This window comes from Malus sylvestris, chromosome 15 (assembly GCF_916048215.2).
Source record: "Malus sylvestris chromosome 15, drMalSylv7.2, whole genome shotgun sequence".
Classification (NCBI taxonomy): Eukaryota; Viridiplantae; Streptophyta; class Magnoliopsida; order Rosales; family Rosaceae; genus Malus; species Malus sylvestris.
Window position 1 is genome coordinate 39147391 of NC_062274.1, and position 72089 is coordinate 39219479.

Below are 72089 nucleotides of genomic sequence, written 5' to 3' on the forward strand. Positions count from 1 at the left end.
GTTTAGGACCTTAGGTGTATGGATGCATGGTTATGGATGGATGTAGTAGTGTTTAGGGGATGGGGATGGTGCGGCAAAGGTTAAAAACTAGGGAGAAAGGTGTTTGGTGGCTGCGGCAACAATGTGGAGAGGGTTGGACGAATTTCTGGAGTGAATGGTGAATTGTGGTGAGTGGTGTCAATGAATGGGTGCGGCATCATGTATTTATAGGGTCCTAAAAGTCTAGCAAATCAGATTAGGACTTGGAGGATTAAATCCCATCAGGAAAGGGCTTAAAACAATCAGATTTTGGGTAAGAAAGGTCCTCCTAGGTGCGGCAGGAATAGATTAGAAGGATAAGGCTTCTAGATGGCCTTGCAAGGCAAGGAAATCAGGTTTCTAGAAGCTAGGGTGCGGCACTAAGGGATAAGGATAAGGTTTAGGTGTCCTAAATGGATAAGGACTCCTCATTTCACTTGGAAACTTTGCCTATTAGGATTAGGAAACCATGTCTTTGTCTTTCCTTCTTCATCTTGGAATCCTTTTCCTTCTTGGACTTGGAAAACTTCTTTGTTGCTTCTCTTGAGACCATTTGGATTTTGACTTTCCTACTCCAAGTAGGAAACCTTGTTTGAGTAAGAATCTTCATTCTTCTAGGAATCCCAATTTCACTAGGAAACCTATTTCAACTAGGAATCCTAATTCAACTAGGATTCCATCTTCAATTAGGGACTTTCCTACTTCAACTAGGAAACCTTGTTCAAGTAGGAAACATCATCTTCAAATCTTCAATTTCGTCCATCCTCATGGCTCCAAGCATATGATCTTCATTCCAAGCTCTAATTTGCTCCAACAGGCTCCAAAATGCACCCTTTTGCATACTTTGCCCTTAAAACCTTAAAACACATAAAACTAGCTTAAAAGACTACTTTAACTAAGGAAAAACAACGTAAATGCACAAGAACAAGCTAACTAAGGCGCATAAATATGCTCCTATCACTTTGCCCTTCATTAAACATATAATAGTTTAATACAATAAGTATTCCAAAAGCTATTACATCAAATGAGTGGCTTTGTGGGCATACTTTCAACACCAGCGTTGTTGCAAGTTTCGATGAAATGGGCAATATGTTGTTTGGGATTGCCCTTTCGATCGAATTGCAGGAACTTGGGTGGTTAATAACCCCTTCGCATTCTCAAGGCGTCAATGTTCTTGGAGTAGGGCTTTAAGTATTGCATGGAGTCATGCGAGCTTCCTTGGTATTGCGTCTTAATGGTGCTAGTGATCATCTCCTGCAGCTACTGGATAAAGAGAGATCCCATGAGTGTTATCGCTTGGTCCAACTTCTCTTCGGCTTTCTCCACTAGAGGCTCTTCCTTTTTGTTAGTTTCCTCATTTGATGGATCAACCTTTGGGTCAGCTTTGTCGTCATGTTGCACCTCCAGACGGTTGATGAGCGTAGCAATTTGCAAGTCATTCTTTTCCACGATCCTTGTTAGCCTTGCAATTGCTTCACTCATTTGAGCTAGCTGCTCCTCGATGGAAGTTGCGCCAGCAGTCATGACTTGCATGGCTACGGGCCACAAGCTGCTTAAGTCGGCGTCAGAAGTCAAAGACACAAAGTACCTCCTTGAACTCTCTTCCTTTGGCACCCTTAGCGAGGCCAAGGTGATCACAGGTTCGTGCCTTGGGTCATTCAACAAAGTTGATGGAGGGGTTGAAGGCACGGCAGAGAGAGTTCTTGCCTTACTTCAGGTTGTGACACCCAAAGTGCCACTTGCGGCAAGGATGCCTTTGTTCTTTGCGTTGGTAGCGGGAACAGATTGATCCTATCTTGATGCCATTTGTGTGGTTTTTTAAGACAGAGATGAGAGGCAGAGATGTCCCACTGAGCGTACCAAATTTGTAAACACTAAAAATTATGTATCGAATGAGACGAGAATACATGTACAAATTAGATTTGTATTGATTTAAATTTGTAGGTTACAATCTTTGTTTACAACTTTTACTCAGATTTAATCTTCAAATTTGATGTAGATGGTTGATTGTTGATCCAATGGTCGCGATGACTTGATCTCGGACAAACGATTGAATGATTGCTTCAAGTTTTCAGCTTGAAACAAACGTAGGGATGGTCTTCACCTCAAGGTGTGGCAAAGATAATGTGGATGCGGGATTTCATTGCTTTAAGGGTCTTGTCGACTTGATCTTGAGACAAACGTTGCCACAAGTTTATAAGCTTGCAACAAAGTCTTAAAGGAATCGGCACGAGCGCTTGTTGATTCTTCAAGGAAGTGCTTTGGCTTTAGTCGAGAGAAAGCTTTATCTTTGGTTGAATGTTCTTCAAAGAGAGCTTTGGCAGCTTATTAGTCTTCAAAGGTTTGGCAGAGGTTCTTCTGCGTAGAGATTTTTCCCCACCCCAATGCTTATGGGAGGACCTTGTATTTATAGGCTTCTCAAGGCTTGCCTTTAGGAGGATTTGACTTTGATTTGTGTTCTAATTTGTCCATAAGAGAATTTCTGCATGTTTTGTGTATTAATTTGAGCCACTTTCCTTGCTTTAGCTGAATTTAAGAACCTTGTTGCCTATTTTGTGAGCAATCTTCAATTCTTACTTGTTTTATGAAGATTCTTTAACTTTTTTTTTTCCCAATTTTTCCGATTTTGGACCTCCTTTTCCGAATTTAAAGGATGTTTCTTCTCTTAGCCGAATTTAGGGAATGTTTTATACTTCCCTTGCTTGATTTGTGCCACATGTCATTGATAACTTGTCCATTTGTGATGAGTCATATGCCACGTGGAGCTTTGTGATGCATCGTTTTATATGCAACGAAATTTACATGTCTACACCCATTATGTTTAAGTTCTATGACAACTAAAACAAAATGGGCAATTAGCCCAATAACTAAAGGATGGTCGGCCATAGGGTGAGTGGTAGTGAACTTGGCATAATTGCAAGTTTGCCACTCAAATGTGAGGTGCTATAAAAGGAACTTTATAGCTTTACCACATCAAGGGTTTTCTTTGAGGAAAAAGAGCAAAACTCTTTCTCTCTTTATCTTCCAAAGAGGCCGGCCACACTTAGAGAAAAATAGCTAGCAATCTTCCTTCCTTTGAGTCATCCATTTCATCCTCACACCTCATCCTTGGTGTGGAGACTTAAAGACACCAAACTTTTGGTGTTCTTGGAGTTCCTTTCCTTAAATCCTCATGGAGCAAAGGAGAAGCAAAGAAGCAACCATCAAAGGAGCAAAGGAGGTGACTTGAAGGCCCTCCACTTGGGTGAATCCCTTGTGTAAACAAGGAGGTAATGAAACTGAAACTCTCTGTTTTGAATGCATGCCTACTTTAAAATGTTATTAGTTTGTTTATGTGTTCAAATGTTCTCACATGTTCTTAGCTAGGACAAATTGTTTTCCTTCAAGTGGTATGTTGTTTAGGATTGCCCTTTCCATCGAATTGCATGAATTTGGGTTGCTGATAATCCCTTGGCATCCTCAAGGCGTAAATCCTTTTAGAGTATGGCTTTGAGTATAACACAGAATCATGAGAGTTTCCTTCATATTGCGCCTTGATCATGCTTGTGATCATCTTTTGCAGTTGTTGGATAGAGAGAGATCTCATGAGCATCGTAGCTCGGTACACCTCTAGCTTTTCCTCAGCTTTGTCTATCAAAGACCCCTCATTCTTGTCGTGATGTGCCTCCAGACGGTTGACAAGTGTAGCAATTTGCACGTTCTTTACCTCCACTGTCCTTGTTAGCCTTGCGATTACTTTGCTCATTTATGCCAATTGCTCTTCGATTGAAGTCGCACCAGTAGTCATGACTTGTATGGTTACGGGATGCGAGCTGCTGCTTGAGTCGGCGTCGAAAGTCAACGACTCGAAGTAGCTCTTTAGGCTTTCTTCCCTTGGCACCCTTAGAGAGGCCAGGGTGATCACCGGCTCGTGCTTGGGTGCTCTTGCTCCTTCGACAAAGTTGATGTAGAGGTGGAAGGCACGGCAGAGAGAGCTTTTTCCTGGCTTCAGGTTATGACGCCTAAAGTGCCCCCACTTGCGGCAAGGATGTTCTTGTTCTTCGTGTTGGTTATGGGAGTACCTTGATTCTTTCTTGATACCATGTGTGTTTCTTGTGGATTTGAAGAAAAAGATGAGAGTCAAAGAGGTCCCACCGAGCGTGCCAATTTTGTAAACATAAAAATTCTATGTAGATGCGTATTGATTTGAATTTGTAGGGTTACAATCTCTGTTTACAATTTTCCTCTAATTTAATCTTCAAATTTGATGTAGATGCGTAAGTTGTTGATCCAAGGGTCGTGATGACTTGATCTCGGATGAACGATTGAACGATTGCTTCAAGTTTTGAGCTTGAAATAATGCGTTTATAGTCTTCACCTCAAAGCTGTAAAAAAGGTAGTATTGATGTAGGATTTTGTTGATTCAAGGGTCTTGGCGACATGATCTTGATCAAACGTCACTATAAGTTTTGAGCTTGTAACAAAATCTTGAAGGAAATGGCACAAGTACTTGTTGATTCTTTAAGGGAATGCTTCAGCTTTGGTCGAAAGAAAGCTTCGGATTTGGTTATGCGTTCTTTGAATTGAGCTTTGATAGCATATTAGTCTTCATAGATTTGGCAGATTTTTTCCTTTTGTGAGAATTTCGACCTTATGCTTGTCTTGGGACCTTGTATTTATAGACCTCTCAAAGTCATGCCTTTGGATGGATTTGGCCTTGATTTGTGTCTTGATTCGTCCATGGGATAATTTAGGCATGTTTTGTGTCTTAATTTCAGCCACTTTTATTGGCCGAAATTTATAGGCCTTGTTGCCTATTTTGTGAGCAATCTGTAATTCTTGCTTGTTTTGTGATAGGAGCATATTTATGCGACTTAGTTAGCATGTTTTCTTGCATTTACATAGCTAGTTTCTGCTTATTAGAGTGCTTTAAGCTATTTTCATGTGTTTTTAGGTTCAAATGACAAAGTTGGCAAGAACGTGCAATTTGGAGCAGTTTTGGGCCAAGAATGGATAGCACATGCATGGAGCAAGGTGGATGGACGTTTTTGGAGTTCAAGAGTGAAGGGAAATAATGAGATTTATGTGGGATTTCTAGTGACTAGCATACATATACAATTGAAAATTTATATACATTTGCAACGGAAGCATGTTATCACATAATATCAAAGCTATAGTCATGCAAATCCCCTTCAAGAAGCATAGGTTCATATATGATGCATCTAAGAAAATATTGAAGAACCAAGTGAAGGTATAGTTTTATACCTCTTGATCTAGACTTGAGACCAAGGATGGACCACCTTATCTTTGTTCTTGGAACTCCTTGAGTCTAGCCTCCATCCTAGCTTCCTCCACCTTGAAAGATTTAGAGCTCCTTTCTCCTTTAGTCTCCAAAGTAGAAAACCTCCAAAAGATCCACACCCACTAGTGTAGTGAGATGGATAATGGAATAACCAAAAAGGGAGAGAAGATGATTAGCTATTTCTCCCTTCTGGTGGCCGGCCTTTAAGTGTTGAGAGAGAGAGACTTGTTTTCTTCTTTTGTGAAAAAGAACACTCAAAAACCCTAATGAAACTTTTTCACTAAACTTCCTTTATAAATGTCTAAGAAGTGAGTCCAACAACTTGACTCTCTCTCTCTCTCCTTGGCCGGCCCCTTTTGTTTTGTTTGGGCTTTGGGCTTTTATCATTTCAAGTCATCCTATGCTTAAATAAAAGCCCAATGGGTTTGGGCATAATGGGCCCAAATGAACCCGAACTTTTCTTTAAGTCCAAAACGATCTTTCATCGGTTCTATGATTTCTTTAGACTTTCTAATTAATCATAACACTTAATTAATCCAATTAATTTATTCCATCATCCTTTAGTTGTCTCATTACTGATAGGAGCATATTTATGCGCCTTAGTTTAGCTTGTTCTTGTGCGTTTATTTTTCCTTAGTAAAGTAGTCTTTTTAAGCTAGTTTTATGTGTTTTCAGGTTCTAAGGGCAAAGTATGCAAATGGATGCATTTTGGAGCCTTTTGGAGCAAATTAGAGCTTGGAATGGACATCATATACTTGGAGCCAAGAGGATGGACGAAATTGAAGATTTGAAGATGATGTTTCCTACTTGAACAAGGTTTCCTAGTCGAAGTAGGAAAGCGCCTAAGTGAAGATGGAATCCTAGTTGAATTAGGATTCCTAGTCAAAATGGGTTTCCTAGTTGCATTAGGATTCCTTGAAGATGAAGATTCCTACTTGAACAAGGTTTCCTACTTGATGTAGGAATGTCAAAATCCAAATGGTCTCAAGTGAAGCAACAAAGAAGTTTTCCAAGTCCAAGAAGGAAAAGGAGTCCAAGATGAAGAAGGAATGACAAAAACAAGGTTTCCTAATCCTAATAGGCAAAGTTTCCAAGTGCAATGAGGAATTCTTATCCATTTAGGTCACCTTATCCATTTAGGATACCTCATCCTTGTTCTAGAAGCCTTATCCCTCTAATCCATTCCTGCCGCACCTAGGAGGACCTTTCCTACCCAAAATCTGATTGTTTTAAGCCCTTTCCTGATGGGATTTAATCCTCCAAGTCCTAATCTGATTTGATAGACTTTTAGGACCCTATAAATACATGGTGCCGCACCCATTCATTCACACCACTCACCACAATTCACAATTCACTCCAGAAATTCGTCCAACCCTCTCCTCACTCTTGCCGCACCCACCAAACACCATTCCCCCTAGTTCTAAGTCTTGCCGCACCATCCCCATCCCCTAAACACTACTACATCCATCCATAACCATGCATCCATACACCTAAAGTCCCAACCTGTCCCTAAAAGTCCTTTGCCGCACCAAGGAGGAGGAGAAGGAAGCTCGGAAGTTCATGCAATTCAAGTTCGCGTCGCTGGAATTTCTAGGTGTTTCTTTTCCTTTGATTTCAATGTTTAAATTCAATTCTCTTTGTTTTGTGCGTATGAGGAACTAAACCCCCCTTGGCTAGGGGGGATTCGAAACCATGATTATGCTTGCTATATGATTTGATTACTTTCAATTGCGTTTCATAAGTTGTGGATTCAATTTACTTATCTATATGAATTAAAACTGATTTGTGTATGTTGGTTGAGAGTGCACGCTTAATTTTCATGCATGAGTTTGATGCTAGAATGTAAGGGAATTTCACCTAATCGTTATAAACTTATATTCACAAGTAGTAAAGGTTGATGATCTCAATCGCGTTAAGTAAATTCTTGGCATAAGTTTCATGCAATCATAGTAACAAGTGCTTCGTCAATGCTTATGGTTTTCATAGAACTTAATGATTCTTGCTTGTATCTCTATTATGCAATCATGTAGGGGACTTGTGGGGAATGTTTTGGGTTGTCGTATGCAATCATCCAATTCAATAACGTTAGGAAAATCTGAAGGTTAATTTAAGCGGACCTAATTAACTTGGGGCATTGAGAATTCATGGTTTATTGAAAAGCAATTGGAAATCGTTTTGTATGCAAGTATAACATGTGTGGAGATGAACCCCTTAGCTAGCCTTCCATTCACCCATTTACATCAAATTCGTTTTTATAATCTGTTCTAATTTACAAAGTTTGTTTTGTTTTAAATTCGTCCAAAACCAATCCTCCTTTGTTTTAAAGTGTCAAATTAGTTAGTAAGTGTTTTACTTTGTGTTTTTAAGTGTTTTGATTCAAGTTAAAACCCAAATTCGTCCAATTTGGTAGTGTCCAAAACTTCCCAGATTGTGTTTTTAAGGCAGTTTTGAGTGTTTTGGTGCTGTTTTGAGTCTTTTGGTTTGTTTTGGTGTTTTAAAGTTTAGTTTTGCATTCTTTGAGTCTATTTTAGTGTTTTAAACTTGTTTTTACGTTTTTGAGTCAATTCCAAGTGATTTTGCAATCCCTCCTAATCCCCGGTCTAGAACGATCCCTACTTACATACATTGCTACAATTGATAAAAAGAGGGTTTAATTTGAGTGCTAGTTAATTTTCACATCAACTACAAGAGTGTTTCGGTGTACAATCATTTTAGGTTCTAATTAGCAAGGCAGTGAGGTGATTGGCACCAATCCAATTGATTTGTATTAATCCAATCACTTAGTGAATTAAAACTTACTTTCAATTCTCCTTCTTCTTTCATGACTACTTATTTAATCATCTAAAAGAACCCACAAGCCATGAGTGACATCTAACCATATATCATGGCTACCCAAGCTAATGTAGAATTTGTTCGGAGAACCTATTCAGTTGGAATTACAATGTAACTCAATCCTTCTCTAATACAATACTCACAATCATATTACAAGGGTATGGATATTTAATGTCAAACCCCTAATGTGATTATATCAAGTTATATGATTCTATTGAGTCATATAGGAATGCTTTCCATCATTACGCTCGATACTTCGGCCGAAGATTCCTGAATCATATCTTAGAGTATTCATCCTCTCATAACGAGGATTAGAGATCCCTTGTTGATCATTCACATGCCTCTGAGAATAAATCACTGACCCCAACAATGCATAGAACACATCCAAGATGAGATGTGGTCACGTCTCATTATCAAATGATCAGCAATGTATCCCCAAGACAACTATGATGTCTCGGGTCAAAGGATTACTTACATTATTCCAACCAGTAGAGTTACTTGCTTGACATGTGAGTAAACCTCTATGCAAGTACTCTCGTTTGATTGTGTTCAGTGAACTCATTCCCATAATGAGCACCTACATACTTGTCTTAGTGTCACTACACGAATGGCATGAGACTTTCCATCCTTCCCATTGGAAAGGGACATAGTATGTACTGGTCTATGTATTGTCAGTGTCCCTTCGACAATCCTATAACCAGGAACTCTTTTGGACATCATGGTTATGAGAAGAAGGTCTCTGTAGTCTAACATCATTAGATTACTTCTTCCATCGATCCATTGTCCATGGATTCACCTTTTAGGACCTATATTGATTATTGAGATAGTTCTAATGAGTGACTTTGCCTTTTTGATGTATTAGAGTTTTTCCATACATATAGACATTGTCCTGAAAGGTTTCTTCCAAAGATTGACTTTCAGGGCATATCTCCAACAAAGAGGATAGGAATATGCTGATGAGATGAAGAAAATAAAGTCAAGACAAAGAAGATAAAGAATCAGCTAAAAGGAATGAACATTATCCAAAACCTTATCTTATCCAACATTATCCAAACTAACCTTAAATTATCTTATTCTATCCTAATCTTATTTTACCTTAATTCCAGCTACAAGGGGAAATCAATTGCACATTAAATCACCTAAATACCCCTTTCTAGAAGCCCTATCCTTTGCCTAAGGTGGTGCCGCAACCTTTTATTGCTTAGCTTTTAGAAATCTGTCAGATATCCCTTTCTAGAAGGTTTGTGCCGAATTCCCTAGTCCTATTCCCCTAGGATTATGTAATCCTTCTCTTCCACAACATTTATGCTCAAACCCTAGCCTATAAATACATATCTCTGACCACAACTACACAACACACATAAGAGAGAAAATCAGAGAGAAAAATACACAATAGTGCCGTAGGTTTCTGAGGGTTTTTGAGAGACTTGTGCCATGCTTGCAAGGAGAAAAAGGAAGCTTTGTGCCGTGCCCTGCAGCCAAGGATTGTGCCAAATCTGCCATTGGAGTGCTAAAGCGTTTATGGGTTCTTTCTATCGTTAGTTTTAGTCCAATCTTTAGTTTAATTTGGTTTTCAATTATGATGAACATGTGGAACTAATTTCATTTTAGTTAGAGGAGAATTCAAAGCCATGAACAAATATGTGATATGAATTCATTACTTCTAGTTATGATTTCATAAATCGTGAATGTAATTTACTTATCTGTTTGATTGATAACTTGTTCTTATGTGTTAATTAAGGAGGCCTACTTAGTTTGCATGCATGAATTTGATGCTAGAATATAAGGGAATTTCACCTAATCGTTATGAACTTATATTCACAAGTAGTAAAAGTCACTAGTCATGATTGTGTTACATAGCTATGAATGCCTTGTCAATGCTTATGATTTTCATAGAACTTAATGATCTTTGATATGTATCTCTATCATGTTGTTCATATAGGGAACTTGATAAGAATAATTTGGTTGCGTCGATGAGTCCAATTTAATGAATTTAGGAAAATCTGAAAGTTAATTTGTGCTTCTCACGATTAATTTGGGGCATTGTTATTCATGGTTTATAGGAAGAGTAACTGGAAATCGATTCGTATGCATATGTGTCATGTGTGGAGATGAACCGTCTAGCTAGCCATTCACCCATTAAATCATCAATTTCATCCAAAGTTATTTAGAGTCTTTAATCTGTTTAGTTTTAGTCTTAAATTCGTCAAAACCCAACTCCCCCTTTATATTTCGTGTTTTTAGTTAGAATCTGTCCAGTTTGGTTTCTTTTTATTGTTTTGAGTCTTTTTGAATTCAATTTTCGTCCAAATTACCCCCTAGTTCTTGTTTTGAGTCAATTTAACTTAGTTTGTGTGTTTTGAGTCAGTTTAGCCTATTTTGAGTAGTTTGAGTTTAGTTTTCTATTTTAGAGTCTAGTTTTCAATTTTTAGGTTTAGTTTGTGTTGATTAGCATCCCTAACTAATCCTCGGCATAGAACGATCCCTACTTACGCGTACTACCATTATCTTAATAGGGTTTAATTTGTGTGTTAGTTTTTACCACATCAAATTTTGGCGCCGTTGTCGAGGATTAGTAAAATTGCTAATCCCTCTGTTTTTTGTTTATTTTTCTTTTGATATTTGATTTGGTTTTATTTCTTTGATTTCAGGTACTATAGAAGCAAGACATGGCAATTGCTAAATTCAAGCTCAAATGGCGAATCTTACTTCTCTTTTGTCGTGCTATGTCGAAAGGATTGCAATGCAAAGTGTGGCTACATTTGGTGTGTCCTCTAGGCAAGGATATCAAACTAATCAGCATCCTCAATTAATTGAGAATGGAGGTTGGGATGGTGCCAATGCTTGGCGTTATCAAGGCCATAATCAATTAAGGAACGACTGGTTTTCTAACACGTAAAACCCTGGTGGGAGAGATCATTCATATTTTATGTGGAGGGAACCTCAACAAGTTTAACAAGAAGGATATTGGCAGCAACCTGAGGAGTTCTATTCAAGACCTATGCAACCACCACAATCTTCCCCACAAAAATCCCAACCAAATTCAGGTTCGTTAATGGATAATGATAAAATTCTTCAAGTACTAACTTCTTTAACGCAAGGCCTACAAAATCAAGCCAAAGAGATGGGCGAGGTGAAGAAGCAAATTGGGCAGATGGTGGAATTCATGGGACAGTTTAGAGAATAAGGCAAATTGCCTAGTTCAACCATTATCAATCTGAATGGAGGATTTGAAACCGCTAAGGCAATCATGTTAAGAAGTGGCAAGGAGGTTGGAAACAACCGACAAACATCCAAATCAAGCCAAAAAGAGGCCGAAACACTACTGCTCGAAGAAGAAGAAGTGGACAAAGCCACGGCAAGGGTAGAATAACCCTTGCCGCATCTTTCTAAACCTTCCTCACCATCTAATTCAAGTAAGGTTGGTTCAAATTCGATTATTTCTAACCCTTGATGTGAAAATTAACTTAACACATAAATTAAACCCTATTAAGATAGTTGTAGTATATGAAAGTAGGGATCGTTCTAAATCGGGGATTAACTAGGTGCTGCTAATCTACTTAAATTAAACTCTAAAACACTAAACTAGACTTAAAAACACAAGACTAGACTCTATAGACTCTAAACTGACCTAAAACACTCAAAACAGCAAAACTAGATGAAATTTACTCAATTCTAAACCTAGCAAGTGGTGTGGACGAAATTAAAACTTGATTTGACTCAAAAGACTAAAAGAAAACAGATTGTGACTTAACAAACTCAAAATACACTTAAAAGACTCAAAACAACACAATATTAACAATTAGACTCAAAACAGACTCTAGGGAGTAAATTGGACGAATTTAAGACTAAATTGACACTCAAACAATATTTATGGACTAATTCTAACCTATATTGACTCAAAACACTCTAAAGAACCTAAATTGGACAGATTCTGACCTAAAAACACTAAATAGAAAGAGGGGATTGTTTTTGACGAAATTGAAGTAAAACTAAATAAATTGCAAGGCAAAGTAAGATAAAATGAAATTGGGATGAATTCAAGGGTGAAAGGCTAGTTAGAGGGTCCTTCTCCACACATGAACATATGCAACATAAATCAATTTCCAGTATTGTTTCTTTAAACCATGAACGACAATGCCCCAAATTAATCGTGAATGCACTAATTAACTCTCAGATTTCCCTAAATTCATTGAATTGAATGGACAACACATCGCAACCAAATTATTCTCATCAAGTTCCCTATATGAACAGCATGATAGAGATACATTCAAAGATCGTTAAGTTCCATGGAAATCATAAGCATTGACAAGGTTATTGTAACTAAGAACTGCATGATACTCCAACCAAGAATCTACTTAACACGATTGTGGCTAGCAGTCTTCACTACTTTTAATTATAAGTTCCTAACGATTAGGTGAAAGTCCCTTATAATTTAGCATAAGATTCAGACATGTGAATTAAGTGTCGACCCTCAACCAACATACAAGAATAAGTTATCAATCAAATAGATAAGTAAATCACATTCATGTTTTGCGAAACAAAAATTGAAACGAATCAATTCATATTAAACATATGTCCATGGCTTTGAATTCACCTCCAACTAAAAAGAAATTAGTTCCTCATGTCTTTGAAAACATAAAACCAAATTAAAACAAACATTGAACTAAAACTAAGGATAGAATACACCTAGAAACGTCTAGCAATCCAAGCTTGAATGGCAGGGCACAACTCCAAGGGTCTCCTCTCCTTCCGTCCTTGCAAATCTGCGCACAAGTATGTATTTTCTGATGTTTTGGCTCTTATATGTGTGGTGCACGAAATTGTGGTGGATGGTGTGGTGATTTGATGGTAGAGGGTGGTGGTTTGAATTGTGGCAGAAAATATGTATTTATAGGGTGAAAAGGCACGCAAAAAGTGTTGAATTAGGACTCCAAATCAGCCAAAAACAAGGACAATTCTCATCAGATTCCAAGGATGAAAAGGAGTAGGAAATTCATTAGATTTCTAGAGGGAAGAAGGATCAAGTTATTTGATTTATTTCAGGGCTTCTAGAATCGGATATTAGGCATTCTAACGTGATAAGGAGTCCCCCTTGCAGCTGGATTTAAGGCATGATAAGATTGGGATAGGATAATATAAGATAAGGTTAGTTTAGGTAAGATAAGGTTGGATAAGGTTTTGGATAATGTTCCTTCTTTAGAGCTGATTCCTTATCTTCTTTGTCTTGGATTTATTTTCTTCATCTTTTCAGCACATTCCTAGCCTCTTGAACTTCAAATTTGTCCATCCATCTTGCTCCACTCATAAGCTATCCATTTGGTGCCCAAAACTGCCTCAAAATGCTCCAAATTGCACCTTCTTGCCAACTTTGTCATATGGACCTACAAACACACGAAAATAGCTTAAAACACTATAATAAACACAAACTAACTATGAAAATGCAAGAAAACAAGCTAACTAAGTCGCACAAATTGATGTGAAAATTATGTTGACACTGAAATTAACCCTCTTTTTATCAATTGTAGCACGTATGTAAGTAGGGATCGTTCTAGGCCGGGGATTAGGAGGGATTGCAAAATCACTTGGACTTGACTCAAAAAACGTAAAAACAAGTTTAAAACACTAACTAGACTCAAAGAATGTAAAACTAAACTTTAAAACACTAAAACAAACCAAAAGACTCAAAACAGCAAATAACCACTCAAAACAGCCTTAAAACCACTTTCTGGGCAGTTTTGGACACTAGGGAAGAATTTGGACGAAAATTGGTTTAAACTTGACTCAAGACACCTAAAAACACAAACTAAATGGGTTTCTAACTAATATGACACTTAAAACTAAAGGGGGATTGATTTTGGACGAATTTTGAAAACAAAATAAAACTTTGTAAATTGAAAAGACTCTAAAACGAATTTGGTTTAAATGGATGGATGGAAGGCTAGCTAAGGGGTTCATCTCCACACATGTCACACTTGCATATAAAACGATCTCTAATTGCTTTTCAATAAACCATGAATTCCCAACGCCCCAAGTTAATTAGGTCCGCTTAAATTAACCTTCAGATTTTCCTAATGTTATTGAATTGGATGATTGCATACGACAACCCAAAGCATTCCCCACAAGTCCCCTACATGATTGCATAATAGAGATACAAGCAAGAATCATTAAGTTCTATGAAAACCATAAGCATTGACGAAGCACTTGTTACTATGATTGCATGAAACTTATGCCAAGAATTTACTTAACACGATTGTGATCAACAACCTTTACTACTTGTGAATATAAGTTCATAACGATTAGGTGAAATTCCCTTATATCCTAGCATCAAATCCATGCATGCAAACTAAGTGTCGACCCTCAATCAACATACAAGAATAAGTTTTAATTCACATAGATAAGCAAATTGAAATCACAACTTATGAAACGCAATTAGAAGTAATCAAATCATATAGCAAGCATAATCATGGTTTCGAATCCCCCCCTAGCCAAGGGGGGTTTAGTTCCTCATACTCGCAAATAAACAAAGATAAATAAATTTAAACATTAAAACAAAGATAGAAAACACCTAGAAACGCTCCACAATCCAAGCTCCTTGAATGGCATGCACGGCTCCAAGTTGTCTTTCTTCTTCTCCTTGCAAACTCACGGCACACAAGGTATGTTTGGGTGAATGGTGTAGTGAAAATATGGTAGAGGATGGTGACTAAATGGTGCAGCAAAGGATGGTATTTATAGGCTGAAATTCGCAGCCCCTATGTAGCAAAGGAAAAGGATTTAAAAGCCTAATTTGTATAGGATAATAACACACAATCCTTGAAGGAAAAGGCTAAGGCTTTTAGAAACCAAGGGGGAAAGGAATAACCAGGTTTGTAGAAGTTCTAGAAAGGTTTGGGGCGTCACTTTTGTAGGACAAGGGATAAGGCCTTCTAGAAAGGTTGTTTTGTGGCTGATTTCAAGAAAAAACAAGGGATAAGGTGTGGCACCTTTGTAGGAGTGGATAAGGGCTTCTAGAAACCAATTTTAATGTGTCCTAATCTGAAAATAAATCCCCCATGCAGCTGGAATTAAATTAGGATAGGATTAGGATAGGATAAGATAAGATAGGATTGGATAGGATAGGGTTTGGATAAGGTTTCTTCACTTGAGCGGATTCTTTGGCTTCAACTTCCCTTCTTCAAGTAGGAAACCTTGTTTGAGTAGGAAACTTCAATCTTCTAGGAATCCAACTTCAACTAGGAATCCATCTTCAACTAGGAATCCATGTTTGACTAGGATTTCATCTTCAATTAAGCACTTTCCCACTTCAATTAGGAATCTTTGTATCTTCAATTCTTCAACTTCAAAACACATTCCTAGCTTCATCAATCCTTCAAATTCGTCCATCCCTTGTGCTTCATGTGCATGAACTCCATTCTAGCCCAATTTTGCTCCAAAATGCTCCAAATTGCATCCTTTGGTCACTTTGTCTCTAAAACCTGAAAACACATGAAAATAGCTTAAAAGACTACTTTAACTAAGAAAACACAACATAAATGCATAAGAACTAGCTAACTAAGGCGCATAAATATGCTCCTATCAAATTCCCCCACACTTAGCTTTTGCTAGTCCTCGAGCAAAACAACGAAACAAAACATGACCTAAACCTTCCAACAATCGCCTCAGGGATTTCCAATGGTACATGACATATTAAAAATCATCATTCCCATAGATTTTAGTCATCTTCACACTTAAGCACATACTTAATCATAGTCACCACGTACTAGTTCACATATAACCATTTAAAACATGATTTTGAATGTAGTAACATGCCTTAGAGAAATTGCTCAAGTCCTTACTAGATATGCACTCAATTTTCACACAGATTTTCTAACTCCACACCCTATACTAGTTATATGTGAGAAGATTGATGTAAATATGAAAACGAACGCTCACATATATGTATAACAAAGAAAGCATTTTCGGGAGTTAATAAGCATTTAGATATGATCTCATGAATGGAATGGTACTACTTAGATGCGAGAACCAGGGATATCATATGCTCATACCAATTCCAAACTCCACATATTGAAACACATAACAATCAAGATAGAAGCAAAGGGTTGTAACGGGGCTAAGGTATTGGCTAACAAAGAAAGGTAAGGATAAACAAACATTCTTAAAGAATAATAAACAAAGTAATGAAATTGACACTTATAATTCACTTTTGCATGCAAAAATCAATTTTGAAAAACAAGGGGAAGACTCATGCAACACTTAGGGTCAAATTCAACTTTTTGGACCCTTGCTTCAACAACCACCAACTTAGAGCTCATTTTATGCTCTTTCAACTCCTTTTCATACTTTTTTCTTTTTTTCTTTCTTTTTCACGAATTTTCTTTTTCTTTTTTTTTTCTTTTGTTTTTTCTTTGTCTAAGCCGTGCCCTCCTTACTTCTTTTGGCACACAAACTTTCCCTTCCCCCACACTTAGTTTTCTGCACAACATTGATCAAAAGGAATTCCCTCTAAGTCATGCTTTATTATCCTTTAAGAACAAGGGTATGGATAGTCCTAATCTAGGCTAGGTAAGGATAATGTGGCTAACAACAAAAATAGGCTAAATAAGGCTCAAAGGGGCTGATCCTACAAAAACAAATGCATGGGTTGAAGGCTTTTTGGCTCTGGTGATAACTACTAAACAACTTCATCTTGTTAGTTATGCTAATCAATTTTTATGCTTTGAATGAAATGGGTATGAGTTCTAATATTTGGATCTATAATGATGACACGCCTTCTAAGTAGCAACCAAGCAAAGAATGATGAGATCATGCAACGACTTTAGAAAACAACAAATTCACAGATTATTAACTCTCCAATGAATGTTTAGGCTCAAGTCTCAGAGGGTTGTAGCGTTAGTTTGAGTTCATTCCTTCAAGCATGTTACAAAAACTAAATTTTTTTTTCTTTTCCTTTGTGATTACATGTGAATTCGTAAACAACAACGATGACCAAGCATAAACCAAAGAGTAAATCAAACGTCCATCCATGTTTATAACTTTCTTTAACGGTCATGCAATTAAAAACCAAATCCTCATCATTGTGTTGGAAGGTACTCTACGACACAAACACACAAAAACAACTTTAAAACAACTCTTTTTGGGTTTTTTCAAAACTCTTTCTATGTTTCTTCTTGAATTTTCGGATTTTCTGGTAAAGCCACATAAAAACACATCAAAACTTTCTAAAAACACTTAAAAACAATGAAAAACAACCTTTGAAATGTTAGGTGGTAAAATCCTACGAATTTTGACACAAAAAACACTTTGTTTACCCCCCCACACTTAAACCAAACATTGTCCTCAATGTTTCAAACATAGACTCACACAAAAACACGCAAATAACACAACTAGCAAACATGACAAATATGGCAAAGTAAAAGCAATAAAGAGTAGGGTTTAGAAATGCAAATCTGATTATGATGCCGAAGCGTCCTAGGTCCTCTTTATTTGCATGGGTTGCCTCCCAAGAAGCGCTTGCTTTAACGTCTTCCAGCCGGACGATGCTCCATTGAAGGTTTATGGAACCCCACGGCATGGAGGGGTGTTTCCACAACCTGACCTACGAAATACTTCATCTTTTGGGTCCTTGAATGGGATGGGATAATGATCCTTTCTTATTGTCATGTTTTGCTTCTCTAAATCAACACGAACTCTCCCACCACGTTGTCTTCGATTTGGTACCTGCACCATACAAGGTAACAACCTATTAGTTGAAATGGGAATCGAAATTGGAATAGGTGGCTTACCTTTGTACGGCAAAGAAGTGGTAGCACTATGGACAAATGCACAAGGGTTGCATTTGGGCAGATTTGATGATTTCAAGGTTGGGGCCGTGCACTCTTTGTTGTTCACTCCAATTCCTTCCTCGATGGTGGGTTGTGGTACATTCTTCTTGACTAGTGTTGAACATTCCTGCCCTATATTTTCAATTACATTAATAGCACAACAAGAACGAACATCATTAGTATTCTCAACCGATTCAGAAACCTTAAAGTTAATCATATCACCACCAAAGGCCATAGTTACTGCTCCCTTGGCCACGTCAATCTTGGTTTGAGCCGTTTTCATGAATGGTCTTCCAAGTAAGAGTGGTGATGGTAGAGAGTGGGTTGAGTCCTCCATATCAAGCACATAGAAATCTGCAGGAAAAATCAAGTGGTCTACCTGATGTGAAAATTATGTTGACACTCAAATTAACCCTCTTTTTATCAATTGTAGCAAGTATGTAAGTAGGGATCGTTCTAGGCCGGGGATTAGGAGGGATTGCAAAATCACTTGGACTTGACTCAAAAACGTAAAAACAAGTTTAAAACACTAACTAGACTCAAAGAATGTAAAACTAAACTTTAAAACACTAAAACAAACCAAAAGACTCAAAACAGCAAATAACCACTCAAAACTGCCTTAAAACCACTTTCTGGGCAGTTTTGGACACTAGGGAAGAATTTGAACGAAAATTGGTTTAAACTTGACTCAAGACACCTAAAAACACAAACTAAATGGGTTTCTAACTAATATGACACTTAAAACTAAAGGGGGATTGATTTTGGACGAATTTTGAAAACAAAACAAACTTTGTAAATTGAAAAGACTCTAAAACGAATTTGGTTTAAATGGATGGATGGAAGGCTAGCTAAGGGGTTCATCTCCACACATGTCACACGTGCATATAAAACGATCTCTAATTGTTTTTCAATAAACCATGAATTCCCAACGCCCCAAGTTAATTAGGTCCGCTTAAATTAACCTTCAGATGTTCCTAATGTTATTGAATTGGATGATTGCATACGACAACCCAAAGCATTCCCCACAAGTCCCCTACATGATTACATAATAGAGATACAAGCAAGAATCATTAAGTTCTATGAAAACCATAAGCATTGACGAAACACTTGTTACTATGATTGCATGAAACTTATGCCAAGAATTTACTTAACACGATTGTGATCAACAACCTTTACTACTTGTGAATATAAGTTCATAACGATTAGGTGAAATTCCCTTATATCCTAGCATCAAATTCATGCATGCAAACTAAGTGTCGACCCTCAATCAACATACAAGAATAAGTTTTAATTCACATCGATAAGCAAATTGAAATCACAACTTATGAAACGCAATTAGAAGTAATCAAATCATATAGCAAGCATAAACATGGTTTCGAATCCCCCCCTAGCCAAGGGGGTTTAGTTCCTCATACTCGCAAATAAACAAAGATAAATAAATTTAAACATTAAAACAAAGATAGAAAACACCTAGAAACGCTCCACAATCCAAGCTCCTTGAATGGCATGCACGGCTCCAAGTTGTCTTCCTTCTTCTCCTTGCAAACTCACGGCACACAAGGTATGTTTGGGTGAATGGTGTAGTGAAAATATGGTAGAGGATGGTGACTAAATGGTGCAGCAAAGGATGGTATTTATAGGCTGAAATTCGCAGCCCCTATGTAGCAAAGGAAAAGGATTTAAAAGCCTAATTTGTATAGGATAATAACACACAATCCTTGAAGGAAAAGGCTAAGGCTTTTAGAAACCAAGGGGGAAAGGAATAATCAGGTTTCTAGAAGTTCTAGAAAGGTTTGGGGCGTCACTTTTGTAGGACAAGGGATAAGGCCTTCTAGAAAGGTTGTTTTGTGGCTGATTTCTAGAAAAAAACAAGGGATAAGGTGTGGCACTTGTAGGAGTGGATAAGGGCTTCTAGAAACCAATTTTAATGTGTCCTAATCTGAAAATAAATCCCCCATGCAGCTGGAATTAAATTAGGATAGGATTAGGATAGGATAAGATAAGATAGGATTGGATAGGATAGGGTTTGGATAATGTTTTGGATATGGTTTCTTCACTTGAGCTGATTCTTTGGCTTCAACTTCCCTTCTTCAAGTAGGAAACCTTGTTTGAGTAGGAAACTTCAATCTTCTAGGAATCCAACTTCAACTAGGAATCCATCTTCAACTAGGATTTCATCTTCAATTAAGCACTTTCCCACTTCAATTAGGAATCTTTGTATCTTCAATTCTTCAACTTCAAAACACATTCCTAGCTTCATCAATCCTTCAAATTCGTCCATCCCTTGTGCTTCATGTGCATGAACTCCATTCTAGCCCAATTTTGCTCCAAAATGCTCCAAATTGCATCCTTTTGCTCACTTTGTCTCTAAAACCTGAAAACACATGAAAATAGCTTAAAAGACTACTTTAATTAAGAAAACACAACATAAATGCATAAGAACTAGCTAACTAAGGCGCATAAATATGCTCCTATCACTACCTGCACCAAAACATCTTCCAACACTCCTTTGGGATATGCAGTAGATCGATCGGCTAATTGAATAATAACACCATCATTTTTAAGCTTTCCTAGATTCATAGATGCATAAACAGAATATGGCATGACATTTATAGATGCACCTAATCTGAAAATAAATCCCCCATGCAGCTGGAATTAAATTAGGATAGGATTAGGATAGGATAAGATAAGATAGGATTGGATAGGATAGGGTTTGGATAATGTTTTGGATAAGGTTTCTTCACTTGAGCTGATTCTTTGGCTTCAACTTCCCTTCTTCAAGTAGGAAACCTTGTTTGAGTAGGAAACTTCAATCTTCTAGGAATCCAACTTCAACTAGGAATCCATCTTCAACTAGGATTTCATCTTCAATTAAGCACTTTCCCACTTCAATTAGGAATCTTTGTATCTTCAATTCTTCAACTTCAAAACACATTCCTAGCTTCATCAATCCTTCAAATTCGTCCATCCCTTGTGCTTCATGTGCATGAACTCCATTCTAGCCCAATTTTGCTCCAAAATGCTCCAAATTGCATCCTTTTGCTCACTTTGTCTCTAAAACCTGAAAACACATGAAAATAGCTTAAAAGACTACTTTAACTAAGAAAACACAACATAAATGCATAAGAACTAGCTAACTAAGGCGCATAAATATGCTCCTATCACAAATATGCTCCTATCGACCCTATTCCAGCAAATGTGCCTTTTCCTAGCAGGTTTAAGCAATCTAAGAAAGAAGAGAATGAAAAAGACATTCTAGAAACCTTCAGGAAAGTACAAGTCAATATCCCACTCCTTGATGCAATCAAGCAAGTTCCAAAGTATGCTAATTTTTTGAAAGAGCTTTGCACAACAAGGAAAAGGATTTCAAACAAGGAAGTGGTACGGGTAAGTGAGAATGTTTCAGCAGTTTTACAAAGGAAATTGCCTCCTAAATGCAAAGATCCAGGTAGTTTCACAATCCCTTGTGTTATTGGAAATACTAAGTTTGAACATGCTATGCTAGATTTAGGTGCTTCCATTAATGTCATGCCATACTCTATCTATGCATCTATGAACCTAGAAGAGCTTAAAAATGATGGGGTTATCATTCAATTAGCTTATCGTTCTAATGCATATCCGGAAGGAGTTTTGGAAGATGTTTTGGTGCAGGTTAACCACTTGATATTTCCAGCAGATTTTTATGTGCTTAACATGGAAGATTCGGCCCATTCTACATCATTGCCGATCATACTTGGGAGACCTTTCAAGGGGACGTTAACAATGGAATTTGATGGCGAGATTATTGTTTTTCTATTGATGTATTTGATTCGTTAGCGCAGGAATATCTTGACTCCTTGGAGAGGGATCCCCTTGAAACAACCATTGTCGAAGGAATAGGACTTAAACCCAAAGTGGCCGTGCCTAATTGTGCAAAAATTGGGGAGATGGGGGTTGCCTTTGAGTATTTGCTACAACACATTGGTAAGCCTCCAATCCCAATTCCAATTCTCATTTCTACTAACAAGTTGTTACCCTCAATGATTCAAGCACCTTTCCTCGAGCTTAAACCGTTACCAAATCATTTGAAGTACATTTTCGAGGGAGATAAAGAGACGTTGTCTGTCATAGTTTCTTCATCACTCATGGCAATGGAGGAGGAGAAATTGGTTCGAGTGTTGAAAGAGTACAAAACAGCCATTGGATGGACCTTGGCTGACAATAAGGGAATTAGCCCTCCAACATGCATGCATTGCATACTTCTAGAGGAAGAGGCTAAACCAACTCGAGAGGTGATGTGAAAATTATATTGACACACAAATTAAACCCTCTTTTTATCAATTGTAACAATGTATGTAAGTAGGGATCGTTCTAGACCGGGGATTATGAGGGATTGCAAAATCACTTGGACATGACTCAAAAACGTAAAAACAAGTTTTAAACACTAAAATAGACTCAAAGAATGCAAAACTAAACTTTAAAACACCAAAACAAACCAAAAGACTCAAAATAGCACCAAAACACTCAAAACTGCCTTAAAAACACAATCTGGGCAGTTTTGGACACTAAGCACCAAATTGGACGAATTTGGGTTTTAACTTGAATCAAAACACTTAAAAACACAAAGTAAAACACTTACTAACTAATTTGACACTTTAAAACAAAGGGGGATTGGTTTTGGACGAATTTAAAAACAAAACAAACTTTGTAAATTAGAACAGATTGTAAAAACGAATTTGATTTAAATGGGTGAATGGAAGGCTAGCTAAGGGGTTCATCTCCACACATGTTATACTTGCATACAAAACAATTTCCAATTGCTTTTCAATAAACCATGAATTCTCAATGCCCCAAGTTAATTAGGTCCGCTTAAATTAACCTTCAGATTTTCCTAACGTTATTGAATTGGATGATTGCATACGACAACCCAAAACATTCCCCACAAGTCCCCTACATGATTGCATAATAGAGATACAAGCAAGAATCATGAAGTTCTATGAAAACCATAAGCATTGACGAAGCACTTGTTACTATGATTGCATGAAACTTATGCCAAGAATTTACTTAACGCGATTGAGATCATCAACCTTTACTTCTTGTGAATATAATTCCATAACGATTAGGTGAAATTTCCTTATATCCTAGCATTCAATTTATGCATGATAATTAAGCGTGCACTCTCAACCAACACACACAAATCAATGTAATTCTCATAGATAAGTAAATTGAATTCACAACTTATGAAACGCAATTAGAAGTAATCAAATCATAACACAAGCATAAACATGTATTTCGAATCCCACCCTAGCAAAGGGGGGTTTAGTTCCTCATACGCACAAAACAAAGAGAATTGAATTTAAACATTGAAATCAAAGGAAAAGAAACACCTAGAAATTCCAGCGACGCGAACTTGAATTGCATGAACTTCCAAGCTTCCTTCTCCTCCTCCTTGGTGCGGCAAAGGACTTTAGGGACAGGTTGGGACTTTAGGTGTATGGATGCATGGTTATGGATGGATGTAGTAGTGTTTAGGGGGTGGGGATGGTGCGGCAAGACTTAGAACTAGGGGGAATGGTGTTTGGTGGGTGCGGCAAGAGTGAGGAGAGGGTTGGACGAATTTCTGGAGTGAATTGTGAATTGTGGTGAGTGGTGATCTGATTTAGGGGTTAATAGGAGTATATATAGGCACTTAAAACCCTAGGGTAATCAGATATGGACTTGGATAACCCAAATCCACAAGGAAATAGGTCTAAACAATCAGATTTTGCAAGGGAAAAGAGGTCCTAGGTGCGGCAGGGATAGGATAAGGTGATAAGGTTTCTAGAATGCCTTGCAAGGCAAGGAACTAGGCATCTAGAAGCTAGGGTGCGGCACCAATGTAGGGATTTAAGGATAGGGCTTCTAGAAAGCCCCAAAACTGATAGGAATTGCATGAAACCCACGGCAAGGATGTAAACTTTCTAGAAACTTCTCATTTGTGTCCTACAACACTTAGGAGTCCTTCTAGCATTAGGAAAACATGTCTCAATCCTCCCTTGACTTGGAATTCTTCTCCTTCTTCATCTTGGATTCCTTTTCCTTCTTGGACTTGGAAAACTTCTTTGTTGCTGAAACTTGATGCCATTTGGATTTAACTTTCCTACTTCAAGTAGGAAACCTTGTTTGAGTAGGAATCTTCATCTTCAAGGAATCTAATTCAACTAGGAAACCCATTTTGACTAGGAATCCTAATTCAACTAGGATTCCATCTTCACTTAGGCACTTTCCTACTTCGACTAGGAAACCTTGTTCAAGTAGGAAACATCATCTTCAAATCTTCAATTTCGTCCATCCTCTTGGCTCCAAGCATATGACATCCATTCCAAGCTCAACTTTGCTCCAAAAGGCTCCAAAATGCATCCTTTTTCATATTTTGCCCTTAGAACCTGAAAACACATAAAACTAGCTTAAAAGACTACTTTACTAAGCAAAAACACTATAAATGCACAAGAACAAGCTAAACTAAGGCGCATAAATATGCTCCTATCAAGAGGCTCAACGTTGACTCAACCCTTAACTGATGGAAGTTTGGAAAAAAAAGATTTTCAAGCTTCTTGATTATGGAGTGATTTATCCAATTTCGGATAGCCATTGGGTTTCACCGGTTCAAGTTGATCCAAAGAAATCTGGAATCACTGTAGTGAAGAATGCAGAGAATGAACTTATGCCCACTCGTATCCAAACAGGTTGGAGAGTTTGCATTGACTATAGGAAGCTCAACACCACCATAAGGAAAGATCACTTCCCTTTGCCGTTCATTGATCAAATGCTTGAAAGGTTAGCTGGTCATTCTTTTTATTGCTTTCTTGATGGTTATTCGAGATACAATCAGATTGTTATAGCTCCAGATGTTCAAGAAAATACTACTTTTACTTGTCCATTTGGTACTTTTGCTTATCGTCGAATGCCATTCGGTTTATGTAATGCACCAGCAATGTTTCAAAGATGCATGGTAAGTATCTTTTCAGATTTTGTTGAGAAGATTATTGAAGTTTTCATGGACGATTTTAGTGTCTTTGGTGATTCGTTTGATGATTGTTTAGCTAATCTCACATTAATCTTGAAACGCTGCATTGAAACTAACCTTGTTTTAAATTGGGAAAAATGTCACTTTATGGTAAAACAAGGCATACTTTTAGGCCACATAGTTTCAGAAAAGGGAATTGAGGTTGATAAATCGAAAATAGATCTTGTACACTACTTACCCTCTCCCACTTCGGTGAGAGGGGTTCGTTCTTTTCCTGGACATGCAGGATTCTATAGGCGATTCATCAAAGATTTTTCAAAGATTTCCCAACCTCTCTGCCGTCTCCTTCAAAATGATGTGCCCTTTGAATTTAACAAGGAATGTGAGAAGGCCTTCAATCACCTCAAAAAGATGCTAACTTCAGCCCTCATCATAGTTCCACTAGATTGGAGTCTTCCTTTCAAGTTTATATGCGATGCTTCAGATTATGCATTAGGGGCTGCTTTGGGACAAAGGAAGGACAAGCAGCCACACGTCATTTATTATGCATCCCAGACCTTGAATGACGCTCAATTGAACTACTCTACCACTGAAAAATAACTTCTTGATGTTATGTTTACTTTAGATAAGTTTCGTTTGTATTTACTTGGTACTAAAGTTATAATTTACTCTGACCATGCAGCTTTGAAATATTTACTCACAAAGAAAGAGGTCAAGCCAAGGCTTATTCGCTAGATGCTTCTTCTTCAAGAGTTCAATATCGAAATCTGGGATAAGAAAGGAAGTGGAAATGTGGTGGCTAACCACTTGAGCCGTTTGGTACACAATGAGTAGTTCTTACCCCTCCTATAAGCATTCCCAGACGAGCAACTGCTGTCCATTGAGGTAAGTGAGCTATGGTATGCCGATTTAGTGAATTATTTGGTGTCTACACAAGTTCCAAGCACCCTAAACAAGCACCAACGTGATAAAATTCAAAAGGATGCACGGTTTTATGTGTGGGATGATCCATACTTGTGGAAATATTACCCTGATCAAATTCTACGTAGATGTGTGCATGATTCTGAGTTTAATTCAATTTTAACTTTCTGTCACACTTATGCATGTGGGGGTCATTTTGGTACACAACGCACAACACTTAAGGTTTTAGAATGTGGATTTTATTGGCCTAATCTTTAAGGATGCTAGAACTTTTTGTATGACTTGTGATCGTTGTCAAAAAATGGGCAATATAGGTGCAAAAGATCAAATGCTACAAACCTCTATCTTTTCTGTTGAGATTTTTTATGTTTGGGGTATTGATTTCATGGGGCCCTTTCCTTCCTTACATGGTTTCAATTATATTTTACTTGCGGTTGATTATGTGTCGAAATGGATGGAAGAAAAAGCCACCCGTACTAATGATTCCAAAGTGGTGGCAGATTTTGTCAAAACTAACATATTTGCCAGATTTGGAATGCCGATAGTACTTGTAAGTGATAGAGGTTCCTATTTTTGCAATCGAACCATCAAGGTGCTGCTCAAAAAGTATAATGTCACACATAAGGTTTCGACACCTTATCATCTTCAAACAAGTGGGCAAGCAGATGTTTCCAATCGAGAAATAAAGCAGATTTTGGAGAAGACAGTTGGGCCAACTCGAAAAGTTTGGAGCTTGCGTTTGAATGATGCACTGTGGGTGTATGTAGCCTACAAAACACAAATTGGGATGTCTCCATTTCGGCTTATTTATGGGAAACCGTGCCATCTTCTGGTTGAGTTGGAGCATAAAGTGCATTGGGCAGTCAAAACGTTCAATATGGACATAGATGCGGCTAGAATTCATAGGAAGCTTCAATTGAATGAGCTTAAGGAGATTAGGAATGAGGCTTATGAGAACGCTCATATTTACAAGGAGAAAACGAAGGCATTTCATGACAAGATGATTCGTAGCAAGACGTTCTTTATAAGGCAGAAAGTGTTGCTTTTCAACTCTCACCTTCGATTGTTTCCAGGTAGGTTGCATTCTAAATGGATTGGTCCTTTTGTTGTTACTAATGTCTTTACCTATGGTGCATTCCAAATTCAAAGTTTAAAGACATGACTTGAATTCAAAGTGAACGGACATCGTTTGAAGCCTTACTACGAGAATTTCGAGGAGCATGTCATGGAGGATGTACCCCTCCATGTTGTGGGCTCTAGTGAAGCTTAAATGGAGGTACCGTCCGACTGGAAGACGTTAAACCAAGCGCTTCGTGGGAGGCAACCCATGTGTTCAAATAAAGAAGACTTAGGAATCTTCGGCCCCACAACCAGATTTGCATTCCTAAACTCTACTCTTTATTGCTTTTACTTTGCCACAATTGTCATGTTTGTTAGTTGTGTGTTTGATGGCTTGCGTGTTAATCTATGTTTGAAACATTGAGGACAATGTTTGGTTTAAGTGGGGGGGGGGGTAAACAAAGTGTTTTTCATTGATTTTCATGGGATTTTATCACCTATCACTTCTAGAGTTGTCTCTCACTATTTTTAAGTGTTTTTAGTGTGTTTTGAAGTCTTTTAATGTGTTTTGAAAGAACAATACGAACATTTGAAAAAAAAAATAGAAAAAGTTTTGAAAAACCCAAAAAGTGTCGTTTTTGTGTGTTTGTTTGTGTCTTAGGGTACCTTCCATGTGACAGCCCGTCCCTAATTTTAAGAATTTTTAAAGTTTTAATAAAGGATTTTACAAAAATGCCCTTCGAGGCACGCACATCATTCGAGGTTAATCGTTGTGTCGTGCCATCTAAGATTTGTTTTCTTGACATATCCTCGTAGTACTCGTCGTTACGGACGTGTGGGCGCAGACGGTTCGTGATTTGGAGTTATATCGAAGAAGTTATTAACGTTTGAAATTTGGAATTTTAAGGAATTATAATTTTAGTAAAATATAGAAATTCTTTTATGAAATTGGACGGCCCAGATTTATTGATGAATGAAATGGATGGCTGGGATGAGGGAAAGGTTTTTGGTGTGTGTATGTGTATGAGAAGAAGAAACAGAAAACAGAAAAGAAGAAGAGACTGGGCAGAAATGCCCAATCGGAGAAGAAGAAGGTGAGAGCAAACCAGAAGAAGGGAGAGGAAGAAGCTGACCAATCAGGGGACGGAAAGGAGGGAGAGTGGTGCGCGGGGGAACAGGAGGAATGGGTCACCCTTGACCCGCGCGACCCAAGCTTCCAAATCGGCGGGTTTTCGCCATTTCCGTCCAAATTTCCGACGAATTGAGTCAAGGTACCACTCCTAATCATCATCTAGGCCTTCCCTCTTTACGTTTCACCCCAAGAATCATTGAATTTCGTTGTGATTTCGCGAAGAACACCCCTACGGGTGCCGCGACCCTTTTGTTTAAATTCTCCAAATTTTGAAATGTTTTCTTTCAATTACTAACACCTTTAGCATTCCTTTAGGACCTAGAACAAAGCCCAAGAGGTAATTGAGGCGTTGGAACAAGTTTGAAGGTCGAATTGGAAACACCCAAATTCTAGGGTTCTTCACGGTTTTGGTGAAATTGAAGCACTTCCAGGCCAAATTGGCCTTGGTCTCAGGTATGAAAGTTGTTCTACTCATTGAGATCTTCAAATCTGCAAATTTTGGTAATTTTTGGAAATAGTTGAATTTTCCGGCGAGCCGGGGGCGGCCAACCGCCACCCGCGGCGGCGCGTGGCCAATGGCCGCCAATGTCATTATTAGCTTGTGATTAAGGTTCTAGGTTCTGTTTTGATAATTGATGGACGTAAATTGAATAATTGAACCTAAGTTGGTTACGATTCGGGGTTAGGTGAAAATGTGAATTGACGATCCGACCGTTGGATCGTCATCAAACTTTGATACGTTGTAATACGTAATATTTGAGGATTATAGGAACTTACGGATTGGGAATCCGATTTACGGATATTCCGGAATTGGAATTGTAAGTTCATAAAATAGAATGTTAACCGTCACTTAGTTTTGGAAATTGACGGAGATCCGACCGTTGGATGGTAACGAAATTTTAGGATGTTGTCCTAGAGGTATATTGTGGACCTCTGGAAGTTTCGGATTTGAAATCTGAATTGCAGATCATCCGGATCGAACTACGTAGTGACGTGTCTTATATAAGTTATGTATTCTATCAGCAGGATTTCTGAGGTTGGGTTTGATTATTGTTCTAGGCGCTAATCTTCATGACGCCTTGATGTGTGGTGCTAGGGAGTTGTTGAGCGAACTCCAGGTGAGTGGGCAGTTTTGTTTTCGTATTACCTTTATACTATAAATTTTTCCCAGAAGATGAATTTATACGAAATTATGTTTTGAAAATGCCATGCATAGAATTATTTGGAAAATGTGAATTTCATATGAGTTATATGATTGATATATGATGCATACATGTTGCATGGTGCTGTGGAGGCACAGGTAAGTCAGGTGAGTTCATTATTCATTTAATTGATTGTTGATAAGATGTTTCAAGCTCATAACCTGCACCCTAGGTGTTAGTGCTTATTTTATTCACCACACCGCACGCTCGCCTTGGATCCAAGTAGGTGGATGTCGTACAGACCATGTGAGGGTTCCGACATGCTAGTCGTATAGATCACTAGGCGTGATTCCGACTAGTGGGTGATCTTAGTTATGCGCGCTGATGATTGATGAGAGAAGCACTAGAGCGTATTTTTACACCTTTCATCGTATAGACTACCTTACGTAGTTCCGAGTGATGTGCAGAGTAGGGCCGTACAGGTCACGGTGGTGACTCCGGCATAGTGGGATTTTGAGCTGTTGAATTGATCGTATAAGACCAACTGCAGGGTCTCCGATTGATTCCTTATTTCACCTGATTTATATTTTGATTTATGGCATGGCATGTTTTTCTTGAAAAATGTTAAAGATTTGGGATTCAAGTTTTGAGATTTCATATGGTTATATATATATTTTTCTGAAAAGTGTTAAAGGTTTGAGATTTGAGATTTTTGCTTATATATATGTTTATATATATGCTATTTTCTGGGAAAGTATACAGGTTTTACGGTGAGGGGTTAGAAATATTTTAAATGAAAAGTTTTCGAAAAACTTTGTTTTACTGACCCACTCAATTTTGTTTTGCGCCCCTCCAGGTTCAAGTTAGCAGAGCTTTGGTGGCCACGAGGAATCCAACGGTGTTCTGACAGAATTCACAAAAGTAGGACTTACCCTCGGGTGTGTCATCTTAGTAATTGGAAATTTTTTTTTAAAGCTTCTGAACTATGTAAATGGTTACGTCACTCTCACGTGACGGCCAGCACGCCCTCCTTCGGGACGGGGTGTGTCAGTTGGTATCAGAGCCAGGTTGCAATTCTGGACATCTTGAGAATTTCCTAGTGTCTTCTGTCAGAACTATACCGCCTCATAGCGAGCCACGTAGTTCGGATGAGCCTAAATTCCCTGATATAGTAGTTTGGGGGGAAATTATTGTCACTATGATTCAGTCTATTATCTAAAGGAACCTTTGAGACTGATTATAAGTTAAATTTGAATACAGACTTGCCTTGTTTCCATTCGGATGTTGTTACTAATCCGGTCGAGGTGTTATGTCGTTTTTGGCGGGATAATAAGAAGAAGTGACGTTCTTTGGCGACCACAATCCATTGTACTTTTTACCAGGAGTTTACGAGATGTTGTTGGGCTTTGAGGACTTTGAGAATATGATCAGCGAGAGTAAAGAAGAATAAGAAAAGAATGGTAATTAGAGGAAAGGTGAGAAAGTTAAAGATCTGTCATATCAAGGACGTCGAAAGACTCAGAGCTTCAAAAGAAGTGAAGTTAGAACTAATTCTTCCAACTGAGGTTTTAGTGCCACTGGTCCGAGGCGAAGTGATAGATTTACGGGTGATCCCAGATCTTAAAGACAAGGTGACTCGAGTAAGGGAAATGTACCTTTGTGCCATAGGTATAATATTAGACACTTTGGAGAGTGTGGGAATCAGTGAATGTGTTCATGTGGACGGATGGGACATAGAGGTATGAATTGTCCCTGGAATCAGTTGTTACCCAATAGTCTTCCTTAACATATCACTTGGAAATATTGACGAGTAAGTCGTACAGGTCACTATATGTGACTCCGACTTATGTGCTAGCATGGATGGTCGAGTTGTAGACTCAGTCGTACAGGTCATTCTAGCTGACTCCGGCTGATATATTTCTTATTATGGTCGATGTTGCCAAAGAAAGTAATGTTGGAGCACGATCGAGGCGTATTTATGTATTTCTAAGGAAGAACAAGATGATAATATTACACCCCTCAGGAAATTGTTACTTAGTTATCGAGACAACAGTGAGTTATTTGTATTGCGGGCTGCAGACCGTAATATTTATAACTTATTTGTTGGATTCGTTAAGTAAGTAAACAAGTAAGGCACTTTATGTTGATTTGGTTTATTAAGGGTGTCCAGTGATGGTGAAAAATGTCATGTCGGTGAATTTTATTCCGTTGGATATTATGGATTTTGAGGTGATTTTTTTGGCACCAGTGGGTGCAGTATAATTGTGTCAAGCTAGATTGCTATGGGGAATCAGTTAATTTTTGTTGACCTGGATGACCAGAGGTTACTTTTGGGGGTAAGTAAAGTGGAGTGAGTTATGCCATTATTCCTGTTGAGAGAGCAAAGAAGATTGTTATCAAAAGGCTGCCAAGATATTGAGTTCATATGGTGCTAAATGATGTTGATCCTAATAGTATGGAAGATGTAAAGATGGTTAGACATTTTCTTGGTGTATTCCCAGATGACTTACCTAGATTGCCGCCAGGCAGAGATGTGGGTTCCATTATTGAATTGTTTTTAGGTACAAATCCTATGTTAGAAATTGGTTCAGGTTGAGTTAAAAGTTCCATTCAACTTATTATATCACATTGGAAAAGCTCCGGTTTATTTGTGAGGAAGAAAGTGGACATTAAGGCTAGGCATTGATATTAGGTAATTGAATCGGGTAACGATTGAGAGCTGTTATCCATTGTTGTGTATTAATGATTATTTGATCAGCTCTGAGGCGCCTGGGTACTTTCTGAGATTGACTTGAGGTCTGAATGATATTAGTTGAAGATTAACAGTGGGGATGTCCATAAGACTGAATCCAGGACTCGTTATGGTCATTTCAAGTTGGGATGCCATACGGAGTGACAAATGCACCTGCTACTTTTATGAGCTTACTGAAGGAAGTATTCCAGTGATATCTAGATCGGTTTGTTGTTGTTGCCATTGACGAGATTGATAAGATTAGAGCAGTGCATGCTAGATATTTAAAGTTGGTGTTGCAAAGATTGAAGGAACGTTGATGTATGCTAAGTTTAGCAAATGCTAATGTTGGATAAATTAATTATATCTACTTAAGGTATTCAAGTGGATTCTTAAAAGAGTAGCAACGATTGAGAATTTGGAACAATTGCGAACCGTGACTGAGGTTCAGAGTTTTCTCGGATTAGCAGGATATTGTCGATAGTTCGTCCAAGATTTTAATTATTGCTTCGCCCTTGGCGAGATTGATGAGAAAAGAGGTTAAGTTTGAGTGGGATGAAAAATTGTGAGTAGAGCTTCAGCAAGTAAAGTATTCCCTCACTCATGCATCTGTTTTCGCACTCCCAAACGATAGTGGTAATTACGTGGTCTATAGTAATACTTCTTTGAATGTTCTTGAATGCGCGTTGATGCAACATGGTAGGATGATTGCCTATGCTTCATGGCCATTGGGATCTCATAAGATGAATTACCCTAATTATAATTTGGAATTAGCAGCTATCATCTTTGCTTTGAGAATTTGGAGACATTGTCTTTATGGGAAGAAAAGTGCATGATTGTTACAAATCAAAAGAGTACCCAATATCTGTTTATTCAGAGGTATCTTAATCTTAGGCAACAAAGGTGGAATGAGTTGCTTAGTGATTATGATTGTGTGACGAGGGTGGTCAAGCTAATGTTGTGGCTGATGCATTTAGTAGGAAGACCCCAGTGAGAATTAATGCTTGGTATGCTTGCTATGTTCATCTTCTTGTGGATTTGAAATCTACTGGAGTAAAGTTGAGTATCAAAAATCGAGAAGAAGCCTTACTTGCTAATTTCTAAGTTGGACCCATTTGGTAGATCGTACTCGATACTCAAGCGTTTGACGAAGAAATTCAAGAATTTATTTAAAGCAAGGAATAACGGGATAAAGAAGGACCTTAGAGTTAGAGAATCAGATGGCAAGCTTATGCAAGGGAACAAAGTGTTTATGCCTAATGGTGTGGAATTAAATAAAGCAATTTTGACGATGTACATTATTCCACTTCTACAATGCATCCCAAAAGTACTAAGATTTATCATACCATTCGTTCATGTACTATTGACGGGTATGAAAAGAGGAACAGCGAAGTATGTTAGTAGGCGTATCATCAGTCATCAGGTTAAAGCAGAAAGAAATAAGTCTTTTGGAATAATGTAGTCATTTCCCATTCCACGGCGGAAATGGGAGAATATTACTATGGATTTCATGGACAAGCTTCCTCGTATACCAAATAGTTAGGTTGGAGTTTGAATAATAATTGATTGACTTGTGACGTCAGCGCATGTTACTTCAGTATGAGAACATCAACCTTTCCAGATAAGCGCAACAGTCATTTATTTGTTTTATGGAAAAAGGAGATTGGGATCTGTTAAACTTCTTGGGTATGTTGGTTCCTTCAGTTTGTTCCCTAGAGTAACGCCATAAGGCCGTGGAAAGCTATGTCTTGTGTTTCGAAATTGTTAGAATTGGGGACGGATGATATTCAAGACTCTGAGTTTGGTGAAAATTTTTGGAGGAATCTTTCAGTGGAAGAAACTACTTGAAAGTCAAAGAATCGAATGAGAGAGATGTGTTTCGGGCTGTTTCATGGATATTGATGGATTGTAAAGATTGTGTAAATTTCGAGGACGAAATTTCTGTAAGGTGGGTAGATTGTGACAGCCCGTCCCTAATTTTAAGAATTTTTAAAGTTTTAATAAAGGATTTTACAAAAATGCCCTTCGAGGCACGCACATCATTCGAGGTTAATCGTTGTGTCGTGCCATCTAAGATTTGTTTTCTTGACATATCCTCGTAGTACTCGTCGTTACGGACGTGTGGGCGCAGACGGTTCGTGATTTGGAGTTATATCGAAGAAGTTATTAACGTTTGAAATTTGGAATTTTAAGGAATTATAATTTTAGTAAAATATAGAAATTCTTTTATGAAATTGGACGGCCCAGATTTATTGATGAATGAAATGGATGGCTGGGATGAGGGAAAGGTTTTTGGTGTGTGTATGTGTATGAGAAGAAGAAACAGAAAACAGAAAAGAAGAAGAGACTGGGCAGAAATGCCCAATCGGAGAAGAAGAAGGTGAGAGCAAACCAGAAGAAGGGAGAGGAAGAAGCTGACCAATCAGGGGACGGAAAGGAGGGAGAGTGGTGCGCGGGGGAACAGGAGGAATGGGTCACCCTTGACCCGCGCGACCCAAGCTTCCAAATCGGCGGGTTTTCGCCATTTCTGTCCAAATTTCCGACGAATTGAGTCAAGGTACCACTCCTAATCATCATCTAGGCCTTCCCTCTTTACGTTTCACCCCAAGAATCATTGAATTTCGTTGTGATTTCGCGAAGAACACCCCTACGGGTGCCGCGACCCTTTTGTTTAAATTCTCCAAATTTTAAAATGTTTTCTTTCAATTACTAACACCTTTAGCATTCCTTTAGGACCTAGAACAAAGCCCAAGAGGTAATTGAGGCGTTGGAACAAGTTTGAAGGTCGAATTGGAAACACCCAAATTCTAGGGTTCTTCACGGTTTTGGTGAAATTGAAGCACTTCCAGGCCAAATTGGCCTTGGTCTCAGGTATGAAAGTTGTTCTACTCATTGCGATCTTCAAATCTGCAAATTTTGGTAATTTTTGGAAATAGTTGAATTTTCCGGCGAGCCGGGGGCGGCCAACCGCCACCCGCGGCGGCCCGCGCGGCGGCGCGTGGCCAATGGCCGCCAATGTCATTATTAGCTTGTGATTAAGGTTCTAGGTTCTGTTTTGATAATTGATGGACGTAAATTGAATAATTGAACCTAAGTTGGTTACGATTCGGGGTTAGGTGAAAATGTGAATTGACGATCCGACCGTTGGATCGTCATCAAACTTTGATACGTTGTAATACGTAATATTTGAGGATTATAGGAACTTACGGATTGGGAATCCGATTTACGGATATTCCGGAATTGGAATTGTAAGTTCATAAAATAGAATGTTAACCGTCACTTAGTTTTGGAAATTGACGGAGATCCGACCGTTGGATGGTAACGAAATTTTAGGATGTTGTCCTAGAGGTATATTGTGGACCTCTGGAAGTTTCGGATTTGAAATCTGAATTGCAGATCATCCGGATCGAACTACGTAGTGACGTGTCTTATATAAGTTATGTATTCTATCAGCAGGATTTCTGAGGTTGGGTTTGATTATTGTTCTAGGCGCTAATCTTCATGACGCCTTGATGTGTGGTGCTAGGGAGTTGTTGAGCGAACTCCAGGTGAGTGGGCAGTTTTGTTTTCGTATTACCTTTATACTATAAATTTTTCCCAGAAGATGAATTTATACGAAATTATGTTTTGAAAATGCCATGCATAGAATTATTTGGAAAATGTGAATTTCATATGAGTTATATGATTGATATATGATGCATACATGTTGCATGGTGCTGTGGAGGCACAGGTAAGTCAGGTGAGTTCATTATTCATTTAATTGATTGTTGATAAGATGTTTCAAGCTCATAACCTGCACCCTAGGTGTTAGTGCTTATTTTATTCACCACACCGCACGCTCGCCTTGGATCCAAGTAGGTGGATGTCGTACAGACCATGTGAGGGTTCCGATATGCTAGTCGTATAGATCACTAGGCGTGATTCCGACTAGTGGGTGATCTTAGTTATGCGCGCTGATGATTGATGAGAGAAGCACTAGAGCGTATTTTTACACCTTTCATCGTATAGACTACCTTACGTAGTTCCGAGTGATGTGCAGAGTAGGGCCGTACAGGTCACGGTGGTGACTCCGGCATAGTGGGATTTTGAGCTGTTGAATTGATCGTATAGGACCAACTGCAGGGTCTCCGATTGATTCCTTATTTCACCTGATTTATATTTTGATTTATGGCATGGCATGTTTTTCTTGAAAAATGTTAAAGATTTGGGATTCAAGTTTTGAGATTTCATATGGTTATATATATATTTTTCTGAAAAGTGTTAAAGGTTTGAGATTTGAGATTTTTGCTTATATATATGTTTATATATATGCTATTTTCTGGGAAAGTATACAGGTTTTACGATGAGGGGTTAGAAATATTTTAAATGAAAAGTTTTCGAAAAACTTTGTTTTACTGACCCACTCAATTTTGTTTTGCGCCCCTCCAGGTTCAAGTTAGCAGAGCTTTGGTGGCCACGAGGAATCCAACGGTGTTCTGACAGAATTCACAAAAGTAGGACTCACCCTCGGGTGTGTCATCTTAGTAATTGGAAATTTTTTTTTAAAGCTTCTGAACTATGTAAATGGTTACGTCACTCTCACGTGACGGCCAGCACGCCCTCCTTCGGGACGGGGTGTGTCATTCCAACACAATGATGAGGATTGGGGTTTTAATTGCATGACTATTAAAGAAAGCTACAAACATGGGTGGAAGTTTGATATGCTCTTTGGTTAATGCTTGGTTGTAGTTGACGTTTAAGAATTCACATGTAATAACAAAAGAGAAAAAAAATCAGTTTTTGTAACATGCTTGAAGGAAGGAACTCAAACTAACGCTACAACCCTGAGAGACTAGAGCCTAAACTTTATTTGGAGAGTTATTAATCTATGATGTTTTTGTTTTCTAAAGTCGTTGCATGATCTCATTGTTTCTTTGCTTGGTTGCTACTTATAATGCGTTTTCATTCAAAGCTTAAAATTGAGTGCATATAACAAGATGAAGTTGTTTAGTAGTTACCACCAAAGCCAAAAAGCCTTATTCCCTTGCATATGTTTTGTAGGTTTAACCCCTTTGAGCCTTATTTAGCCTATTTTCTTTGTTAGCCATATTATCCTTACCTAGCCTAGAATAGGACTATCCATACCCTTGTTCTTAAAGAATAGTGGAGCATGACTTAGAGGGAATTCCTTTTGATCAACATTATGCAGAAAAACATGTGTGGGGGAAGGTTATTTCCAATGAAAGAAGAAGAAGAAAAAAAGAAAAAAAACATGAAAGAAAGAAAAAAAAATGAAGAAAAAGTTGAAAAAAGAAAGCAAAAGAATTGAGAAATAAGTGAGAATGAACTCACAAGTATTGGTTGTTGAAGAAGGGTCCAAAAGTTTCAATTTGGCCAAAAGTGTTATGTGAATATTCTCTTTGTGTTTAAACGTTAGTTGTTGCATTCAAAAGTGAATTCTAAGTGTTGATTTCATTACTTTGCTTACTATCACTTTAAGAACCTTTGTTTATCTTTGATCTTTCTTTGTTAGCCAATACCCTTAGCCCCATTACAACCCTTAAACTTTTATCTTGGTTGTTATGTGTTCAATCTGTGGAGTTTGAAATTGGTACAAGCATATGGAATCCCTGGTTCTTGCTTCTAAGTAGTGGCATTATGTGCCTTGCAACCAAGGATTGTGCCAAATCTGCCATTGGAGTGCTGAAGCGTTTCTGGGTTCTTTCTATCCTTAGTTTTAGTCCAATGTTTAGTTTAATTTGGTTTTCAATTATGATGAACATGTGGAACTAATTTTGTTTTAGTTAGAGGAGAATTCAAAGCCATGAACATATATTTGATATGAATTGATTACTTCCAGTTATGATTTCATAAATCGTGAATGCAATTTACTTATCTGTTTGATTGATAACTTGTTCTTGTGTGTTGATTAAGGAGGCCTACTTAGTTTGCATGCATGAATTTGATGCTAGAATATAAGGGAATTTCACCTAATCGTTATGAACTTATATTCACAAGTAGTAAAAGTCACTAGTCGTTAAGTGAATTCTTGGCAGGAGTATGATGTAGTTCTTAGTTACGAATGTCTTGTCAATGCTTATGATTTTCATAGAACTTAATGATCTTTGATATGTATCTCTATCATGATGTTCATATAAGGAACTTGATAAGAATAATTTGGTTGCGTCGCTGAGTCTAATTCAATGAATTTAGGAAAATCTGAAAGTTAATTTGTGTTTTTCACGATTAATTTGGGGCATTGTTATTCATGGTTTATAGGAAAAGTAACTGGAAATCGATTTGTATGCATATGTGTCATGTGTGGAGATGAACCCTCTAGCTAGCCATTCACCCATTAAATCACCAATTTCGTCCAAAGTTATTTAGAGTCTTTAATCTGTTTAGTTTTAGTCTTAAATTCGTCAAAAACCAACTCCCCCTTTATATTTCGTGTTTTTAGTTAGAATCTGTCCAATTTGGTTTCTTTTTATTGTTTTGAGTATTTTTGTATTCAATTTTCGTCCAAATTACCCCTAGTTCTTGTTTTGAGCCAATTTAACTTAGTTTATGTGTTTTGAGTCAGTTTAGCCTATTTTGAGTAGTTTGAGTTTAGTTTTCTATTTTAGAGTCTAGTTTTCAATTTTTAGGTTTAGTTTGTGTTGATTAGCATCCCTAACTAATCCTCAGCCTAGAACGATCCCTACTTACGCGTACTACAACTATCTTAATAGGGTTTAATTTATGTGTTAGTTTTTACCACATCATTTTGTGAAGATATTTTAGTTTTTTTTCTTGTTTTAGGAGCACTTTGGGTCATTTGCCGATTTTAAGAGGGATTTTCTCCCTTTTGCTGACTTTTAGGAAGGTTTTGTACTTCCTTTGCTTGATTTGTTCCACATGTTATTAATGCCTTGTCCATTTGTAATGATTCATATGCCATGTGGAGCTTTGTGATGCATCATTTTTATGCAATGAAATTTACATGTCTACAAGAGCAATTGCGTGAATTTCAGCGTATTGAAACCATCGACAATGCACTTCAAAATGACGTAGTTTGCATGAACAGCTCACCTTTCACTGACAAGATCGAGCTGATGGAACTACCCCACATACACTGGCAGATGCAAAGATCACTTCTGTTCCAACAAGCGCAGCAACTCAGCCTAATGGCATGCCGAGGGTAAACGGGTACTAGAAGGACACACCAATCTAACCACCAAGAACCGGGGGCAAGTCATGTTCTCATTACTTTAGATTATTAGCTCTAATACATCGCTAATAACCGAGCACCGCAGACCTAGTGGTCTAATTCTTCATGTTGCACACCACTTGGCCCAAGCACCGCGCTCACAACTGTGCCTATTGCTCTGTAACTCATAACTGCGTCTACCGATTCTGCAGCTCATGGCATCCCTCAATATTGCACCATGGTTCCCAGTTGTGGCAATCATGCCTCACCGCTTTCTGTCATGCCGATGAGGCTTGCAATGCTCCAAACCAAGCCTCAGGAGAACACACGACGAAACGTCCAAGGATAACGTAATACTTGGAGAATGTCTAGGAGTAGCTCACCGCACTCCCACTTACACCCTTACGTGGGTTCCTCAAGCAGTTCAAAGTGTCAAGCAGATCACCAAACTAAAGGAATAATTTGTCCTAGCTAAGAAAATGTGAGAACATTTGAACACATAAGCAAACGAATAACACTTTAAAGTAGGCATGCATTCAAAAACAATTTAAAACCCATGACGTTCAAAGCCTAGTGAATGGTGAACCAAAAGACTCTTTAACAAATTAAAGAGAAGAGAGAGTTTGAGTTTTATTACCCTTGAAGCTCATCCTTGCTTACACAAGGGATTTACCCAAGTGGAGGGCCTTCAAGTCACCTTCTTTGCTCCTTGGATGTTTGCCTCTTTGCTTATCCTTTGCTCTTTTGAGGATTTGAGGAGATGAACTCCCAAAATACCAAAAGTTTGGTATCTCTAAGTCTCCTCACCAAGGATGAGTTGTGAAGGTGAAATCGATGACTTAGAGGAAGGAAGATTGCTAGCTATTTTTCTCTAAGTGTGGCTGGCCTCTTTGGAAGACAAAGACAGAAAGAGTTTTTTCTTTTGCCTCAAAGAAAACCCTTTAATGAGAGAATGGCTATAAAGTTCCTTTTATAGGACCTCACATTTGAGTGGCAAACTTACAATTATGCCAAGTTCACTACCACGCAGCCTATTCTCGGCCATCCTTTAGTTATTGGGCTAATTGCCCATTTTGTTTTAGTTGTCATAAAGCTTAAACATAATGGGCCTTATGGACCAAAACCCTTTTTGGGCCCCGAGACCTGAAACTAACTTGAAAGCCCAATACAAACCTTTCCTATAATTAATTAACTAATTAATTAATCTTCACCATTCTTAACTAAACCATTTAATTGCTTATCCATCTCATTTATATTTCTTCACTTTCATCCTTACTCGGTGTATGATCCATTAGGTTCCAATTAGCAAAGCAGTGGGTGATTGTTACTCTTAACGATCGATTGTGAATTGAAACTACATTTCAATTCTCCGTTTGATGAAGATTAGTGTTTACTAATCTTCAGGGCTTCCACAACCCATGAGTGACACCTAGCAGTATGTCATGGCTACCCAAGCTAAGTAAAAGTGGTTGGAGAACCAATCCAGTTACAATTACAATACAATACAGTCCTTCTCTAATACAATACTCTTGATCACATTGTTTGAGTGATAGTTTGTTTCATGTCTACTATCCAATGTGATACTTCTTTATATGATTCAATTGAATTCATATGCTTTGGCCAAAGACCCTCAAATCATATCTCAGAGTACTCTCTCTCCACCATGGATGGTTAGAGATCCCTTGTTGTGCATTCATATGCCTACATTACTAGATAGCTTGACCCCAACAATGTCGTGGACACTCTTGATGGAATACCTTTGACATGATCAAAGATCAGGGACCTAACCATTAGACATCTATGATGCCTCAAGTCAAAGGACTACTTTGCATATTGCAACTTACGAGTTATTACATGACATGTATGTTCAAACTCTTTTTTTGTCATAGTTCAATGTACTTGATTACCTTTTTTTAGCACCTATGTGTTTGTCTCAGTGTCCCACACTAAATGACTTGAGACTGGTCATACTCACGCTTGAGTTTACATAACACATACTAACCTTAGCGGATTGTCAATGTCCAATTGGCAATCCTATGGCTAGGAACGTTTTAGGAATGAACATAAAAAAAGAAAGGCCTCGTTAATCTAACTTACTTAGATCACTTCTCTCGTAGATTAAATACATTCCTTGGATTCCCTTATTGCTTAAACACATAATACAATAAGTTATTAACAATAAGCTTTGTCCTTCATTAAACATATAATAGTTTAACACAATAAGTATTCCAAACGCTATTACATCAAATGAGCGGCTTTGTGGGCATACTTCCAACAATCTCCCACTTACACTCAAAGTCACCTTCCCATGTATACAATACCCATCTTTTCCATATGGCAGTCAAGTTGGATTTGATACATTAGCTTCATCAATGGATCTGCTATGTTATTGGCTAAGGCAACCTGGAGGATGTTGACTTTCCCCTCGGCAGCATATCTTCTAATGATGTTAAAGCGTCTATCAAAATGCTTGTTCTTTTGATAAGCGCTGGGTTCCTTGGCTTATGCTATCGTCCCACTATTATCATAGTACAAAGTTACTAGTGATGTAATGGTTGGAACCACTCCAAGTTCAGTAATAACTTCTTCATCCAAAATGCTTCTTTGCCGACTTCAGCTGCAACATATTCAACCTTTATCGTGGAATCAGCAATTACATCTTGTTTTTTACTTTTCCAGCTGGCAACCCCACCATTCAGAGTGAACACATATCCAGAGTTAGAACTTCTATCATCGACGTTAGATTGGAAATCTACGTCTATATAGGCCCCACCATTCAAAATGCTTGTCCATAAACGAGGAACATGTTCTTAGTTCTTCTTAAGTACTTAAGGATCGTCTTGACAGCTGCCCAATGTTGTAATCATGGGTTAGATTGATATCGATTAGTAATGCTCACAGCATATGCGATATCAGGCCTTATGCATATCATGACATACATGAAACTTCCTTTCTAACTGGGCATTTTCCTTCAGCTTGCCTGGCACATGTTGAACAAAACTAAATTGCCTGCTGAAACGATAGGAACTGTACTGTTGAACAATGCATCAGTCTCATTGCCTTAAAGAAACATACCCCGAGTGAAGACTTATAAGATAAGACAAGTCTGAGAAGCAAAGATGCAAATCATCTGTGATGACTCGCCGCATCGGGTCGACTCTCGCTAGATGGTCCATCTTTAAGCCTTCATAACTTTTGTACAGCACTTGCGCTTGTGAATCATCAAGGTTCTTCACGGAAAACATGCCAGAATACTTCATCATCAAAGGCCCCAACTTGATTGAAGTCAACGAAGAAGGCCCTGACTTGTCTAAAGTCGACAAAGAAAAATAAGTGCCAAAGTACTCACCCAACCAGCCATACACATAGTGGTAGGGAAGTATTGCATCACGATCTTTAGTGCTTGCCGAGTTCAAAACAACACTCAAGTAATTGTAAATGTTGGCTAAGACCGGAATAGCGAGGCTAAAAGATTCGCCTGCAACCGTCTTGCTAACAACTTTGAAGACTCCGGGACGGATAAAGTAGACGTCGTCTTTGGGGAAAACAAACTTACAAAGCTAACAAGCTAAGAAAGAAGCTAGGTAAGATTCTTCTGCGTACTATGACGCTACGCCAAGATTCTCAACTGCCCTTAACTCGGTAGGGGTACGGCACTCAGCTGAACCAATGACACCGGACGGATCAGAGTTTCCCTTAGGGATGGTTGTCTTGTTACGGTGATAGGAGCATATTTATGCGACTTAGTTAGCTTGTTTTCTTGCATTTATGTTGTTAGTTCTTACTTATTATAGTTAGTTAGCTTGTTTTCTTGCATTTATGTTGTTAGTTCTTACTTATTATAGTGTTTTAAGCTATTTTCATTTGTTTGTAGGTCCAAATGACAAAGTTGGCAAGAAAGTGCATTTTGGAGCAGTTTTGGGCATCAAATGGATAACACATGTATGGAGCAAGGTGGATGGACGTTTTTTAAGTTCAAAAGGCTAGGAATATGCTAAGGAGATGAAGAAAATAAATTCAAGATAAATAAGATAAGGAATCAACTCAGAAGAAGGAACATTATCCAAAACCTTATCCAACCTTATTTTATCCAAACTAACCTTATCTTATCTTATCCTATCCTAATCTCATCATACTTTAAATCCAGCTGCAAAGGGACCTAAATATCTATTTCTAGAAGCTATTTCTAGAAGCATTCCCTTCTAAAAGTCCCAATTTCTGCCACAAAACACATTGTTTCTAGAAACCCTAAAAATATGGCGCCATTCCCTTCTAGAAGGCATTGCCTTGCCTTGCACTCCATTCCTTTTCCCTCCAATTCTTGCCGCACCTCCTTACCCATTTTCCCTCTTGGATTCTGATTTAATTGGCCTTTTTCCTTGTGGATTTGGATTGTGTAAAGCCTTTTCAAAAATTAATAAGGCTATGACCCTTTTCTTGAGGCCCAAGCTTTGTGCCGCACCTTAAGGCCCTAATCCTTTATTTATGCTGATTTCTAACCCTAGTCTAATTTCCCAAGGGTTTGCCGTGCCTTTATATACATATTTTCAGCCAAATTTCGTAGCACCACCCATATAATTCAGAAACACATTCAACTGCACCCTGGGAGAAGAAGAAAGCTTTGCCGTGGATTCCATTAGAGGAGGAGGACCTTGTGCCGCAAGCCACCTCTAACCATTGGAGTTCTAAGAGTTCTTTCTTCCCTCGTTTTAGTTTCAATGTTTATTCAGTTTGCTTTTCAATTGTTATGAACATGTGTAACTAAGGCTTTCTTAGTTAGAGGTGAATTCGAAACCATGGACATATGTTTTATATGAATTGATTACCTTCAGTTATTGTTTCGTAAAACATGAATGTGATTTACTTATCTGCAGTATTGAGAACTTATTCTTGTGTGTTGATTGATGATGCATACTTAATTTGCCTGCAAGGATTTGATGCTAGATTATAAGGGAATTTCACCTAATCATTGTAAACTTATAATCGTGTTAAGTAGATTCTTGGCAGGAGTATCATGCAGTTCATAGTTACGATAGCCTTGTCAATGCTTATAATTTTCATTGAACTTAATGATCTTTAAATGTATCTCTATCATGTTCTTCATATAGGGAACTTGAGAAGAATAATTTGCTTGTGATGCGTTGTCCATTCAATTCAATGAATTTGGTTGTGATGCCTTGTCAATGCTTATAATTAGTGCATTCACAATTAATTTGGGGCATTGTAATTCATGGTTTAAAGAAACAATACTGGAAATCAATTTATGTGCATATATTTCATGTGTGGAGAAGGACCCTCTAACTAGCTTTTCACCCTTGAGTTCACCTTAATTTCATTTTAACTTACTTTGTTTGCTGCAATTTACTTAGTTTTGTCGAATTCGTCAAAAAAAAACCCTCAGTTCTTATTTGGTGTCTTAGTTTAGTTAATTTCGTTCAAATCTGTCCCCATTTAGTATTTTGAGTCAAGTTAGTTTAGAATTCATCCAAATCACTCTTTAGTAGTTGTTTTGAGTCTTTTTAACTTAGTTTTGCTGTTTTGAGTCAATTTGGTCAGTTTTGAGTCATAAGAGTCTAGTTTTCTATTTTTGAGTCTAGTTTAGCGTTTGAAAGTTTAAATTGAGTAGATTAGCATTCCTTCTAATCCCCGTCCTTAAACGATCCCTACTTACACATACTAAAATCATAGGGTTTTAATTTGAGTGTTAAAATATTTCACATTATGCTGCCACTTTTCTTCGAATACCTCTTATACTTCATGACATCCCAAAACCAAAATCGGATCCATGAAGAAATCCTCACACCTAACTTACTCTGAGATTCCTGGAAAAGCTTATGGTAGGCCCAAAACAAATAGGGTATCTCACAGGCAATCATCGGCTGTTGCGATGAGAAAACTTCTTCATGCTAGGAAAAACCTCGTCATAAAACTTTCCTTGGATCAGCAAGCCTCCTATCTTATGGAGATCCCAAAGTGAAATCAACATCTCCCTTGAGATGTGTGAAGTGTATTGGTCGCTAAACACCAATGCTCAAAGAATGCACAAAGGACGGAAGGATGGCAATCATAACTGAACAAAGACGCATAGACATCATGATAAAGGCCCATGTTGGTAAGTACATCTTTGGAGTAGCTCAAGGCATCTTTAAGCCACTTCCAGTAAAACTCAGCAAAGACGGCTCCTCCAGTAGTCGACAAGGTGCTACTCCAAGTTATAGCTCCGTTGAGGATACGATCGCCAAGAAGCTCAAACAAAGCGGGAAAATTATCACGCGCATGGTGCGAAAGGTTCAAGCTGAGAATTCTCGATGTACACACAGTCTTCTTTGCATTTGGTTGACAAGAAACTGTAACCTCCCAAGATACTTCAGAATACCACAACTTGATATGCGGAGTTGTCTTTCGTAGGAAGGGTAAGCACCTTAGAGCCCGTCAACGGCGCACCAAGCTTCAACGTCGTTCCCCTATCTTGCGAATCACCTTCCTTCGCAAGAATGGTGATGCGGTTGCTCTTAAAGCACTTGAAATGGCTGCAACGGAAAGAACAACCATAAAAATTGAGCAGCACTGCAAAGAAGACAGCTATAAGACGGTCATTCCAAGCAGCAGCAAGAGGCACAACGAAGTCACCACCAAGGAAAGTCATGACCAAAAGTCACTACGCATCATAAACTCACTGCAGTCTTTTTCACTGTTAGAAGTATGCCCACAAAGCCACTCATTTGATGTAATAGCTTTTTGGAATACTTAATGTATTAAACTTTTATATGTTTAATGAAGGGCAAAGCTTATTGTTAATCACTATTTATTGTATCATGTGTTTAAGCAATAAGGGAATCCAAGGGATGTATTTGATCTAAGAGACAAGTGATCTAAGTGAGTTAGATTATCAAGACCATTCTCTTATGTTCATTCCTAAAACGTTCCTAGCCATAGGATTGTCAATTGGGCATTGACAATCCGCTAAGGTTAGTATGTGTTATGTTGACTTAAGCGTGAGTATGACTAGTCTCAAGTCATTTCGTGTTGGACACTAAGACAAACACATAGGTGCTCGAAAGAGTAATCGAGTACACTGAACTACGATCAAAAGAGAGTTCGAACATACATGTCATGTATGAACTCTAAAGTTGCAATATGCAAAGTAGTCCTTTGACCTGAGGCATCATAGATGTCTAATGGTTAGGTCCTTGATCTTTGATCATGTCAAACGGCATTCCATCGGAGTGTCCACGGCATTGTTGGGGTCAAGCTATCTAGTCATGTAGGCATATGAATGCACAACAAGGGATCTCTAACCTTCCATGGTGGAAGGAGAATACTCTAAGATATGATTCTAAAGTCTTTGGCCAAAGCATATGAATATGACTTAGGAAGTTTGTTCCAAATCATATTCAAGGGAATCATATAGAGATGTATCACATTGGATAGTAGACATGAAACAAACTATCACTCAAACAATGTGATTAAGAGTATTGTATTAGAGAAGGACCGTATTGCATTGTAGTTGCAACTGGATAGGTTCTCCAACCAATTCTACTTAGCTTGGGTAACCATGACATACTGCTAGGTGTCACTCATGGTTTGTGGAAGCCCTAAATGATTAGCAAACACTAATCATTAAGGGAGAATTGAAATGTGGTTTCAATTTCACAATCGATCGTTAAGAGTAACAATCGCCCACTACCTCGCTAATTGGAACGTAATGGATCGTACACCGAGTAAGGATGTATGTGAGGAAATTAAATGAAATGGATAAGCAATTAAATTGTTTAATTGAAGAATGGTCAAGATTAATTAATTAGTTAATTAATTTTACGAAAGGTTCGTATTGGGCTTTTAAGTTGGTTTTGGGCTTCGGGGCTCAAAAGCGTTTTGGTCCACAAGGCCCATTATGTTTAAGTTGTATGACAACTAAAACAAAATGGGCAATTAGCCCAATAACAAAGGTAAGGCCGGCCATAAGGGTGAGGGTAGCAAACTTAGATTAATTACAAGTTTGCCACTCACTTGAAATGAAGTATAAAATCAACTTTATAGCTTTATTTCTCATTAGGGTTTTTCTAAAAGAAATTGGGTGAAACACTTTCTCTCATTTTTCTCTAAAGAGGCCGGCCACTTAGGGGAGGGATATCTAGCAATCTCTTCTTCCCTAAGTCATCCATATTATCTTCACAAAATACATCCTTGGTGTGGAGACTTAGAGACATCAAACTTTTGGTGTTTTGGAGAACAAATCCTCAAATCCTCAAAGAATCAAAGGAGCACTAAATGGAGGAAAATCACAAGGAATATTCAAGGAGCTTGGAGGTGACTTGAAGGCCCTCCACTTGGGTGAATCCCTTGTGTAAACAAGGATGAGCTTCAAGGGTAAAGAAACTCTAAATCTTTACTTCTCTTTAATGTTGTTAAAGAGTTTATTGGTTCACCATATACTAGGCTTTGAAAGTCATGGGTTTTATGAATTGTTTTTTAATGCATGCCTACTTTAAAGTGTTAATAGCTTGCATATGTATTCAAATGTTCATACTTGTTCTTAGCTAGGACAAATTTTTTCCTTCATGCACAACCCCACATGGTAAAAGTGACACATTGCAACAAGCTCCAAGTAGCGGCAAGAGGCACAATGAAGAAAGTGCTCATCGTTCATCATCCGTTCATCCTAAGATCAAGCCCGACGACCCTTTGGATCAACAACATCAACAAATCCACACATCCATTCTTCAAGATCAAGCCCAAAAGCCCTTGAAGATCCATTCATCCCCGTTCTTCAAGATCAAGCCTAAAAGCCCCTTGAAGATCCATTCATCCATCAACCTTCAAGATCAAGCCCTCGAAGGCCCCTTGAAGAAACTTCCCTCAACCTTCAAGATTAAGCTCCTAAGGCCCTTGAAGAAACTTCCAACTGTTCATCCAAGATCAAGCCTTGACGACCCTTGGATCAACAAAATATCCACAAGTCTACATCTTAAGGAGATTGAATCAAAGGATCAAACTACAAAAAGATTGTAACCCCAAATCATTAAGACAAAATATTATTTTGTACACGTGTTCTTGTCTCATTTCATCTCAGGAAAATTCATGTTTATAGCTTCAAGATAAGATCTTCACAGAGAGCTGGTCTGTTTTCTATACCTTTGATTGAGACACGCACTGGTTATTTAATTATTAATTGGCAGCCATTAAATTCTTAAAAGAGGTTTTCGCTGATTTACTTTTGAATTTAGACCACCTTATTACTTTTCAAGATAAAATCTTCTGCACCTAAAATGAGTATGATTTCTCTGTTGCTCCAATTGTTGTTTGATACATATTTAATTTATGATAATAAAGTTAAGAAAAATTAACTGTATGAATACGTGTTACTCATTAATCGAAACCACAAAGAGACCACACTAACTTTGGATGCAGCAGATTTGATCTCTTGCTTTTTACTCTAGAATTTTATTCTAGCCAATTTCTCACCTAAATTTTACAAATAGATATCACCTCACTATTTGCTCCATGATTTCAATTTTTTGCACAAAAATGTTATTCTTACTATCTATTTGTATCATCATATGTAAGGGTCGGTTCGGTTCTGATTGGTTCGATTTTTTGCCAAAATCGAAAACCAAACCGAAGTTAATGTTCAATTCGATTCAGTTCAGTTTTGTTCTCATTTTTTTTTGTTCGGTTTTTCTGGTTCAGTTCTGATTTTTCATTGATTTTTTTATATTTTTAATTCTGAAATTGATATGTGGGCGATTCTTCTTACATACTCAATTTACTTTGTCTGGAAGAACACTAGCAACGACTTGCTATTGTCCTCTTTCCCTTATTTTTGCTGCGAAAATAACTATAGAAAAAAATACAAAGATACTAATCAATTATTGATAGGAGCATATTTATGCGACTTAGTTAGCTTGTTTTCTTGCATTTTCATAGCTAGTTTATACTTATTATAGTGTTTTAAGCTATTTTCGTGTGTTTGTAGGTCCAAATGACAAAGTTGGCAAGAAAGTGCAATTTAGAGCATTTTGAAGCAGTTTTGGGCATCAATTGGATAGCTTATGAGTGGAGCATGATGGATGGACGAATTTGAAGACCAAAGATGTTTAGGAATGTGCTAAAGAGTTGAAGAAGTAAATCCAAGACAAAGAAGATAAGGAATCAGCTCAAAAGAATGATATATTATCCAAACTGCCTTATCTTATCGAAAACCTTATCCAACCTTATCTTATCCAAACTAACCTTATCTTATCTTCTCCTTTCCTAATCTAGCATTACCCTATCCTATCTTATCCAAATCAGTTTGTGCCTTAATTCCAGCTATTTCTAAGGGATAATTATGCATTTAAAATACATATTTCAGATTCTAGAGCCCTTATCCCTTATGTGCCACATATATGCCTTTCCTTGGTGAGTTAGGAATTGTAATCCTTCACTAAAATCCATGCCATGTATCCTTGTCCCTTTAGGTCCAGAAATCTGTTCTAAAACATCTTTTCTAGAAGCTCTAGGTCCTGCCGCATCTTTCTAACCTAATTCTCCTTGGTTTCTGGTTGTTTTAAACCCATTCCACTTGGGTTTTGGTTACACAATCCTATTCCTACTCAACCTTATGTCGTGCCTAGCCCTATATATATATATATATACACACACTTATGCGCCTATTTTAGAGGACACACCCATATATTCAGATACAATTGAGAGATTTCAGAGAGTTCAAAGGTGTGCTTGCATGGAAGGAAGGAGAAGAAGGAGCTTTGTACCATGGATTGCAATCCAATGAGGGTTCAAAATCTACCATTGGAGCTACTGGGATGTTCCTGGTTCATTCTATCCTTAGATTTGTTTCAATGTTGCTTTTAATTTGGTTTTATGTTTTCAAATACATGAGGAACTAATTTCTTTTTAGTTAGAAGTGAATTCGAAGCCATGATTATATGTTTTATATGAATTGATTACATCCAGTTATTGTTTTTTGAGTCTTGAATGTGATGTGTTTATCTGAGTTATCAAAACTTGTTTATGTATGTTGATTGAGGATGCATACTTAATTTTCTTGCATAAACTTGATGCTAGAGTATAAGGGCGTTCCACCTAATCGTTATGAAATTATATTCACAAGTAGTAAAAGTCACTAGTCATGATAGTGTTAAGTGAATCTTAGGCAGGAGTATCATGCTTTTCATAGTTACGAATGCCTCGTCAATGCTTATGGTTTTCAAGGAACTTAATGATCTTTGATATGTCTCTCTATCATGCTTTTCATAGTTAGGGAACTTGATAAGGATAATTTGGTTGTGATGCGTATCCCGTCTAATCAATGAGTTAAGGAAAATCTGATGGTTAATTTGTGTTGTCACGGTTAACTTGGGGTGTTGTCATTCATAGTCTAAGGGAACAATACTGGAAATTGGTTTATATGCATATGTCATGTGTGGAGAAGGATCCTCTGGCTATGTTTTCACCATTCAAATCACCTAATTTATTTTGTTTTGCAATCTGTTTAATTTAGTTAAATTTCGTTAAAATCAATCCCCCTTTTAATTAAGTGTCTTAGATTAGTTAGAAAAGTGTTTAAATCTGTCCAAATTAGTGTTTTGGGTCCTACTAGTCTTCAATTCATCCAAATAGTCCTTAGAGTCTGTTTTGAGTCTTTTTTATTGTTTGTTGCTGTTTTGAGTGTTTTGAGTCAGTTTTGAGTGTATAGAGTCTACTTTAGTGTTTTTGAGTCTTATTTATGTTGATTAGCATCCCTAGTTAATCCCCAATCTAGAACGATCCCTACTTACATCTTTACTACAATTGTCATCAATAGGGTTTAATTTGTGTGTCAAGTTAATTTTCACATCAATTATTTTTACCTTCAAAGCCAAAGCTACAAGTTCACAACAAACGAACAAAAAAATATTGAAAGCTAAGACCAAAATGAAAAAAAAAATTAATTAAAAAACTCCATCAAAAGAATTCTTAACTAGTACAAAGAAAAAAAAAGCCAGGTACAATAAATTTAATAAATAAAAACAAAATTTCACTCCAATTATAGGCCTTGGAGGATGTTGGCGTGCTCAATTTTGCATTGAAATACAAAACCAAAGCTATAGAGAATTCCTTTTTGTCCAACTACTATCTTATTTCGACAAACCCATCACAAAATTCATTTAGAAAAAACTCACACCAATTCACAAACCCATCACAAAATTCATTCAAAAACTTATAAAGATACAAATCTCAGAGAAATGTACAAAATTCATTCACATAATCACCTAGATCTTGGGTTCAAATTTCAAACAAAATATTTCTTACCCCTCTAAAAGTTGGACTCACAAGAGTTGTTGTGACTGCTGGTGAGTATGGATTCTTAGCTGAGATCAGAGGATTTACGAGGGAGATAGAAAGACTTGCATTGTCGTGGATGAGGAAGAGAGGAAAGATCCAGCTAGGGACAAAAAAAGAAAAAAGAAGAGGGAAGAGGGAGTGAATAATGAAGATGGAGGACGGAGAAAGGAAAAAGAAAGAACATGGAGAGAAGTGGTGCGGCTAGAAAGAAAGAACAAAGTGAGAGAAGATATGTTAGGGTTTAGTTGTTAAAAGGCTTTTTCTAATAATATACTAGCATTTGCCTACACACTTTATGTGTATGAACATATTTTTTTAGAAAATGAGAAGAAGAGAGGAAGAGAGAGAGAGAGAGAGAGAGAGAGAGAGAGAGAGAGAGAGAGAGAACGTGGAGGGGGGAGTGGGAGTGGGAGGTTTTTGTTTTTGGTTTTTGGTTTTTTTTATTTTAAATATTAGAGATATTTTAACATTACATGTAGGTGAGGCTTTAATAAAAAACAGTAAAATTTGGACTTGTGAAATTACATTATTACCCGTCATTTTTTTTTAGGTGATAGAAAACTAAATTGTCTTTTCATCCTCTTTTGGTTGACAAAGTGGGTTTCATTAATTAGTAGAGATATGGGCTTAAAAGTTTGGGAACATTGGGCTTAGAAATTTGGTTTTGAAGATAATACCCAAAAACAAATTAAATAATAAAATAAATAAATATTAATTTGATATAATTATTTGATTCGATTCAGTTCGGTTTTCAAACCAATGAAATCAAAACGAACCAAAGGATTTCAATTCGGTTTGGTTTTTTCATTTGGTTCGGTTTGTTTAACACATCCCTAATCATATGTATCATCATTCTAATAGAGATGAGGCGCACATGTGCAGGTGATAGGAGCATATTTGTGCGACTTAGTTAGCTTGTTTTCTTGCATTTTCATAGCTCGTTTCTACTTATTATAGTGTTTTAAGCTATTTTAGTGTGCTTGTAGGTCTAATTGGCAAAGTTGGCAAGAAAGTGTAATTGGATGCATTTTGAAGCACTTTTGGGCTGAATTGGATTGCATGCATGTGAAGCATAAGGAATGGACGTTTTTGAAGATCAAATGAAGCTAGGAACGTGCTAAAGAGATGGAGAAATCAATTCAAGACTTGGAAGATGAATATTCCGCTGTAAGGGCACCTAAATCCCTTATAGAAGGCCTATCCCTTCACTTAAACACATGCCGCACCACTCTTTCTAGAAGCCCTAGAAAGGTGGCACCCCAAATTCTTTCTAGAAGCCTAAGAACCTGCCATAAGATATTCTTTCTAGAACCCCTAAAAGAGCGTCGCACCGTATAGTTCTAGAAACCCTAAAAATCTGCCACAAACCCTAGTTCTTTTCCCCCTTGGATTGGGCCAAGCCTTCCGCTACAAAACCCTAGCCTTTTCCCATTAGAATTTGTGAAAACCCTAGCCTATAAATATGAGTGTTTCAGCCACAATTTCGAACACAACCCTCTACCATTCAGAAACACCTCTCAGCCGCAACAATTCATCAATCTACACCATTCTCCACCACCATACATCCTTGCCACAGCCCCCATTCAACTTAAAACATATTCCTGACCCTTCCATTCATCCATACACATCCATAGACACTTGTGCCGCAGCAAGGTGGGGAAGAAGAAGGGCCTTTGGCGTTTCAAGCTTGGAGATTGGAGCGTTTTAGGTGTACTTTGTTCTTGTTTTCAATGTTTACTTTGTTATTTTCTGATTTTGCTGTGACTATGAGTGGCTAAACTCCTAATTAGTTAGGGGAAGTTTGAAGCCATGAACATGCTTGAGATATGAATTGATTTTTGCCAATTGTGATTTGATAAGTTGTGATTGCAATTCAATTAACTGTTTTCTTCAAAATTGATTCTTGTATGTGGATTAAGGATGCATACTTAGTTTTCATGCATAAATTTGATGCTAGAATATAAATGAGTTTCACCTAATCATTACAAGTTTATATTCATGAGCAGTAAAGGTTACTAGTCACAATCGCGTTAATTGAGTTCTTGGCAAAAGTATCATGCATTCATAGATACAATTGTCTCGTCAACACTTATGATTTTCATGCAACGTAATGATCTCTGATTGTATCTCTATTATGCATTCATGTAGGGGACTTTTGGAGAATGATTTGGGTTGTCGCATGCATTCATCCAATTCAATGAGTAAAGGAAAATTTGAGGGTTAATTAGTGCATCACGGTTAATCTGGGGTGTTGAGCATCATAATTTATTGAAAAGCAATTCGAAATCGATTCATGTACAAGTGTGTCATGTGTGAAGAACGGACCTCTAACTAATCCATCCATCATCTTATTTCCCAAAATCGTTTTACAATCTGCCTAGTTTTATAACTTGTTGTTTGTTTCAATTTCATCAAAACTAAAACCCCCTTTTACTTTCTTGTTTCAAAGTGTTTAAAATCTATTTCGTTTGTATTTTCAAGTGTTTTGAGTCAAGCCAAAACCCTAAATTCGTCCAAAGTTGTGTTAGAGTCAGAAACTGCCTAGTTGGTGTTTTTAGGCAGTTTTGGGGGTTTTTAAGTTGTTTTGAGTCTTGTGAACCTATTTTGAGTCCTTTGAGTCTATTTAAACGTTTTTAACTTTGTTTTTATGTTTTTGAGTCAGTTTAAAGGTTTTAGCAAGCCCTCCTAATCCCTGATTTAGAACGATCCCTACTTGCATTTATACTACAATTTGACAACAAGAGGGTTTAATTTGAGTGCTTAACTTTTATCACATCAGCAGGTAGACCCTACCTCCATTAGAGAAATGGTACAAATGATGATAAGTGTAACACTATCTCCATTAGAGAAATGGTACAAATGATGATAAGTGTGACACTACTCATTTTGTTCTTTTGATCCATGTATATTGTCAATTTATCAAAGTGTGTATAAACTGATGTTTTTACCCACATACCACGCGACAAATATGGACGGAAGGATGTATAAAGAAATTAGCAAATCTTACGGTGAAGGGCAGATAATTAGTTAATAATAAAAGTTCATGAAGGGAAATGGCTAAAGTAAAAATTCTAGTTCACAAATGCAGGGAACAAGTCATTGAAAATCCCTGTAACTTTTATTAATTGATAAAATCTTGTACGTGAAAATTAATTTATTTATATCTAAATAGGTATAAGATGAAAAATGCAATTATCGAAGGAGGAATTCCATTTGAAATGGCTCATGGCTCGCACGCCTTCAAGTACGTAGGATACGACCAGAGGTTTAATCAAGCTTTCAACATAGGAATGAACAACATCACCACCATGCTTGTAAAGAAGATTCTTGAGGTTTACATGGGTTTTGAGAACCTTAAGAAAGTTGTGGATGTTGGTGGTGGTCTCGGGGTGGCCATTAGTCTAATCACTGCCACATATCCTCACATTAAGGGTATCAATTATGATTTACCTCATGTTGTAAAAGATGCTCCTAAATATCCTGGTACGATTTAATATTTGTTTTGCATGCCATTGACAAATACAGTTTAACTAATATGGTAAAAAAACTTTTATTTTATGCAAGTTATACGTGAGAAATATAACCTCCAATATATTTTTCAGGTGTGGAACATGTAGGAGGAGACATGTTTGCAAGTATTCTCGATGCCGATGTTGTTTTTATGAAGGTGATTTTTTAATTTCTCAAGAGTACTTTCGTTTTAGTATATAGATGAGGCCCTTAAGGGAGCATATTTTCATTTTTTTTTTATAAAAAATAAGGATTAGTTGTGGAGTCCACATCATATCGAACTTTAAAGATCAGAATGGTCTACTTTTCAAGTTATACCTTATAGATAATCCTTGCAAAATATTGACCAAATCGAAAATATTTGACATCTAATTAAGTTCAAAGGAATTGACGAATACTTTGTTTTAAGAAAAGCATTGAAATTTCATCGTGATAATTAAATTAGCAAATGGTTTCAGATTGAATTGAATTTTTGTAAAGATAATCTATGAATCGAGACTTACAAAATAATGGTTCGGATCGTTGAAATTCGATATAAAGTGGGTTCCACAACTAATGTTACAGCCCGTCCCGGAGATATGTATGATTTTATTCTCGAGGATGTGAAAGGACGATTTTATCCTTAGACGTTGAAATTGTAGTGTATGTCTGGGTGACATATTTTGGTACTTGGATGTCATGTTCTTGGTTGGTTGGTGACCACGTGGGACACACACACACACACAAACCTCCTTCTCTCTCTTCTCTCCCGTGCTCTCTCTTTCTCTCTCTCCTCTTTCTTCGTACGGACGACACCCAAAACCCATTGAAACGTGACAGATCGAGGGTGTGAAGCACACCATTGTGTTCGTGAGGACCATACGAGTTCAAAGTTACCATTTTCAGATAAGAACACCTTCGAAATCACGTGAAAACTCAAACCCCGAATGAAGTACTGTTCATGCACTAATTATTGTGAGGTTTTTAGGGGATTTCAAGCTCACAAAGAGCTTTAGAAGGTTGTCACGAAGCTCGAGGTATATCGTTGGAGTGTTTTGGACGTCGGGATAGTGAGTTTCAACCTTGGCTGCTTTTTCTCGAATTTTCCCAGTGAGATCCCGTGGTTTTTGAGGCTTGAAAGAGGTATAAACTTGTTCTATTCTCCATGCACTTCATTTTAGTATAAAGATTGTGAAAATGGTGCAAAAATGGTAGAGATATCATGGTTTAAAAAGATTTCCAGTTTTCTGGCGCTGGCGACGGTCGTCAGAGTTCAGAGGTAGGAGACGACGGAATCTTCCGTCAAGTCTAACGGAATATTTCGATGCCATCAGTTAGTTTGGACGGATTCCGTTAGGACTTAACGAAATATTCCCCGGTATATACCTGACGGCGTTGAGTGACACTGTCAGTATGCCTGTCACGTGGCCGCGCGTGAGGGCGCGTTTTGCCGTGCCTTGGCCGGTGCGTGGGTGGTCGGAAAATTATTCTAAAAATATGGGGATGTTCGTGGAGTTGTGTAGATCACGTTGGTATATTCAAACACCCCATTTGAGAATTGTATGAGAAGTTATTAGCTACTTTTGTCTATGTGCTTTAAATAACGTTTTTATAGTTAATTCGCATATAGGTGAGACTTATCCATACGACGACCGCGTTCAAGGGCAACTTGGGGGCTACGATCCTTCGACATACCAGTGAGTGGGCTTTTGGTTTTTAGTATATATTAATATACTTGATATTTTCCCAGAACATACGTTTTAATATGAATATGCCTTGAATGCCATGCATATAAATTTATAATTCGTATATGAATTGATATATGATGCATTATATATAATTGTGGTGCTGTGGATGCTCAGGTAAGCTCAGGTGAGTTATGTTTGGTTATGTGAATTATCGATGATGTGATATGGGATTGAATAACGTTCAGCTCATAAAACTGCACCTAGGGTGATTAAGATTTAGCCAGAGATATGACACAAGCCTGTTTATAATGTCACCTCCCGCACCATATGCTCATATTAGATCCAATTTAGGTGCACAATCTTGTCGTATAAACCTTCACTATGGTTCTGACTCGTAGGTGACTAGCGATTTATCGCCCAGCTATTATGTGAGAGTAGTATTGAGCATAATTATATTACACCCAGTATTGTCGTACAGACCTTTTCATTTGGTTCTGACTCTTGTGCAGTATATTACTGTATAGGTCATTGTAGTGACTCCGGCTAGATTGACTTTTGAGCTATGAATTCAGCCGTATAGACTACCTCAGGGATTCCGGTTAACATGCTACATTTCTATGAAATTATTCTCACCTGAATTACTTACTCTGTTATATCTTGGCATGGCATACATATGACTATGATATTGTGAAGCATGATTTGAATTAATATATTTACATATATATTTATTTATATGCTTATATTCTGATTCTGAGAAAAATTATACATGTTTTACAGCGAGGCGTTAGAAATGTTGATAAATGAAATGGTTTTGTAAAACATTTGTTTTTGCCCACTCACGTTTCCTGTTTTGCGCCCCTCCAGGTTTTAGGTAAGCTTGTTGTTGGTGGCCTTGAGGATTTCGGTAGTTCTAACTTATCCAAATAATTGTAGGACATCTTATGGTACTGTATAATTAGTACTTGTCCTACTGGACTGCACCTAGACTTTTTATGCTCTGATTAGGAGTATTTACTTTTGTATCTTACTCCTACCACTTCTTGTTTAGTAGTGCACTCTAGTAATTCGGTTTTAAATATTCGTATATTTATTATCTTTATTGCTTCCGCACTGTGCACATGGCTACGTCACCCTCACGTGACGGCCAACATGCCTTGATCTCGGTCGGGGTGTGTCAACTAATCCTCATGTTTTGAATAAACTGATGATCATTTATCTTAAAGGGCCTATATATACATATATATTTATTTTTTTACATATGTTATATGACACCCTTCTTAAGATGGGTTTTCTAAAATAAATAAATAAAATATTTTAGACGTCCAAACCGTTTAATTTTGTATTGTTATATATTTACAACAAAAGTATTGAAATCCAAAATTCTTTGACCATTTGATTATCATCATGAATTATGTTTATCTCCTTCTTAAGTTATTGTTTGATAAGAATATAATTTTGGATTCGAGTAACTTTTTGCTGAGAATAATATTTGGAAGTCCTAAAAGTCAAATTGTTCAGACCATCATATTGCATTCATGGTTGGAATATATATGTTTATGTGTGAAGCATTCCATTTAGAAGTTTGCTCAAACAATATACGCTTTACTGAATTTAGTGACCATTAGAGGAAATTTGAAGTTCAAATCTTATGTACGGCAATTGTTGAATAATGTACGCTTTTATCTGTAGGGCATACTTCACGATTGGTTTGATGAAGACAGCATAAAATTGTTGAAAATTTGTTACAAAGCTCTTCCAGTAGATGGAAAAGTGATCGTTGTGGACGCAGTTCTGCCAAGCATCCCAGATAGTAAAAGTATTACGAAAAGCAACTACCAGCTCGATGTACATATGATGGTCCAAACCCCGGGAGGGAAGCAAAGGAGCGCAGAAGAGTTCATGGACTTGGCAACTGCTGCTGATTTTAGTGCCATCAAATTAGCATGCTTTGCGGCCCATCTTGGTGTCGTTGAGTTCTATAAGTAGGACAGAAAAATGGCATACTTTCATACATGGTATGAGAATGCACGGATGCATAATAAAGGTTTTGTTTGCTTTTTATAATTTGCAAATGTAGCTTTGTTCTACAATCATTGATATGGGAATAAATTATAAGGCATGGAACTTCGGCCTGATTTCATACACTGTCTATTGAGCTGTTCTGTACCCATCATGCATGCTCAAACCAACTCCAATGGTTGAGTTAAAACCCAAAATTTGAGTTTTAAACCACCTCAAAACTACACCAATCATTGGGCTTAGAAAAACTTTTGGATTAAAACTTAATCTTGGGTTAGATTCCGCCCAAAATTTCGGCCAAGATTATGTTGTGGCCCACCATATGTGTGGACGCGCCCAGAATTTTCTCATGCAAGGCACATTGACGAACCTCATGCTTTTGCACACAACAAAGCCGGAGTGGGTGCAACCCACCCCTGAGAGCTTTGTCAGCCACCCAAACCATAAAGTGTAATGCATAAGGTGTAATTGACACGGAAAAGTGTGAATAATTAAAACTTGAATTAAATGAAATAAGAGTGCACATGTGAGCTAATTAGAACCCTTATTACAAACATCAATGCCAAAGTAAAAGTGCAGCAAAAGGAAAAAGTATTCATACGCTCAAATGATGAATATTATTACACAAAGATAAAGCCTTCATATGTTATCAGAAGTTCTGGTAAGTTATTATTCCTCGTTTAGAATAGCTCAGCCTCTAGGTCTTGAAAGAGCAAAAAACAAAGGTGAGTGAGCATAAAAGTAAATTTTTGTAAAACCTGTCATTTTGTGAAAGTTGTAACCCCTCACAGTAAAACAAGTATAGTTTCCAAAATAACATACTATTCATAAGTATACTGCATAGCACCCATCAGATGTAGTATTAAAAGGATACAGTACTGAACATTAAAATAAATAGTGATAAAAATAGTCATTGCTCAACAAATCATGTAAGTACACAAGTCATGCATAAAATAGCTACATGAACTCTAGGTGTATGATTACGTTCTAGTACTACAATCACGTGAAGTTGGTGCTAAGTGCTAGCATCGGGTTCTAGTTGCCTAATGCAAAACTAGGAATAGGCTGACACCTACTCTTGATCCAAAGTGAACTTAAATGATGCATATGAACATATACATGAAGCTAGTCCTTGGCTTGAATATTGTGTGTGGAGCCAAAAATAATTAACAGGCGACACGTGGATTTTTGGGTAAAAAGGACAAAATTACCCTCGAGGCACATTGGGATTCCTACACGCGAGCAGTGGACAATCATCCCTCAATCAAGTCAAAAATGCCCAAAATAGGTAACAAATTCAAAGTTATTTCATCCATCCTCATCCTATATTTTCCATAAGGTAATTATTTCATAACCTTCAAAACATTCTATATAAATTGAGTTAATTGGCTAATTAATGGATTTATTCCTAATTAATCCATTAATTACCAATTAAATCACTCATTTCACACAAAAATACCCCAAAGGGCCGGCCACCTTTTCTCAAAATGACGACCGGCCTTGCTCTATATATTGAACCCCATTTTCTCTAAAAACCTAGTTCCACACCCTTGCAAAACTCCAAAAACTCCCTAAACACTTTTCTTTCTAAATTCTAACTTTGGCATCAGAGGTTCTTCTGCCAAAGACCCCCCCCAATTCATCGTGGGTGCGTGGGGCTTTTGGCCTTAACCAAAGGTGTTAATTGTTTTGTAGGTGCAATTTTGTCCAAGATCAATGAGGAAGAATTTTTCATCCACAAATTGGTGCTTTCATTGAGAGAAGACTGTCGCATCAAAAGGTTTTTCAACTTTCTTGTCCATTTGTAGATTTTTCGTATGTTCTTATTATTAGAATTTTTTATTTTCAAAGATTCTTTGATAAAACGTAAAAGAGAAATACAATGGCTAGAAATTTAGAAAATTCCACAAGTGAAAATTCCAATATTCAAGAAATGGGACCATGGCGATCCACGAGGCTAAATGTGATCATAGGAGCGGCATCATCGTTACGGGGCTCCACTATGGCAACCACCGTGGTGGCCACCACGGTCACCACTACCTGCAGCGAGGTCCATGGCACCACTACCATGTCTCGAGCCAAGCCATTCAAGCTTGCACGGGGCCAAGCCCAAGCCGTGCCATCCAATGCCTATGACACTAAAGTCATGACCCAAGCCTCACACTCGCATGCATCACGCACTGAGCAGCCTACTCCCGGGCCAAGCCTGATCTTACGACCAAGCTTGCTCCCACGACCCAGCCTGCTCCTGTCGAGCAGCCCATTCTCGTGGTCCAGCCTGATCCCGTGGCCTAGCCTGTTCTCGCCGAGCAGCCTACTCCCGTGGCCCAGCCTGCTCTCACCGAGCAGCCTATTCCCGTGGCCCAGCCTTCTCCCGTGGCCTTTCAAGCAGCCCAAATCGATCCAAGATTAGTTCAACTATCTTGGCTCTAAATTTTCGGACCGACGATCAAACTAGGAGCATTTTCACCATATTTTTCTTCGAATTTGACATTTCCCAACTCAAATCTTACGCTCGAAGTCTACCACACTTCCACTGCTTAAGGAGACGCATTCCTTCCAACCTATTCCAACCCAAATGGAGAACAACACTTGTGTTGACAAGTCATAGAGTTGACGAACGCCTTGGCATAGCAGACGACCTTGGTGAACCAGCTCTTGCAGCGCACCGAGATGCAACGTGCCCCAGACGAGGTGTCCCGATGTAGGACAATGGTAGACAAAGAACCTCTCCAACAATGTCCCGACAAGCAGCCACTCGACCAGCCACGAACCAAGCATTCAGGTAGTGTACACTCCTAATTGGGCCCTCGAGATAGCTTATACTCTCGTTTTAGCAGGCAAAAGAGCGTGCACTCTCGACTAAACCCACGGACGAGCGTACATTGATGGTTGAGGTGACATTCCGATAGTCAACATGAGCAATCTTTCAGGCGAAGTGTTCATTCGCGGCTAAGCCCACAAGGAGCATCCTCCACCACACATCGGAGTAGGCAGCACGACGGATGGAGAGAAACAATCACTCAATCCGGCTCAAGTTCAATCGACAACCTACGAAGAGCAACCTAGACCAACAAGTTGAGGCTGGAGGCAGCCGAAAGCTATGCTACCCCAACAAAGACAAATTCATGAAGAAGTAGAAAGACTATTGACCAAGCGATTGCATAATTTCCAACGCAACGAGGTCGCCGACGAGGCACTACGACGAAACATGACCAACATAAGCAAGTCACCTTTCACAAACGAGATCGAGTAGACAGAGCCTCCACTCGAGTTTAGCATGTCATATTTCACATCTTTCAAAGAGGATGAAAACCCTGAGAGACACTTAAAGCACTACCAAAGCGTAATGATCCTCTATCGAAACAACAACGATCTCATATGCAAGATATTCGCCATCACTCTACAAGACGAGCCACAAGATTGGTTCTACACCCTACCGCCACAATCCATCCTGAGTTTCGACTAACTTTCTTTGGTTTTCACCAAAGAATATTCATCCCATCGCTCGATTAAAAAGAAGTCTGCCCATTTGTTCAACGTCAAGAATAACCCAAAGGAGTCGCTTCGCGACTATGTGAAGAGGTTCAAAGTAGATAAGGCAATGATAGTCAGAAGCAACGACTCGATAGCTAGAGCAGCCTTCCAAAAATGACTTCCAGTAAACCACCTGATATTCGAAAAATTGATCATGAAAGAAGATCTAACTTTGGCAGACTCTTTCGCTCTGGCAGAGAAGTATGCACTTTGGGACGAGGCTTGCCGATGCACATTCAAGAACTTGAAGAAGTTCTTGACATCACCTCCCTACTATCCAAACCGGAAACAATAGAGGACTTATTCGCATGTTTGACGGTATCTAAAACAGCAATAACCTCTACCATCATGCGAGAAGACCTGGTGGCCCGACTACCTATATTCTACAGTTCAAAAGCTCTCCTAGATGCTATTAGAAATTCAATAGCTAACTTTGGTGATAGTTGTTGCAACCCGGAAGCTCAAGTTTTACCTTCAAACGCATGCAATTATCCTTATGACGCACTATTCCGCCCAATCCAGACACGCGACGATAAAGGCATAATACCCTGGTGAATGTAAAGTTTTTTTATGAACGCAACAACTCAGCCCAAAGACACGCCAAGTGCAAACGAACACTGAAATGACACACTCGGAAGCAAGTTTTATCCTCGTCGCCCCAAAAGATTCTACATAGGAGCAATATGTACCGACAGTTGAGCACCACCTCCTGTTACGTGTCACATGGTCCCAGCCTACTACATATTCACTACACAACAGAGCGACCCAACGAAGTCCCGGAAGTAGCCGAGCACACCCTAGCCGCGCCTGCTCCACCCAATAGAGACTTCTGGCATTTGCATGTCCACGACACATCCAACAACGAAGCAGAATACGAGACCCTACTAGAAGGCCTCCGAATGGAAAAAGACTTGGCACTGAAAAAGCTTGCAATTCATTTTGATTCACAGCTAATCACTAGCTAGACTGCTTGAGGCGTTTCAGACTTACACCCTCACTCAAGTTCCATAGGTAGACAATGCTTACATGGATGTACTAGCCGGCCTAGGCTCCGCCCTTGACCACCAACTCAAATTCTTTATTCTGATGGAGTATCTAGATGGGCCAAGCATAGAGGTGGAGCCAGCAGCCGAAGTGTCATAGGTTAGTACAACTCCAAATTGGCAAAGTTATATTATAGACTACCTGGTCAATGACACATTTCCCACGGAAAGGTTGGAGTCTAGAAAGCTCCAAATAAAGGCAGCACGCTACTACATGTGGAACGACATTCTCATCCAAAGATCCTACACTAGACCACATCTCTACTGCCTAGATCCTCCTAACGACCTAAAAGTTCTAAGCTCAATCCACAAAGGCATTTGTGGAAATCACTCCGGAGGCCAATCCTTAGCATATAAGGCTTTTAACGCAGGCTATTATTGGCCTACCATGCACTAAGATGCTAAGGAGTTAGTACAAAAGTGCGACCACTGCCAACACTACAAGCCGGTACCAGCACTACCTGCCAGCGATCTACACCCACAGATGAGTCCTTGGCCGTTCATACAGTGGGCAATCAACCTACTAGGAACTATGCAGCCTGCTATTGGAGGCAGAGGCATGATGATCGTGGCAACCGACTACTTCACTAAATGGATAGAAGCAAAACCCATGACGACCATGACTCAGAAGGACATAGAACGCTTCATATGGAGGAGTATCATTTGCCGATTTGGCATCCCACAGTCCATCATCACTGACAACGGCCCACAATTTGTGGGTAAAGATTTGGTGAAGTTCTTCCAAAAGTATGGCATCAAGCAGCACATGTCCATGTCGAGATATCCTCAAGGCAATAGGCAGGCCGAAGCATTTAACAAGATGATATTCAACTGCCTCAAGAAATCCCTCACCAACAAGAAAGGAAAATAGCCAGACGAACTCCCCAAATGTCTATAGGTATATTGCACCACCAAAATACAAGCAACCGAATAGTAAAGAGAGAGCCACAAGCTTAGATCTGGCAGAGAAGAAGCGTGAACATACCATCACCCGCATCGCAGCCTATTAACAGCAGCTCATCTCCAGCTACAACAAAAAGGCCAAGATCCGGCAGTTCCAGCCCGAAGATCTAGTCCTGAGAAAAGCCTTTGTCACTGCCCGCAGAAAAGGCTCCAAAAAATAGATCCTATCTGGGAAGGTCTGTACAAGATCAGCAGAGTAGATGGCAAAACTAATTACACCGTCGCCACCATGAAACGATAAAAAGATCGAAAATTAGTGGAGCACCTACAATCTGAGGAAGTACCATATGTGACCTCCCACTACATCAAAGCTCAAAGACTCAAGCAACTTGACGAGCACCACTTCACAAGCCGAGGACTATCCAATTGTTATGCAGTTCCTACCTTACAACTAAGCTCTCGTTCGTTTCACTTGTTTTTCAATGAGGAATTCAAAAGTAATCACAACTTGGCTTGGCTGCATGCTTACAACAACTGATCACTCATGCACTTCAGAAAAAGATCACGCCCTTCTTAAGGACTCATTACAGGAATTGTGCCCCGCGAGAGACCAACCATGCTCTCTAGTGCGAGAGGGTAAACTAATTACTCTCCAGTGCGAGAGGGTAAACCAATTCCCCGACACCTACATGAGTCAGCTCTCTAAGACCGGAGGATAAACTTTACACTCTGAATATCTAGATGTGGATGAGCCTGGCTCTCCTAGTATAACTAGATGCACGATGGCTTGCGCCGGGATTCCTAGAAGTAGCCACAATGGTCTTTTTCAAGGCTTAGCTAATTGAAAGATTTTGGGTCTCTTGGCCTAATCTGTGGGGAACCGGGCCCTAGGGATAGAAGGGGCACATTATGCAGTACGCCTTACAAACGGCTACCCTGGAACCTTAAAGCTGCTACCGAGTGCATTAAGGTAGCCTACAGTTTCCAAAAGACTACCTACAGCTTACGTTTCGAGTAGTAAAACCATGCTAGACTTATACAACCACACATTCTTGTGAAAGGTTAAACAAGCTAACGTGCATATATTAAGCTTTATCCACTGCCGACATGCTACGTAGTCGATAAGCTTCACCTTTGCCAAGCGCAGAACAACCTACACTAAGTTCTAAAGTGTTGTGATACTTGCTACGCACCTACGAAATTGGAGAAAGCCAAGGTTATTAGCCTAGTGGTTACGCGAACTTGTCTACTTCTGTAAGTAAGGCATCCAGCTGCCAACCCTATGGCTAACAACTTTGCAAAGTTTCTACACCAACACCTACAAGTGCATAGGCTACGCGGGCCTGTCTATAAAGTCTAAAGGTTAAGGCATGAACAAAAGAAGTTAAGATGAAGAAAAGCGAAGGAAACATGTTTATAAACAACTAGCAAAGGCCAAAGGAGTTTAAGCAAAACAAGAGCTACAAGGAAAAACAAAGAAAATCCTAAAGGCTACCTAGAAGACTACACTTCAGCAGCTTGGACATCCCACAATTACTTGATCGCCGCACTTTCAATAGCCACAACGCTCTTAGCAATGGCATCATCCAATGCTTCACCTCTGGCTACCCTAGCCTAGGCACCAACTTGTCCAACTACTTCACCAATGGAGGCTTCAAAAGTAAAAGTAAGCAAGTCTTCTGGAGAAATAGAAAAGGTCTTGAAACCTCAAGCCCTACCTTTTCACCCTTCAGCTGCTCATCCTCCTTGAACAGACCAACACAGACGCGCTACAACTCATCCACTTCCTTTTTCAGACTTTCGTTGATCTTCAGTACACCTTGAAGTTCCAACACTTGGGCTTCAAGCTTATCGACAATTCTCTTGAAGTGGATCACTTGATTATAAGAAGCAATCAACTATTTATCCTTTGCATAAACAGCGAAACGAAGCTCAGAAACTGCAAACTCAAGGTCTTGAATCTGAGGTATGTGTTGATGCATAAAACCGGAGGTCTTGGAACAACGTAAATCCGACCGTGAATCTGCAAGAAATGTAAATAACACAAGATGTATCGTGGTTCACCCCAAAGTTTGGGCTACGTCCACACTGATTATGTATTTATCTGAGGGAGAGAGAGCTTCAAGAGTGAGAGCTTTGAGAGGGGGTGAGGAGCCTTAAGAATTGGCCTCCTCTAATTGTGAAGGTGAGGGGTCCTTTTATAGAATAAGGACTCCTCACTTATTACATATTTGCCCCTTCTTTTATCACATAATTACATTTAAGTCCACCGAGTATTTGTACGAGATCTAAATACGAGGCCCTAAATATGGTATAAACAGTAGTCCCCCAAGTCTTGAGTCAAGAAAGTCTTTTGGCTGGAGACTTGAAATTCAGTCCATGTATGGGCCAAAGTAATTAGATGTTATCTTGAACTAATGCTCAACTAGAAGTAGCACATGCTGCGAGGTTGCTCGGCTCATGGCTTATGTTGCCTTGGTTGGCTCGGCTTGTGGCGTTGAAAGCGAGTGAGTCCCTTTTATATAATAAGGGATCGCTCCTCAATACATGAATGATGGGCTAGAGTTGATGCTCTCTAATGATGGTGAAGGAGTCCCTTTTATAAAATAAGGGCTCGCTCCTTAGTACATAAGTGATGGGTGCTTTCTAATGAAAGTGGGGGAGTCCCTTTTATAAAATAAGGGCTCGCTCCTTAATACTTAAATATGGGCTAGAGTTGATGCTTTCTAATGATGGTGAGGGAGTCCATTTTATAGAATAAGGGCTCGTTCCTCAATACATGAATAATGGGCTAGAGTCCCCGAAGTATTTTTCATGAGGCCCAGTTGAGGCCCAATATATGGTACATAATGTAGTCCCCCAAGTCTTCGGTCAATAGAGTCTGTTGGCTGGAGACTTCAAATTGAATCCATGTATGGGCCGAAGTGGCGGTTGTTTGGAGGCGGTATTTGTATACCTTGCACTGAAGCTTTGTAGGTGAAGCTTTGCAAGTGAAGCTTTAAAGCTAGAGCTCTGTAAATGAAGCTTTCGAAGCTGGAGCTTTTGTAAATGAAGCTTTTGAAGCTAGAGCTCTGTAAATGAAGCTTTTGAAGCTGATTGACATGAGTGATGCTCATGAATGTTTATGTTGATTGACATGAGTGATGCTCATGGATGTTGTCATGAGTGATGCTCATGAATGTTAACATGAGTGATGCTCATGAATGTTGACATGAATGATGGTCATGAATGTTTATGTATGATTGTCATGAGTGATGCTCATGAATGTTTATGTATGAATGACATGAGTAATGCTCATGTATAATTTGGAGTACTGGGCGTACTTTTGATCACCTAGTTGGTGGCATGAAGGAGAGTGCGGGTTGTACATTTCATCACCTGGTTAGTGGCATGAATGGCTAGTTGCCAAATGATATTAGAGTACGGGTTGTACATTTCATTTCATCACCTAGTTGGTGGCATGAATGGCTAGTTGCCAAATGATATTAGAGTACGGGTTGTACATTTTATCACCTAGTTGGTGGTAATAGCGATAGGTTGCCGAATAATTTTGGAGTACTGGGCGTACTTTTGATCACCTGGTTGGTGGTAATAGCGGTAGGTTGCTGAATAATTGTGGAGTACTGGGCATACTTTTGATCACCTGGTTGGAGCTATTTTGGGCTTATGGGCCTTCGCCCACAACATGCCAGCCCATTTATTTTGGGCTTAGCCGTTTTTTTTTTTTTACCCATTGATGGGGTTTATACAGATGTCTCCGAAAGATACGAAAATTAAATTACATCATTCAAAAATAAGGAAAGTAAAGCACATCAGTCTGGTGGGGTGTTTATTCCTTGCTTGTGCAATGCGGGTGTTTATTCCTTGCTTTCGTTTGTGTTTTTCTGCTGCACTCTCTTTGTCTCTTCATCTGGCAAACAGAATGAATCATAATAATAGGAAGATCTTTTGCTTTTCTTCTTTTCTCTCCACTGTGTCTCTGTCTTTTGCTTTTGTGCCGCAGCTCACTTGATTGTTTTTCTTTCTGCTTTCTTCTTTTACTTTGCTTTGCTTTTGCTTTGCTTTTGCTTTCCACTTTAATTATTCTGTTGCTGGTTCTTGGTGGAGAAAATAGAGGCGGTGGAAAAGCAGTCAAAGTCTTGGAGCAATTGGTCTGCCCGAAGAATACGACCGCACCGCCTCCACCTCATTGCTAAGTCTGCCCGAAACTTCTCTCATGAGGTAGCTCCGACAATCGCTCGCTATCGGTTTCCCACAACCATACTCCGTCCCTGACCGTTGTATCTCCTTCACCACATCCCTTATCAAACTTCTAATCCTCGCCTTTAGAGAACTAGTCCTGCATAAGGTAGCTTGTAAAAGTTAGATCCATCGGGGAGAGGTGCTGTAAAATGCGACCTTCCACAGCTGCACATGCTTCACCATGAATTTGTACGATCTTTCCATGTTGTTTAACGGCCAACTTGTGTACTCTTTCCACACATCCTTCACAAATATTCTGTATTCATCGCCAAACTCCATGCGGAAGGCATCACGAATGGCCTTGGAGGAAGCGCTGTGGCCGCCGTCAGTGTCGTTCATGAGAATCAAGATGTTCTTGGTCCTTTCAGCTCCAATCTGCATGAGCTCCACCGTCTCTTCATCCTTGTAGTAATCGTCATCACTCTCGTCGTTCTCGCACGCCTTGTGTTGGTTGTGGCGGTGGTGTCTCTAACTACTATGGATGCTGCCGTTGTTCTTGAGGTAGCTGCTCAAGTAAGAATTCCCGCTAACCCTCTTAAACACCTTCTCTGTTATTGATTTTCTCGGCGACGCCACTGACATCATAATTAAATTACCAAAAAACCCACAAACATGGAAGGAGGAAGAGAGAGCTCGGTCTTGAACAACGCCAAGAGGCGGGATAGCTCGACAAGATAGATTGAGGGAGAAATAGATGAAGGAGGGCAAGGTGAAAATGGCGAGAGTCAAGAGAGATCCTTGTAAAGAGCACAACATCGGAGACGACGACGACGACGACTTGGATTGCTTTTGCTTGCCCACACTCATATGGGCTTGCTACTTTGCACTGGGGGCTCAGTGTCGAGGTACAGCTAAGGTATGTACACTTAGCTCTTTCGCTGCTTGCTTTGATTTGGAATTTTACAGCTTTATTATTTCTGGGTTTTTTTTTTTTTGAGAATGCAGACTACATGTAATTAGATCTTACCCATCCCCAACAGGATTCCCTCGGACACCATCACAGCGAGAGAGAGAGCTAAAGCTTAAGAAACAGTAGCAATTACAAAGATGGAGAAATCATATTAGATATTTGGATATTGGTAATGGGAAGGACCCAAACGTGTATGCTTCCAAGTGGCTGTGACTTTGGTGCTGCAGTGGTGCAATGGTATGATGATGACAGGTGTAGTAGTTAGATTCATGGTGCTACAGTGGTGTAGTAGTATGATGGGTTTTTCAGTGACTGTACAGGCGTTTAGTTCTTGGGTTTCTGCAGATTCACGGTGGAGGTGAAAAATTGAGAGAGAATCGACATAACTTTTCGTGTCGTTTCCCACAGACGGCGCCAAATGTTGATGCACAAAACCGGATGTCTTGGAACAAAGTAAATTCGACCGTGAATCTGTAAGAAATGTAAATAACACAAGATGTATCGTGGTTCACCCCAAGGTTTGGGCTACGTCCACACTGATTATGTATTTATCTAAGGGAGAGAGAGCTTTAAGAGGGGGTAGGGAGCCTTAAGAATTGGCCTCCTCTAATTGTGAGGGTGAGGGGTCCTTTTATAAAATAAGGACTCCTCACTTATTACATATTTGCCCCTTCCTTTATCACATAATTATATTTAAGTCCCCCGAGTATTTGTACGAGATCTAAATACAAGGCCCTAAATATGGTATAAACAAATGTGATTTGCTTATCTGAGTTATTAAAACTTGTTTATGTATGTTGATTGAGGATGCATACTTAGTTTGCATGCATAAACTTGATGCTAGAATATAAGGGAGTTTCACCTAATTGTTATGAACTTATATTCACAAGTAGTGGAAGTCACTAGTCATGATTGTGTTAAGTAAATCCTTGGCAGGAGTATCATGTTTTTCATAGTTACGAATGCGTCGTCAATGCTTATGGTTTTCAAGGAACTTAATGACCTTTGATATGTCTCTCTTTCTCATGCTTTTCATAGTTAGGGAACTTGATAAGGATAATTTGGTTATGATGTGTATCCCGTCCAATTCAATGATTTAAGGAAAATCTGATGGTTAATTTGTGCTGTCACCGTTAACTTGGGGTGTTGTCATTCATAGTCTAAGGGAACAATACTGGAAATTGGTTTATATGCATATGTCATGTGTGGAAAAGGATCATCTGGCTAAGTTTTCACCATTTAAATCACCTAATTTACTTTGTTTTGCAATCTATTTAATTTAGTTAATTTTCGTCCAAATCAATCCCCCTTCTAATTAAGTGTCTTAGATTAGTTAGAAAATGTTTAAATCTGTCCAATTTAGTGTTTTGAGTCTTACTAGTCTTAAATTCGTCCAAATAGTCCCTAGAGTCTGTTTTGAGTCCTTTTAACTTAGTTTTGCTGTTTTGAGTAGTTTGAGTCAGTTTTAAGTCTTAAGTGTTAGTTTTGTGTTTTTGAGTCTAGTTGAGTGTTTCTAAGTCTAGTTTGGTATTTTTGAGTCATATTTGTGTAGATTAGCAGCCCTAGTTAATCCCTGGTCTAGAACAATCCCAACTTACATCTTTGCTACAATTGTCAACAATAGGGTTTAATTTGTGTGTCAAGTAATTTTCACATCAGTGGCTTGGTCTTCCTCTCCTTTCTCCCTAGCTATCATATTATTTCCATTTTGGTGTAAACTAGCTACACTGTTGAGACCTGCAAATTGCTACTTCCTGAGGCGTAGCTTTCCCAGGGCGGCCTTCCGCAAACGCTAAATTTGGTAACGCTTCATGGCTTTTGTGCGTTGGTCGTTTGTGCAGGCTGGGAAGGGAAAGTTAGCATTAAATGCCTAACTTGTTGGGCTTAACATGCATTTAATGCAAGAAACTAGTTTAATCCTAACCAAGGGGGTTGACTTGTTAGAGAAAGGGATAAACTAGGCTAGTTCTCTCTCAATGATGCCTGCATGAAATACAAAGGGTATGATATTGGATCTTTTGGCTCCCAAGCAGCCCAAAGTCTTCCATGACCCCAATTTCACGTAGGCCTGATAACCTTTCGTAACCATCTACACCACAATCCACTTGGCAAGCCCCGAATATGTGACTTGGGCTTAACATGAATTGTGGCTAAGGAAGCATGGCGTGAATATCCGACTTAAACATTGTAGCATGGTATGTTGGTAAATATATTCTTCGTCGATCCCGCGCCTTGGCATGTGTTTGGGCTTGAATATAGGCTTTGCATAATAATTGGGCTTTGAGACTTGGTTGAGTTGGAGTGTTACATTTTGGGGCCCTAACAGCTATAATCACCACCTCGACGGTTAGACGATAATTACATTAATTTAACACACATGTAGTATTGTATGTAATTTGTAGTCTTCACTCGTTTCATGTTGCCGGGAGAATCGTAGCTGACCGGTTCCCGCTTCCTACTCGGCTTCTGCACTTGCATATCGCAGAGAGAGCTCCATGGCTATGGCTGCCCTGCCTTCTCTCCAAAACCCCTATTTCCTATCCCTTAAACCTCTCTCACAACTCTCCACCTCCGTCCTCCCCGACCAAGCCCGCTTCTTTTCTTCGTTTTCTACCTTCTCTCGGCCTCCACGACGTCGTCTCAGGCTCACAAGCAAACCCATTGCTGCCTCTATTAAGGTAAATTTATATATCCTCTGTCTTTCAGTGTACTTTTTGCTTTTACTCAATTGCCCATCATCTGTTTGATGAAATGCGTGAATGGGTTGTTCTTTGATTTAGGAAAACTTGGGTCTTATAAGGAAAACTTGGAGTGATGTAACTAGTTTGAACAACTGGG

General features: G+C 38.6%; 2 protein-coding genes and 1 long non-coding RNA gene across 11 annotated transcripts in view; all 3 read left to right on the forward strand.

Annotated features, from left to right (window-relative positions):
* Window positions 1-27590: 27590 nt before the first annotated feature.
* On the forward strand, window positions 27591-36555 carry LOC126605270 (uncharacterized). 8 transcript variants are annotated; one of them, XR_007616887.1, is made up of 4 exons: window positions 27591-28191; window positions 28368-28505; window positions 29079-29170; window positions 36354-36555. It is a non-coding gene; the product is annotated as an uncharacterized LOC126605270 (long non-coding RNA). The 8 variants fall into 8 exon arrangements; XR_007616886.1 differs by lacking the exon at window positions 29079-29170 and adding an exon at window positions 35382-35473; XR_007616888.1 differs by lacking the exons at window positions 28368-28505; window positions 29079-29170 and adding exons at window positions 34659-34796; window positions 35382-35473.
* Window positions 36556-45150: 8595 nt separating this feature from the next.
* LOC126602960 (caffeic acid 3-O-methyltransferase-like) lies at window positions 45151-58620 on the forward strand. Its single transcript, XM_050269756.1, has 5 exons — window positions 45151-45372; window positions 48185-48213; window positions 54593-54903; window positions 55023-55087; window positions 58287-58620. Exons 1-5 carry the CDS (start codon window positions 45151-45153, stop codon window positions 58581-58583), a joined length of 924 nt encoding a protein of 307 aa, XP_050125713.1. The 3' UTR covers window positions 58584-58620.
* A 12987-nt stretch (window positions 58621-71607) lies between these two features.
* The window catches only part of LOC126604878 (protein translocase subunit SECA2, chloroplastic), a 10204-nt gene continuing 9722 nt past the window's right edge, over window positions 71608-72089 (forward strand). The window contains exons 1-2 of one of the 2 annotated variants that reach the window (XM_050272203.1): window positions 71608-71929; window positions 72032-72089. The exon at window positions 72032-72089 is cut by the window's right edge and continues 77 nt beyond it. In XM_050272203.1, coding sequence (XP_050128160.1) covers window positions 71747-71929; window positions 72032-72089 — 241 coding nt within the window. In that variant the 5' untranslated portion in view covers window positions 71608-71746. The remainder of the gene's footprint in view (window positions 71930-72031) is intronic. The other variant, XM_050272202.1, reaches the window with a different exon arrangement.

What these genes read in the sequence shown, in the direction of transcription:
- LOC126602960 (XM_050269756.1), top strand. Translation starts at nt 45,151, where the DNA reads ATGGCAATCATAACTGAACAAAGACGCATAGACATCATGATAAAGGCC. An exon ending in AAGATCTTCACAGAGAGCTG is followed by an intron (nt 48,214 to 54,592) that starts GTCTGTTTTCTA and finishes ATATCTAAATAG; the next exon opens with GTATAAGATGAAAAATGCAA. An exon ending in AGATGCTCCTAAATATCCTG is followed by an intron (nt 54,904 to 55,022) that starts GTACGATTTAAT and finishes TATATTTTTCAG; the next exon opens with GTGTGGAACATGTAGGAGGA.